The sequence below is a fragment of the Salmo trutta genome, chromosome 25, assembly GCF_901001165.1.
Source record: "Salmo trutta chromosome 25, fSalTru1.1, whole genome shotgun sequence".
Classification (NCBI taxonomy): domain Eukaryota; kingdom Metazoa; phylum Chordata; class Actinopteri; order Salmoniformes; family Salmonidae; genus Salmo; species Salmo trutta.
In genome coordinates this window covers 308,863-380,951 of record NC_042981.1, presented here as the reverse complement: position 1 = coordinate 380,951, position 72,089 = coordinate 308,863, and the positions used below count along the sequence as shown (strand labels likewise).

At 44.2% G+C, this 72,089-nt stretch overlaps 1 long non-coding RNA gene across 1 annotated transcript; it reads right to left on the bottom strand.

Moving 5' to 3' along the window:
• Positions 1–61,395: 61,395 nt before the first annotated feature.
• Positions 61,396–62,996, bottom strand: LOC115162696 (uncharacterized). The gene is made up of 2 exons (XR_003869613.1): positions 62,393–62,996; positions 61,396–62,111 (listed from the first exon to the last, which is right to left on the bottom strand). It is a non-coding gene; the product is annotated as an uncharacterized LOC115162696 (long non-coding RNA).
• Positions 62,997–72,089: the final 9,093 nt, after the last annotated feature.

Below are 72,089 nucleotides of genomic sequence, written 5' to 3'. Positions count from 1 at the left end.
GATCAGAATCAGGCCAACTCCTAGCGCCAGCAACACGCTCAAACAACGAGAAGAATGTCTCAGGGTCCTTCTCATTAAACTGAGGCAACAACCGTAAGTTCCCAACAATATCAAATGAGTCCGGGGCACGACCGAGAGAGGAGCGACCCCTAGGTAAATCTGGGTCACCTTCCCAGAGCAATCTCTCCCCTGAGAGTTTCCTTCCCTAACCAACTCTAGCCGCTCTTGTTGCAACTTGATTTTTGCTCCAAATCCAGTTTAAATGCCAATTCCTTTTCATACTTTACATGATTATGCTCTAGCTGTAACAGAAGCAGTTCTTTCTGCTGTTCCAAAAGACTACTAAGGGCAAACAGATGGAGAAGCCATTGTAACGAAACGGGGAGACGGCGAGTCCTCGGCAGAGGCTGCTCCAGTGGTAACTTCTAGAATATCACTCTCCATCAGATTGGCCTTCAATATTAACCTGACGTTTATCACTCATTTCAACCTTGTAGTGTTCAGCCATCTTTAACAGCTGTTCTTTAGTACATCATTCTAACAGTTCCTCTGATGGAAAGCGAATTAACTCTTCTACGTAAGACGCCATAGTCACAAGTAAATACCAAAAAATTATAATATTCCCCTATGCTGAGCACACCAGGCCACAACCAGAGAAATGACAATCACACCGGGCCACAACCAGAGAAATGACAATCACACTGGGCCACAACCAGAGAAATGACAATCACACCGGGCCACAACCAGAGAAATGACAATCACACCGGGCCACAACCAGAGAAATGACAATCACACCGGGCCACAACCAGAGAAATGACAATCACACCGGGCCACAACCAGAGAAATGACAATCACACTGGGCCACAACCAGAGAAATGACAATCACACCGGGCCACAACCAGAGAAATGACAATCACACCAGGCCACAACCAGAGAAATGACAATCACACCAGGCCACAACCAGAGAAATGACAATCACACCGGGCCACAACCAGAGAAATGACAATCACACCGGGCCACAACCAGAGAAATGACAATCACACCGGGCCACAACCAGAGAAATGACAATCACACCGGGCCACAACCAGAGAAATGACAATCACACCGGGCCACAACCAGAGAAATGACAATCACACAAGGCCACAACCAGAGAAATGACAATCACACCGGGCCACAACCAGAGAAATGACAATCACACCAGGCCACAACCAGAGAAATGACAATCACACCGGGCCACAACCAGAGAAATGACAATCACACCGGGCCACAACCAGAGAAATGACAATCACACCGGGCCACAACCAGAGAAATGACAATCACACCAGGCCACAACCAGAGAAATGACAATCACACAGGGCCACAACCAGAGAAATGACAATCACACAAGGCCACAACCAGAGAAATGACAATCACACTGGGCCCCACAGAAGAGAGATGAAATACAGTTGTAGTGGGAAGTTTACATACACTTAGGTTGGACTCATTAAAACTCATTTTTCAACCACTCCACAAATTTCTTGTTAACAAACTATAGTTTTGGCAAGTCGGTTAGGACATCTACTTTGTGAATGACACAAGTCATTTTTCCAACAATTGTTTACAGACAGATTATTTCACTTATAATTCACTGTGGGTCAGAAGTTTACATACAATAAGTTGACTGTGTCTTTAAACAGCTTGGAAAATGTTGTTTCATTGATCTGTCTGTTTCTGTTCTTCATCCTAATAATACAGTTTCAACTAGAATATACTATATTATAAGTTAAATTATAGTTTGAAATCCACTTCCTAAGTTGTTGCTGTAAAATTACTATATTTGATGGAGCTGTGTGACTTTGTTTTGTAAAAACCTTGTGAAGAAAACAGATTTCTGTATTTTCTTAAGCGTTAATAAGATTATGTGCATTCCATGTAGAGTTTTCCAACGTGTTAAACCACAGATGGTAGTGTATGTGTGGGCCAATGTTTTAGAGAATTCATTTAGCTCCCCAGGTAATACATGTTCCCCTCTGTATTCCTGTTTTTTAACACACATGTAGAAAGGTGAAACTAACCGTTTGGTATAAAGTGCTTTTTGTAATTTCATAATTTATTTGTTTAATTTCACCGTTCTGATTTCTGATCCTTCTGTAAGATTTCGCCAACTTACCCTCACTGGCCACATCTCTTTCTTTTCTTTCCCACCTGACAAACTGTCAAAGGTTTTCAATAAACACATCACATATACTGTCTTTCCTTCAATATATTCAATTCAGACATGCTACGTATGCAAATATCTTCACTGGTTTACTGTGTAAACTCAAAATGTATCAAACTAATCAAACACACACTTCCTGCACTCCCTGAAAACAAATATGCTCCTTGATAAAGATCAGCTAAACAAATCAACATGCTTTGCTTTCCTGTATGTAGAGAGATTGAGAGAGAGAGAGTACTAGAGTCTGCTGAAAGTAGAGGGGGTTATGTTATGAGCCTGCTAGCTGTGGGATAGAGGGCTCTGTCTGTATTGAGCCTGCTAGCTGTGGAATAAAGGCTCTGTCTGTATTGAGCCTGCTAGCTGTGGGGCAGAGGGCTCTGTCTGTATTGAGCCTGCTAGCTGTGGAATAAAGGGCTCTGTCTGTATTGAGCCTGCTAGCTGTGGAATAAAGGGCTCTGTCTGTATTGAGCCTGCTGGCTGTGGGATAAAGGGCTCTGTCTGTATTGAGCTAGCTGTACCACTGCTGTCTGCTGGGGTTCACTATGCGCTGAAGCTGGTTGTCCTCCCTGCTCGGACATTGGCCCGCGTCCCATCTTGTCTGAAGTGCGTCCTGTAGGGAACTTCCTGCTGCTACTGAGGAGCTGTTCATTATCTACTGATGGTGCTTGTTCCCTCCTTCCTGGTTGTTTCCAATGTGTTGCTGCTTGGGAGGCTTTCTTTATCCATCCCGCTCTTCCCTCCTCCCTCTCTTCTCCCCTTTATCCATCCCGCTCTTCCCTCCTCCCTCTCTTCTCCCCTTTATCCATCCCCCCCTCTCATTCTCCTACCTCCTATTCTCCCCCTTTCTCCTCCCCTCTCTCTTCCCCATCTGCCGCCTGTTTTCTTCCGCCTCCAAACCAACCTCTAAATCCCCCATCAACACACCATGAGGGGAGATGAGGAAGAGGAACAGAATGTTATTTATAAATAAAGATGCATAGTAATATTTTACTATTTAAACCGTGTATCAAAACGTGAAAAACAGAGTACACCATCAATGATATAATTTAAACAGTAGAAATACAGTTAGTTGGAATAGCAAATTATAGCAGAAATACTCAGGGTGAGGTTCTCACACAGCACATAACCTACTGGTCTACTACTGGTCTACTACTGGTCTACTACCATGAGGTTCTCACACAGCACATAACCTACTGGCCTACTACTGGTCTACTACTGGTCTACTACCATGAGGTTCTCACACAGCACATAACCTACTGGTCTACTACTGGTCTACTACTGGTCTACTACCATGAGGTTCTCACACAGCACATAACCTACTGGCCTACTACTGGTCTACTACTGGTCTACTACCATGAGGTTCTCACACAGCACATAACCTACTGGTCTACTACTGGTCTACTACTGGTCTACTACCATGAGGTTCTCACACAGCACATAACCTACTGGCCTACTACTAGTCTACTACTGGTCTACTACTATGAGGTTCTCACACAGCACATAACCTACTGGTCTACTACTGGTTTACTACCATGAGGTTCTCACAGCACATTTCCTACTGGTCTACTACTGGTCTACTACTGGTCTACTACCATGAGATTCTCACAGCACATAACCTACTGGTCTACTACTGGTCTACTACTGGTCTACTACCATGAGGTTCTCACACAGCACATAACCTACTGGTCTACTACTGGTCTACTACTGGTCTACTACCATGAGGTTCTCACACAGCACATAACCTACTGGTCTACTACTGGTCTACTACTGGTCTACTACCATGAGGTTCTCACACAGCACATAACCTACTGGCCTACTACTGGTCTACTACTGGTCTACTACTGGTCTACTACCATGAGGTTCTCACAGCACATTTCCTACTGGTCTACTACTGGTCTACTACTGGTCTACTACTGGTCTACTACCATGAGGTTCTCACAGCACATTTCCTACTGGTCTACTACTGGTCTACTACTGGTCTACTACCATGAGATTCTCACAGCACATAACCTACTGGTCTACTACTGTTCTACTACTGGTCTACTACTATGAGGTTCTCACATAGTACATACCCTACTGGTCTACTACTGGTCTACTACTGGTCTACTACCATGAGGTTCTCACATAGTACATAAGCTACTGGTCTACTACTGGTCTACTACCATGAGATTCTCACAGCACATACCCTACTGGTCTACTACTGGTCTACTACCATGAGATTCTCACAGCACATAACCTACTGGTGTCATGAATCCCGCTTCCTGAGTCTGTTTTCTGCCCGAGTTGCCTGTTTTCTGTCTTGGAGTCTGTTTCCTGAGGTTCCTGAACGCACCCTGTCTGGTTGCCGGGCGACGAAGCTAGACAGGGTGATCTCTCGATTACCCGCACCTGCATCTCATCAGCCATCTACACACCTGGTCCTGATCATCACCTCTTCTCTTCATAAGCTCTGACCTGACATCCGTTCCCTGCTGGATCGTTAGCAACGAACAGTATGTTGTGTCAGTGTATCAGCATCAAGTTTACCAGAGTGAGTTTTGTTGTTCTGTACTTTTTGCTTGCCGTGTACTCACCTCCGTTTACTCTGTCTACAGTCATTCTGCAGATTCATGCAGGGTAGTAACGTTATGAGTTGGGATTATGGTTCATTGTTTAGCTAGCTAGCTAGATGTCTAATCAAAGGACTCCACTATGCAAGTAACTATTTCAATAGAATGTTCATGATGTCACTGCAACAACTGTCAATAGAATAGAACTTTCATAGCAGAATAATTTTCCCGTTGTTCCTCAATTGTAGTTAGTGCATGGTATACCATTTTCTAGCTCTGCGTCTCTACTTTTATCCAACGTAAAAAACAGTATTTCAAATTTTGCTACATAAGACCAAATCGAGCCGGTCGGTCACAAATGTTATAACCTTGTATTGCTACCACTGTATCATCAAAGGAATTATCTAAGTGAGTTTCAGAGATAGTCAGAATATGAATTCTACTAGCAAATGATTGATTTCATGAACCTTGGTTCTTCATCTTAGCAGAAGTAGATATTCTCATGGTATTTATGTTAGTGCAGGGTGAGCTGCACACAATGGACCTCCTAGTAGGGAACACCACCTCAGTGCTAACAGTATAACTCTGGTTCATTGGCACATGATTACTGCATACAATAGCTGTAGGATCAGCAGAGGCATTCAGAGCAATTAGAGGGACATACATTAGGTTATTTACATTGTGTCTTCCAACATCCCTGGTGTAATGTACATTTGCTGAAGCATTATGATGACTCAGTTTCACAGTGGTAGGGATTAGCTGAGCTGGGCTTGGGTCATTGATATGTCATTGTCTCGACACAGCCTTATAATGCTGTGAAAGGATACATGAACCCAAATTATTTGGGTGGATCCCATCCTCCTTATAAAATGTGTTCTGTTTCCAAAAGGTATCAAAATTGTCAACAAAAGTTACACCCATTGAGCTGCTATAATCACGTAGCCAGTTGTGAAGAGAAAGAAACCTGCTAAAGCGTTCAATGCCTTGATTCAGAGATGGTAGGGGGCCAGTTGTGAAGAGAAAGAATCCTGATAAAGCGTTCAATGCCTTGATTCAGAGATGGTAGAGGGCCAGTTGTGAAGAGAAAGAAACCTGCTAAAGCGTTCAATGCCTTGATTCAGAGATGGTAGGGGGCCAGTTGTGAAGAGAAAGAAACCTGCTAAAGCGTTCAATGCCTTGATTCAGAGATGGTAGAGGGCCAGTTGTGAAGAGAAAGAAACCTGCTAAAGCGTTCAATGCCTTGATTCAGAGATGGTAGGGGGCCAGTTGTGAAGAGAAAGAATCCTGCTAAAGCGTTCAATGCCTTGATTCAGAGATGGTAGAGGGCCAGTTGTGAAGAGAAAGAAACCTGCTAAAGCGTTCAATGCCTTGATTCAGAGATGGTAGAGGGCCAGTTGTGAAGAGAAAGAAACCTGCTAAAGCGTTCAATGCCTTGATTCAGAGATGGTAGGGGGCCAGTTGTGAAGAGAAAGAATCCTGCTAAAGCTTTCAATGCCTTGATTCAGAGATGGTAGAGGGCCAGTTGTGAAGAGAAAGACACCTGCTAAAGCGTTCAATGCCTAGATTCAGAGATGGTAGAGGGCCAGTTGTGAAGAGAAAGAAACCTGCTAAAGCGTTCAATGCCTTGATTCAGAGATGGTAGAGGGCCAGTTGTGAAGAGAAAGAAACCTGCTAAAGCGTTCAATGCCTTGATTCAGAGATGGTAGAGGGCCAGTTGTGAAGAGAAAGAAACCTGCTAAAGCGTTCAATGCCTTGATTCAGAGATGGTAGAGGGCCAGTTGTGAAGATAAAGAATCCTGCTAAAGCGTTCAATGCCTTGATTCAGAGATGGTAGAGGGCCAGTTGTGAAGAGAAAGAAACCTGCTAAAGCGTTCAATGCCTTGATTCAGAGATGGTAGAGGACCAGTTGTGAAGAGAAAGAATCCTGCTAAAGCGTTCAATGCCTTGATTCAGAGATGGTAGAGGACCAGATGTGATGGGTCTTTTATTAGTGTCTAGCAGAGAGTCGATCAGCTCTTTAAAATCCAGTTTCAACTGTTCAGAGCTGCCCTCCATAATGTCAATAAAACCCACATGGACTACGATAGAATCAATGTCCATGTCCTGGTTTAGTACATTCAGGACCAGCTTAGTAATGTCATTAAAACCCACATGGACTAGGATAGAATCAATGTCCATGTCCTGGTGTAGTACATTCAGGACCAGCTTAGTAATGTCATTAAAACCCACATGGACTAGGATAGAATCAATGTCCATGTCCTGGTGTAGTACATTCAGGAGCATCTTAGTAATGTAATTTATAGCAATAATAATGTCCGGGATTGAACACCAGGAACGGACACATTTCTTACAATGGAGCTGCCCAAAACCACGGCTGGCGAGAAGGGCGAGGAAATCCGCCCACTCCCACGCTTCACAGGATTCGGAGAACCCTTTATGGACGGGCGAGAGGCAGGATAACTTGAGCTTGTTGCCTCCGGCGCAAGCCTCCGACAGATGGATAAGCCCCGTTCGATCCACAACAGGGAAGGTTGCTGACGTCGATTCCGAAATCGTAGGAGTAGACACTGCAGCAGCAGACACAGGTACGCCGAGCAACGAAGGTACATGAAAATCAGGCTCCAGGATGGCGAAACTATTTGTTGTTTGTATCCGCTCTGGGCCTCTCCTTGGGAGTGTAGGCTGCTTTGCGGAATGCCACTGTCTTCGGCTTCCATGGCGACCATTGTTGATTGCCATGCTCCTCTTGCAGTGCTCCTTCGACTCCACTATCAGATGGGGGAGGAGAAGCTGGAGAAGCTGGCTCCTCTGGCTAACAAACTCCAGGCAACACCGGCCAGTCGGATAACGACAAATGACAAGGCAAAGATGCATCCAACAGGCACAAATGCCATCCAGCCACTGGCGCTGAAAAGGTAAACATTCCACTCTGCGTTTTCCCCAGTTTCTTATGTAGGCTGGTGACCTGTGTGATCAAGGAAACCACCTCAAGTCTATAATCGTCGGCAAGCAAACAATTGCCGCATTGAGTGATACGGTTTGTCCCGAAACAAAGTGTAGTAGATACAGCTCCTACAGCACTGGAACACAGTGGTCTGGTTTATCCTGAAACAGATCGTAGTAGATACAGCACTGGAACACAGTGGTCTGGTTTGTCCTGAAACAGATCGTAGTAGATACAGCACTGGAACACAGTGGTCTGGTTTGTCCTGTAACAGATTGTAGTAGATACAGCTCCTACAGCACTGGAACACAGTGGTCTGGTTTGTCCTGAAACAAAGCGTAGTAGATACAGCTCCTACAGCACTGGAACACAGTGGTCTGGTTTATCCTGAAACAAAACGTAGTAGATACAGCTCCTACAGAGCTGGAGCCGTTCATTCATTTCTCCAGACAAAGAGCGCTCCATTGCAAAACTCTTCTTGGACTAACTTCGTTAAATTGATGTCCAGCAGCTTAGCGTCCAAGCAGATACCTCGACGGCCCTGAAAGAACTTCACTGGAAACTGTAAACTGGAAACCATATATCCTGAGGCTGAGTTTATTGTAGCTAGGGATTTTAACAAAGCTAATCTGAGAACAAGGCTTCCTAGTACCATTCTGGACCATTTCAAATCTAAATTCCGCAACGCATACAAAGCCCTCCCCCGAGGGCCCTCGGAGTGTGGTGTCAGGAAAATGACCTCTCACTCAACATCAACAAAACAAAGGAGATGATCATGGACTTTAGGAAACAGCAGAGGGAGCACGCTCCCATCCACATCGACGGGACAGTAGTGGAGAAGGTGGAATGTGCACCAGGAATATTCTGAATGTTATTCCAACTATCTATCCATCCCTTGCACCAGGAGTATTCTCCATGTTAATCCAACTATATAACTATCCCTGCACAAGGAACATTTTCAATTTTAATCCAGCTATCTAACTATCCCAGCACCAAGAGTATTCCCAATGTTAATCCAGCTACCTAACTATCTAACATTAGGCTAGATGTCACGCTCATCGTAAAGATGGGACCAAGGTGCAGCGGGAATGTGTGAACTCATCTTCTTTTATTGAAGGAACGTGAACACAAAACAAAATGACAAAAAATGACGACGAAGACAGTCCTGTCAGGCTAAACGCTAAACATGGAACAACTACCCACAAACCCCGACAACACAAAACAAACACATCTCTGCCACGTCCTGACCAAACTATAATAACAAATAACCCCTTTTACTGGTCAGGACGTGGCACTAGAACTAGCAATGCAAATGTCTCTGAGATACAAATAATATTACTACACAGATCATACACCTAATGTTAGCTAGCTAGCCAGCCAGCTAATGTTAGCTAACTAGCTAACAGCACACTAACTTTAAAACAATTTTCTGACAAAATTAGAAAGGTGTAATATCTGAAAATGTAGCTAGACTCTCTTACCCGTATACATGGATGGACGCTTCTTCCTCTGTCACGGATGCCATGGTTGCCCTTTAGTTTGAAGATGTAATCTAGAAAAACGGGTGTTTTATACAACAGTCTTCTGTGTGTTCTCTTTTCCACTCTATCTGTATATTTTCAATCAAACACCAGAACTTTCTCCATATCTTTATCTATCATACTCTAATTCCATTCATTTCAAAACTCGATCATACAGCATCTGTCTAGATGTATAATAATATACAGTATCTGTCTAGATGTATAATAATATACAGTATCTGTCTGGATGTATAATAATATACAGTATCTGTTATGTCTGGATGTATATACAGTATCTGTCTGGATGTATAATATTATACAGTATCTGTTATGTCTGGATGTATAATAATATACAGTATCTGTCTGGATGTATAATAATATACAGTATCTGTCTAGCTGTATAATAATATACAGTATCTGTCTAGCTGTATAATAATATACAGTATCTGTTATGTCTGGATGTATAATAATATACAGTATGTCTGGATGTATAATAATATACAGTATCTGTCTAGATGTATAATAATATACAGTATCTGTCTGGATGTCTAATAATATACAGTATCTGTCTGGATGTCTAATAATATACAGTATCTGTTATGTCTAGATGTATAATAATATACAGTATCTGTTATGTCTGGATGTATAATAATATAAAGTATCTGTTTGGATGTATAATAACATACAGTATCTGTTATGTCTAGGTGTATAATAATATACAGTATCTGTCTGGATGTATAAAAATATACAGTATCTGTCTGGGTGTATAATAACATACAGTGTCTGATCCTTTTCTCAACCATGAAAAAGCGGCAAACTAAATCTGAATACACAACCACTTCCTGTCAACATTGTACCCAGTCCATGCTGCTGTGTTAGTCAAAGGGCCAGTCAGGAGGACGGATGTCTCCTTCCAAAAAGCTAGCTCTGGTAAAGGTCTGTTCCATATCTTCCCCAATGTTTACACTCAGAGTGCTTTTGTATAATTTAATGGTTGATTTTCTCTGGCTATTAAGGCCAGCCAAGTTAGGGCCAGCTGCTAACCTGTCTCCAGCTCAGATCCACATCTCCACACTAACATAGCTCTAACATCTCTCCTGTCTCTCGTCTCAGCACGGTAACACTGTGCCTTTCCCCGAGGTACCGAAAGCCCTGTACTCAGCAGAACGCCACGTTGAGTTTTTAATGGAATGCAGATTAAAGAGAGCAGACGGCATCAGACCAAAGAGAAGAAGAGGAGAGTTGTTGCCTAGCAACCAGCAGGGCCTGACAGGTGCTGTATAAGGATGGGATGTTGAGTTCCCCCCTTTTTTTTTCTTGTGGTTTGCCTGGCTGCTGTCTGGTTGTTCGATTTGTCTCTCGTCTCATATTTCTGCATCGGCTCTGAGTCACGACTGTCTGGAAGTCAAACATTCACTAAATGAGACATTTGCATTTTACTCTGAAACCCCTCGTGATCTCTTTCACACACCTGAGAAGTTAAGAATAACAGTGCATGTAAATACCAATATAATCCCACTATACTGATGGTCAGGAAACTAACAAAGAAGGAGATTAACAAACAATGTTTGGCCATTGAACACTATCTTAAAAAATAAATACTGAAATATATTGAACGTTCTTGTTTTACATGGTCATAAATGAAACTGCAAAAAAATATATATATATACAGTTTAATAGTTTAAACTTATTCGAGATCGGTGTCCCCTCCACAGGACGGTTGAGCTAATGTAGGCTAATGAGATTAGCATGAGGTTGTAAGTAACAGGAACATTTCTTAGGACATAGACATATCTGATATTGGCATAAAGCTTACATTCTTGTTAATCTAACTGCACTGTCCAATTTACAGTAGCTATTACTGTGAAAGAATACCATGCTATTGTTTGAGGAGAGTGCACAGTTTTGAACATGAAAAGGTATTAATAAACCAATTAGGCACATTTCGGCAGTCTGGATACAACATTTTGAACAGAAATGCAATGTGTCATTGGATCAGTCTAAAACGTTGCACATACACTGCTGCCATCTAGTGGCCAAAATCGAAATTGCACCTGGACTGGAATAATACATTATTACCTTTCTCTTCCATTTCAAAGATGATGGTACATAAAAAATACAAAAGAACGGTTGGTTTTTTCTTTGTATTATCTTTGACCAGATCTACTGTGTTATATTCTACTACATTCCTTTCACATTTCCACAAACTTCAAAGTGTTTCCTTTCAAATGGTATTAGAATATCCATATCCTTGCTTCAGGTCCTGAGCTACAGGCAGTTAGATTTGGGTATGTCATTTCAGGAGAAAATGGAAAAAAAGGGATGGATCCTTAACAGTTTTACAGTTTAATAGTGTCCTGAGTCTCCTGCTGTAAATAAGCAGTTTACGTGGTATTTTTTTTAATAAATTTTTTACCTTTATTCAGCTTACGTTGTAGAGCAGACCTAACGTTTTATCATGTCTTCCAGCGGTAGCTCCATCATCTCTATTCAGCCCAACAGCCTAATCCAGCTATACACTGAGGATATACACTGAGGATATACACTGAGGATGAGGATATACACTGAAGATACACACTGAGGATGAGGATATACACTGAGGATAAGGATATACACTGAGGATGAGGATATACACTGAGGATATACACTGAGGATGAGGATATACAGAGGATGAGGATATACACTGAGGATATACACTGAGGATACACACTGAGGTTATACACTGAGGTTATACACTGAGGATATACACCGAGGATGAGGATATACACTGAGGATGAGGATACACACTGAGGTTATACACTGAGGATGAGGATATACACTGAGGATATACACTGAGGATGAGGATATACACTGAGGATATACACTGAGGATGAGTATATACACTGAGGATATACACTGAGGATACACACTGAGGATGAGGATACACACTGAGGTTATACACTGAGGATGAGGATATACACTGAGGATATACACTGAGGATGAGGATACACACTGAGGATATACACTGAGGATGAGGATACACACTGAGGATATACACTGAGGATGAGGATACACACTGAGGATATACACTGAGGATGAGGATATACACTGAGGATACACACTGAGGATATACACTGAGGATGAGGATACACACTGAGGATATACACTGAGGATGAGGATACACACTGAGGATATACACTGAGTATGAGGATACACACTGAGGATGAGGATACACACTGAGGATATACACTGAGGATGAGGATACACACTGAGGATATACACTGAGGATGAGGATATACACTGAGGATACACACTGAGGATACACACTGAGGATGAGGATACACACTGAGGATACACACTGAGGATGAGGATACACACTGAGGATATACACTGAGGATGAGGATACACACTGAGGATATACACTGAGGATGAGGATATACACTGAGGATATACACTGAGGATGAGGATATACACTGAGGATACACACTGAGGATGAGGATACACACTGAGGATACACACTGAGGATGAGGATACACACTGAGGCTGAGGATACACACTGAGGATGAGGATATACACTGAGGATATACACTGAGGATGAGGATACACACTGAGGTTATACACTGAGGATGAGGATACACACTGAGGTTATACACTGAGGATGAGGATACACACTGAGGATATACACTGAGGATATGGATATACACTGAGGATATACACTGAGGATATGGATATACACTGAGGATACACACTGAGGGTACACACTGAGGGTACACACTGAGGGTACACACTGAGGGTACACACTGAGGATGAGGATACACACTGAGGTTGAGGATATACACTGAGGATATACACTGAGGATGAGGATATACACTGAGGATATACACTGAGGATATACACTGAGGATGAGGATATACACTGAGGATGAGGATATACACTGAGGATATACACTGAGGATGAGGATATACACTGAGGATATACACTGAGGATACACACTGAGGATACACACTGAGGATACACACTGAGGATACACACTGAGGATGAGGATATACACTGAGGATATACACTGAGGATATACACTGAGGATGATGATATACACTGAGGATGAGGATACACACCGAGGATACACACCGAGGATATACACCGAGTGTACAAAACATCAACAGCAATTCGTCGGGGAATGGACTCTACAAGGTGTTGAAAGCGTTCCACAGGGATGCTGGTCCATGTTGACTCCAGTGCTTTCCACAGTTGTGTCCAGTTGTCTGGATGTCCTTTGGGTGGTGGACCATTCTCGATACACATTCTCTGGCACCTACTACCACAGCCCGTTCAAAAGGCACTTAAATATTTTTGTCTTGTCCATTCAGAGCAGGTGTTCATAATGTTTTGTACACTCAGTGTATTTCTTTAATCCTCGTACAGTATATATATTTACATATTATCCCACCTAATCCTTCTAATGAGCTGCTGTCAGCAGAAACATTCCACTGCTTAGATAAGATTAGAATGATCACCATAATCACATCAGAAATACTGTCATTATGTGTGTTCAGTTTAAATATAACCTGAGAGGTATGTAGTGTACTGTGTGGCACTGGGCCAGGTTTTTAATGAGGATCCTCTCCTCTCAGCCCTCTCTCTACCTCCTCCCTCCCCTTCTCTCATCCTTCCTCTCCTTCCTCTCCTTTCATCCCTCCTCTCTCCTCCCTCCCCTCATCCCTTTCTTCATCTCATCCCTCCTCCCCTCCTCTCCTCTCATCCCTCTCTCTCTCAACCCTCCTCCTCCCCTCTCCTCATCTCTCCTCCCTCCTCCTCCTCCCCTCCCTTCCCTCCCCTCCTCTCTCCTCCCTCCCCTCATCCCTTTCTTCATCTCATCCCTCCTCCCCTCCTCTCCTCTCATCCCTCTCTCTCAACCCTCCTCCTCCCCTCTCCTCATCTCTCATCCCTCCTCATCCCTCCCTCCCCCTCTCCTCTCCTCTCCTCTCACCCCTCTACACTCTCTCCTCTCACGTCTCCTCTCATCCCTCCTCTCCTCTCATCTCTCTCCTCTCGTGGGAAGAGAATTTAATAGGATGATGGGGGGGAGGGGGGGGGTGCTGTATAGTGTGAGGGATTTTCAGGTGACTAGGAGAAGAGAAAGCAGAGGTGGGGGTGAATAGAAGAGCGGGAGAAAGAGTAGGTGGAAAACAGAAGAGAAGCCTTGAGGTCATCCTGACTGCCAAGATAAGACATTCTTTCATGCTCCCCCTTTCATCTACTACTGCTGACACAGGAAAAACAACTAGAGAGACAGAGAGACAGAGACAGAGACAGAGAGCAAGATACAGAGAGAGCGAGCGAGCGAGCAAGATACAGAGAGAGAGAGTAAGATACAGAGAGAGAGACAGAGAGCGAGGGAGCAAGATACAGAGACAGAGAGAGAGCAAGAGACAGAGAGAGCGAGGGAGCATGAGAGACAGAGATCGAGGAAGCAAGAGAGAGAGAGAGACAAAGTGAGAGAGCAAGAAAGAGAGATAGAAAACAATACTTAGCAAATGTCAAATTGGGTTTTTAACAAATTACCGTACGACAGACCACGTATTCAGCCTGCACTCCCTAATTGACAAACAAACAAAACAAAGGCAAATCTTCTCATGCTTTGTTGATTTCAAAAAAGCCTTTGACTCAATTTGGCATGAGGGTCTGCTATACAAATTGATGGAAGGTGGTGTTGGGGGAAAAACATAAGACATTATAAAATCCATATACACAAACAAGTGTGCTGTTAAAATTGGCAAGAAACTCACATTTCTTTCCACAGGGCCGTGGGGTGAGACAGGGATGCAGCTTAAGCCCCACCCTCTTCAACTTATAAATCAACGAATTGGCGAGGGCACTAGAACATTCTGCAGCACCCTACTAGAAGTCAAATGTCTACTGTTTGCTAATGATCTGGTGCTTCTGTCATCAACCAAGGAGGGCCTACAGCAGCACCTAGATCTTCTGCACAGATTCCTTCAGACCTGGGCCCTGACGGTAAATCTCAGTAAGACAAAATTAATGATGTTCCAAAAAAGGTCCAGTTGCCAGGACCACAAATACAAATTTCATCTAGACACCGTTGCCCTAGAGCACACATAAACCTATACATTCTTGGCCTAAACATCAGTGCCAAAGGTAACTTCCACAAAGCTGTGAATGAGCTAAGAGACAAGGAAAGGAGGACCTTCTATGCCATCAAAAGGAACATAAAATTCAACATACCAATTAGGATCTGGCTAAAAATACTTGAATCAGTTATAGAACCCATTGCCCTTTATGGTTGTGAGGTCTGGGGTCCGCTCAACAACCATGAATTCACAAAATGGGATAAACACAAAATTTAGACTCTGCATGCAGAATTCTCCAAAAATATCCCGTGTACAACTTAAAACACCAAATAATGCATACAGAGCAGAATTAGGCAGATACCCACTAATTTTTAAAACACAGAAAAGAGCCGTTAAATTCTACAACCACCAGCAAGCTGGTCCTGGGGTTCTGTTCACAAACACAAATGGACCCCACAGAGCCCCGGGACAGCAACACAATTAGACCCAACCAAATCATGATATTTTTTTTAAATAATTACTTCACACATTGGAAAGAATTAACAAAAAAACTGAGCAAACTAGAATGCTATTTGGCCCTAAACAGCGAGTACACAGTGTCAGAATACCTGACCACTGTGACTAACACAAACTTAAGGAAAGCTTTGACTATGTGAAGACTCAGTGAGCATAGCCTTTCTATTGAGAAAGGCCGCCCACTGCCCACTTCCTAACTACCTCCCAAATGTATGATCAAATCAAATGTATTTATATAGCCCTTCTTACATCAGCTGATATCTCAAAGTGCTGTACAGAAACCCAGCCTGAAACCACAAACAGCAAGCAACGCAGGTGTAGAAGCACGGTGGCTAGGAAAAACTCCCTAGAAAGGCCAAAACCTAGGAAGAAACCAGGCTACGAGGGGTAGCCAGTCCTCTTCTGGCTGTGCCGGGTGGAGATTATAACAGCACATGGCCTAGATGTTCAAATGTTCATAAATGACCAGGATGGTCAAATAATAATAATCATAGTAGTTGTCGAGGGTGCAACAAGTCAGTAACACAAGAGTAAGTGTCAGTTGGCTTATTCATAGCTGATCTTTGAGAGTATCTCTACCGCTCCTGCTGTCTCTAGAGAGTTGAAAACAGCAGGTCTGGGACAGGTAGCACGTCCGGTGAACAGGTCAGGGTTCCAGCAGGTCTGGGACAGCAGGTCTGGGACAGGTAGCACGTCCGGTGAACAGGTCAGGGTTCCATAGCTGCGGGCAGAACAGTTGGAACTGGAGCAGCAGCACGGCCAGGTGAACTGGGGACAGCAAGGAGTCATCAAGCCAGGTAGTCCTGAGGCATGGTCCTAGGGCTCAGGTCCTCCGAGAGAGAGAAAGAAAGAAAGATAGAAAGAGAGAATTAGAGAGAGCATATTTAAATTCACACAGGACACCGGAAAAGACAAGAGAAATACTCCAGATGTGACAGACTGACCCTAGCCCCCCGACACAAACTACTGCAGCATAAATACTGGAGGCTGAGACAGGAGGGGTCAGGAGACACTGTGGCCCCATCCGATGAAACCCCCGGACAGGGCCAAACAGGTAGGATATAACCCCACCCACTTTGCCAAAGCACAGCCTCTACACCACTGGAGGGATCACTTCAACCACCAACATACCATCCCGGGACAAGGCCAAGTATAGCCCACAAAGATCTCCACCACGGCACAGCCCAAGGGGGGGCGCCAACCCAGACAGGAAGACCACGTCAGTGACTCAACCCACTCAAGTGACGCACCCCTCCCAGGGACGGCATGGAAGAACACCAGTAAGCCAGTGACTCAGCCCCCGTAATAGGGGTAGAGGCAGAGAATCCCAGTGGAAAGAGGGGAAACCGGCCAGGCAGAGACAGCAAGGGCGGTTCGTTGCTCCAGCCTTTCCGTTCACCTTCACACCCCTGGGCCAGACTACACTTAATCATAGGACCTACTGAGGAGATGTGTCTTCAGTAAAGACTTAAAGGTTGAGACTGAGTCTGTGTCTCTCACATGGGTAGGCAGACTATTCCATAAAAATTTAGCTCTATAGGAGAAAGCCCTGCCTCCAGCTGTTTGCTTAGAAATTCTAGGAACAATTAGGAGGCCCGCGTCTTGTGACCGTAGCGTACGTGTAGGTATGTACGGCAGGACCAAATCGGAAAGATGGGTAGGAGCAAGCCCATGTAATGCTTTGTAGGTTAGCAGTAAAACCTTGAAATTAGCCCTTGCCTTAACAGGAAGCCAGTGTAGGGAGGCTAGCACTGGAGTAATATGATCAATTTTTTTGGTTCTAGTCAGGATTCTAGCAGCCGTATTTAGCACTAACTGAAGTTTATTTAGTGCTTTATCCGGGTAGCCGGAAAGTAGAGCATTGCAGTAGTCCAACCTAGAAGTAACAAAGGCATGGATTAATTTTTCTGCGTCATTTTTGGACAGAAAGTTTTTGATTTTTGCAATGTTACATAGAAGGAAAAAAGCTGTCCTTGAAAAAGTCTTGATATGTTCTTCAAAAGAGAGATCAGGGTCCAGAGTAACGCCGAGGTCCTTCACAGTTTTATTTGAGACGACTGTACAACCATCCAGATTAATTGTCTGATTCAACAGATCTCTTTGTTTCTTGGGATCTAGAACAAGCATCTCTGTTTTGTCCAAGTTTAAGATTAGAAAGTTTGCAGCCATCCACTTCCTTTTGTCCGAGACACAGGCTTCTAGCGAGGGCAACTTTGGGGCTTCACCATGTTTCATTGAAATGTACAGCTGTGTGTCATCCGCATAGCAGTGAAATTTAACATTATGTTTTTGAATGACATCCCCAAGAGATAAAATATATAGTGAAAACAATAGTGGTCCTAAAACGGAACCTTGAGGAACACCGAAATTTAGTTGATTTGTCAGAGGACAAACCATTCACAGAGACAAACTGATATCTTTCTGACAGATAAGACCTAAACCAGGCCAGAACTTGTCCATGTAGACCAATTTGGGTTTCCAATCTCTCCAAAAGAATGTGGTGATCGATGGTATCAAAAGCAGCAGTAAGATCTAGGAGCACGAGGACAGACGCAGAACCTCGGTCTGACGTCATTAAAAGGTCATTTACCACCTTCACAAGTGCAGTCTCAGTGCTATGATGGGGTCTAAAACCAGACTGAAGCGTTTCTTATACATTGTTTGTCTTCAGGAAGGCAGTGAGTTGCTGCGCAACAGCTTTTTCTACAATTTTTGAGAGGAATGGAAGATTCGATATAGGCCAATAGTTTCTTATAATTTCTGGGTCAAGATTTTGCTTCTTCAAGAGAGGCTTTATTACTGCCACTTTTAGTGAGTTTGGTACACATCCGGTGGATAGAGAGCCGTTTATTATGTTCAACATAGGAGGGCCAAGCACAGAAAGCAGCTCTTTCAGTAGTTTAGTTGGAATAGGGTCCAGTATGCAGCTTGAAGGTTTAGAGGCCATGATTATTTTCATCATTGTGTCAAGAGATATAGTACTAAAACACTTTAGTGTCTCCCTTGATCCTAGATCCTGGCAGGGTTGTGCAGACTTTCGGAGCCATCATCGACTGAGTCGATGATGGCTCCGAAAGCCTTTTGGAGTGGGTCTGTGGACTTTTCCATGTGAACATTAAAGTCACCAAAAATTTGAATATTATCTGCTATGACTACAAGGTCCGATAGGAATTCAGGGAACTCAGTGAGGAACGCTGCATATGGCCCAGGAGGCCTGTAAACAGTAGCTATAAAAAGTGATTGAGTAGGCTGCATAGATTTCATGACTAGAAGCTCAAAAGACAAAAACGTCTGGCTTTTTTTTGTAAATTGAAATTTGCTATCGTAAATGTTAGCAACACCTCCGCCTTTGCAGGATGCGCAGGGGATATGGTCACTAGTGTAACCAGGAGGTGAGGCCTCATTTAACACAGTAAATTCATCAGGCTTATTAAATAAACATGACCCATTTAAAAAAAAAATGAACTAGGAATAGATATAGTCCTTGGTTCACTCCAGACCTGTCTGCCCTTGACCAGCACAAAAACATCCTGTGGCGTTGCATTAGCATCGAATAGCCCCCGTGATATGCAACTTTTCAGGGAAGTTAGGAACAGATATACACAGTGGGTTAGGAAAACTAAGGCTAGATTTTTCAAACAGATATTTGCATCCTGTAGTACAAACTGAAAAAAAGTCCATGGAGAATAAGAGCACCTCCTCCCAGCTGCCCACTGCTCTGAGGCTAGGAAACACTGTTACCACGATAAATCCACAATAATTGAGAATTTTAATAAGCATTTCTCTACGGCTGGCCATGCTTTCCACCTGGCTACCCCTACCCCGGTCAACTGCCCGGCACCCTCCACAGCAACCCGCCCAAGCCCCCACCATTTCTCCTTCACCCAAATCCAGATAGCTGATGTTCTGAAAGAGCTGCAAAATCTGGACCCCTAGAAATCAGCCGGGCTAGACAATCTGGACCTTCTCTCTAAAATTATCTGGGGTTATTTAATTAATAGGGGTTACAACAATTGTTGTAACCCCTATTACTAGCCTGTTCAACCTCTCTTTCGTCTGAGATTCCCAAAGATTAGAAAGCTGACGCAGTCATCCCCCTCTTCAAAGGGGGAGACACTCTAGACCCAAACTGCTACAGGTCTATATCTATCCTACCCTGTCTTTCTAAGGTCTTCGAAAGCCAAGTTAACAAACAGATTACCGACCATTTCTAATCCCACCGTACCTTCTCCGCTATGCAATCTGGTTTCAGAGCTGGTCATGGGTGCACCTCAGCCACGCTCAAGGTCCTAAATGGCATCATAACCGCCATCGATAAGAGACATTACTGTGCAGCCATATTCATCGACCTGGCCAAGGCTTTCGACTCTGTCAATCACCACATTCTTATTGGCAGCCTCGACAGCCTTGGTTTCTCAAATGATTGCCTCGCCTGGTTTACCAACTACTTCTCTGATAGAGTTCAGTGTGTCAAATCGGAGGGCCTGTTGTCCGGACCTCTGGCAGTCTCTATGGGGGTGCCACAGGGTTCAATTAACGGGCCAACTCTTCTCTGTATACATCAATGATGTCGCTCTTGCTGCTGGTGATTCTCTGATCCACCTCTTCGCAGACGACATCATTCTGTATACATCTGGCCCCTCTTTGGACACTGTGTTAACTAACCTCCAGACGAGCTTCATTGCCATACAACTCTCCTTCGGTGGCCTCCAACTGCTCTTAAATGCAAGTAAAACTAAATGCATGCTCTTCAACCGATCGCTGCCTGCACTCGCCCGCCCGTCTAGCATCACTACTCTGGACGGCTCTGACTTAGAATACGTGGACAACTACAAATACCTAGGTGTCTGGTTAGACTGTAAACTCTCCTTCCAGACCCACATTAAGCATCTCCAATCCAAAGTTAAATCTAGAATCGGCTTCCTATATCGCAACAAAGCATCCTTCACTCATGCTGCCAAACATACCCTCGTAAAACTGACCATCCTACCGATCCTCAACTTCAGCGATGTCATCTATAAAATAGCCTCCAACACTCTACCCAACAAATTGGATGCAGGCTATCACAGTGCCATCCGTTTTGTCGCCACAGCCCCATACACTACCCACCACTGCGACCTGTACACACTCGTTGGTTGGCCCTCGCTTCATACCCGCCGCCAAACCTACTGGCTACAGGTCTCTGCTAGGTAAAGCCCCGCCTTATCTCAGCTCACTGGTCACCATAGCAGCACCCACTCGTAGCTCCAGCAGGTATATCTCACTGGTCACCCCCAAAGCCAATTCCTCCTTTGGTCACCTTTCCTTCTAGTTCTCTGCTGCCAATGACTGGAACGAACTGCAAAAATCACTGAAGCTGGAGACTCTTACCCTCTTCACTAGCTTTAAGCACCAGCTGTCAGAGCAGCTCACAGATCACTGGCACCTGTACATAGACCATCTGTAAACAGCCCATCTACCTACCTCATCCCCATACTGTATTTATTTATCTTGCTCCTTTGCACCCCAGTATCTCTACTTGCACATCTACCATTCCAGTGTTTAATTGCTATATCGTAATTACTTCACCATGGCCTATTTATTGCTTTAACTCCCTTATCTTACCTCACTTGCACTCACTGTAGATAGACTTTTGGTTTTCTACTGTATTATTGACTGTATGTTTTGTTTATTCCATGTGTATCTCTGTTGTTGTATGTGTCAAATTGCTATGCTTTATCTTGGCCAGGTCGCAGTTGCAAATGAGAACTTGTTCTCAACTAGCCTTCCTGGTTAAATAAAGGTGAAATAAATAAAAAATATAGGGAGCAAAGAGTGGGAAGGGGGCGCAAAGAGTGGGAAGGGGGCGCAAAGAGTGGGAAGGGGGCGCAAAGAGTGGGAAGGGGGCGCAAAGAGTGGGAAGGGGGCGCAAAGAGTGGGAAGGGGGCGCAAAGAGTGGGAAGGGGGCGCAAAGAGTGGGAAGGGGGAATTGAGGGAGAGAAGAGAGCATGAAGGGTGTTACGCACGCCTCTCGGAAGAGGGAACGCAACACCCTGCTACAACTCAACTCTCCGTGGTGTGAAAGAGGTATGGACTGTAGGTAGAGGTAAAGAGGTATGGGACTGTAGGTGTGAGTAAGGATGACAAAAAGGCAGAGAATACCGTTTACAGGGAATTTATTCCTTCGCACGGTAATTTTGGGGAAAAGGGGCTGGACGGAACCAAAGCAAAGAAAGTAAATATCAAAGCCCCCCCCTCCTACCTTACCTGCCAACCCACTACTGACCTAACTAGCACCACCTGGTGCACTAATCAATATACAGGGGGTGGTCCGCCCAGGTCTTACCTGCCTACCCACTACTGACCTAACTAGCACCACCTGGTGCACTAACCAAAATACAGGGGGTGGTCCGCCCAGGTCTTACCTGCCTACTCACTACTGACCTAACTAGCACCACCTGGTGCACTAACCAATATACAGGGGGTGGTCCGCCCAGGTCTTACCTAGTGTGACCTACCCACTACTTACCTATCTAACACCACCTGGTGCACTAACCAAAATACAGGGGGTGGTCCACCCAGGTCTTACCTGCCTACCTAACCAGTACCACCTGGTGACCTAACCAAAACACAGGGGATGGTCCACCCAGGTCTTACCTGCCTACCTAACTAACACCACCTGGTGCACTAACCAAAATACAGGGGGTGGTCTGCCCAGGTCTTTCCTAGTGTGCATAGACAGTAAACTACTACGGGTTATGTATGCCCGCAGGCCTCTTGCCTTAGCACTCCCTAGGTGCCTTCCCCCCCTGGGAACAAATGAAACAGAATAACACAAACAAGTTAAATAATCAAAACACTGCGTCCTATTGACACACAACAGACAACCAATCAGCTCCCTCAGCAACAACAAACACAGTACATACCAAAATATCTTAGAAACAACCAACATGCTGCAACCCTCAGCCATTAGCCTCCTCTCTCAGCAATCATCGCTCTCTCTGAGCAACAGAACACTGGCTGTTATAGCTTCAGAAGGAGTTGTTAATGGGAGACAGCTGCGTCCTGACGAGGAGGCGGGGTCAGCTCTCCAATCAGTAATGGGGCCGACCAATCAGCTGCTTGGAGAATTTCAGGAAGCCATTTTCTTGAAATACATACATACAAATACACAAACCACAACACAGAAACTGGGGAAAGTAACAGAGGGAGAGAAGAGGGAATGGAGGGAGAGAAGGGGGAATAGAGGGAGAGAAGAGGGAATAGAGGAAGAGAAGAGGGAATAGAGGAAGTGAAGAGGGAATAGAGGCAGAGAAGAGGGAATAGAGGCAGAGAAGAGAGGGAACAGATGGAGAGAAGAGGGAATAGAGGGAGAGAATAGATGGAGAGAAGAGGGAGTAGAGGGAGAGAATAGATGGAGAGAAGAGGGAGTAGAGGGAGAGAATAGAGAAAGAGAAGAGAGCGAATAGAGGGAGAGAAGAGATGGAATAGAGGGAGAGAAGAGAGAATATAGGGAGAGAAGTGGGAATAGAGGGAGTGAAGGTGGAATAGAGGGGGAGATGAGAATAGAGGGAGAGAAGGGGGAATATAAGGGGAGAATTGAGGGAGAGACGAGGGAATAGAGGGAGAGAAGGGGGAATAGAGGGGGAGATGAGAATAGAGGGAGAGAAGAGGTAATAGAGAGGGAGAAGGGGGAATAGAGGGGGAGATGAGAATAGAGGGGGAGAAGGGGGAACAGAAGGGGAGAATAGAGGGAGAGAAGAGAGAATAGAGGGAGAGAAGAGAGGGAATAGAGGGAGAGAATAGGGAATATAGGGAGAGAAGAAAGGGAGAGAAGTGGGAATAGAGGGAGCGAAGAGGGAATAGAGGAAGAGAAGAGATGGAATAGAGGGAGAGAAGAGAGAATATAGGGAGAGAAGTGGGAATAGAGGGAGTGAAGGAGGAAGGGAGAGAATAGAGGGAGAGAAGAGAGCATAGAGGGAGAGAAGAGGGAATAGAGGGAGAGAAGGTGGAATAGAGGGGGAGATGAGAATAGAGGGAGAGAAGGGGGAATATAAGGGGAGAATAGAGGGAGAGAAGAGAGAATAGAGGGAGAGAAGAGAGGGAATAGAGGGAGAGAATAGGGAATATAGGGAGAGAAGAAAGGGAGAGAAGTGGGAATAGAGGGAGCGAAGAGGGAATAGAGGAAGAGAAGAGATGGAATAGAGGGAGAGAAGAGAGAATATAGGGAGAGAAGTGGGAATAGAGGGAGTGAAGGAGGAAGGGAGAGAATAGAGGGAGAGAAGAGAGCATAGAGGGAGAGAAGAGGGAATAGAGGGAGAGAAGGTGGAATAGAGGGGGAGATGAGAATAGAGGGAGAGAAGGGGGAATATAAGGGGAGAATTGAGGGAGAGAAGGGGGAATAGAGGGAGAGAAGGGGGAATAGAGGGGGAGATGAGAATAGAGGAAGAGAAGGGGGAATAGAGGGGGAGATGAGAATAGAGGAAGAGAAGGGGGAATAGAGGGGGAGATGAGAATAGAGGAAGAGAAGGGGGAATAGAGGGGGAGATGAGAATAGAGGAAGAGAAGGGGGAATAGAGGGGGAGATGAGAATAGAGGGGGAGAAGGGGGAACAGAAGGGGAGAATAGAGGGAGAGAAGAGAGAATAGAGGGAGAGAAGAGGGAATAGAGGAAGAGAAGAGGGAATAGAGGAAGTGAAGAGGGAATAGAGGCAGAGAAGAGGGAATAGAGGCAGAGAAGAGAGGGAACAGATGGAGAGAAGAGGGAATAGAGGGAGAGAATAGATGGAGAGAAGAGGGAGTAGAGGGAGAGAATAGAGAAAGAGAAGAGAGCGAATAGAGGGAGAGAAGAGATGGAATAGAGGGAGAGAAGAGAGAATATAGGGAGAGACGAGGGAATAGAGGGAGAGAAGGGGGAATAGAGGGGGAGATGAGAATAGAGGGAGAGAAGAGGTAATAGAGAGGGAGAAGGGGGAATAGAGGGGGAGATGAGAATAGAGGGGGAGAAGGGGGAACAGAAGGGGAGAATAGAGGGAGAGAAGAGAGAATAGAGGGAGAGAAGAGAGGGAATAGAGGGAGAGAATAGGGAATATAGGGAGAGAAGAAAGGGAGAGAAGTGGGAATAGAGGGAGCGAAGAGGGAATAGAGGAAGAGAAGAGATGGAATAGAGGGAGAGAAGAGAGAATATAGGGAGAGAAGTGGGAATAGAGGGAGTGAAGGAGGAAGGGAGAGAATAGAGGGAGAGAAGAGAGCATAGAGGGAGAGAAGAGGGAATAGAGGGAGAGAAGGTGGAATAGAGGGGGAGATGAGAATAGAGGGAGAGAAGGGGGAATATAAGGGGAGAATTGAGGGAGAGAAGGGGGAATAGAGGGAGAGAAGGGGGAATAGAGGGGGAGATGAGAATAGAGGAAGAGAAGGGGGAATAGAGGGGGAGATGAGAATAGAGGAAGAGAAGGGGGAATAGAGGGGGAGATGAGAATAGAGGAAGAGAAGGGGAATAGAGGGGGAGATGAGAATAGAGGAAGAGAAGGGGGAATAGAGGGGGAGATGAGAATAGAGGGGGAGAAGGGGGAACAGAAGGGGAGAATAGAGGGAGAGAAGAGAGAATAGAGGGAGAGAATTGGGAATGGAGGGGGAGAATAGAGGGAGAGAAGAGAGGGAGAGAAGAGAGATTAGTGGGAGAGAAGAGGGAATAGAGGGGGAGAAGAGAGTGAGAGAACAGGGAATAGAGGGAGAAATTATTATTTTAAAGGGATATTTCCTCTCTGTGTGGCACCTGGACGTCCCCGAGAGACTCATTAAGACTCAGTCTGTCACTACGCTAACTGCTCCTGCTCTCTGTTTCATTGGTGGTGGCATCACATCACTATGTGTGTCTGGTGGTCATCATCACGATACTGCTTCACAGTACTGCCTAAAGGATGACTAAGACAGAGAAATACAGCTGACTGCCCTGCCTCTCACTGCTGTTACAGCAGTAGGACAGATAGAAAATCATCCTAGATAGTATTCCTCAGGTTTATTACATTTACATTTACGTCATTTAGCAGACGCTCTTATCCAGAGCGACTTACAAATTGGTGCATTCACCTTATGATATCCAGTGGAACAACCACTTTACAATAGTGCATCTATATCGTTTTAGGGGGGGGGGGGGTTAGAAGGATTACTATATCCTATCCCAGGTATTCCTTAAAGAGGTGGGGTTTCAGGTGTCTCCGGAAGGTGGTGATTGACTCCGCTGTCCTGGCGTCGTGAGGGAGCTTGTTCCACCATTGGGGTGCGAGAGCAGCGAACAGTTTTGACTGGGCTGAGCGGAAACTGTGCTTCCGCAGAGGTAGGGGGGCCAGCAGGCCAGAGGTGGATGAACGCAGTGCCCTTGTTTGGGTGTAGGGCCTGATCAGAGCCTGAAGGTACGGAGGTGCGTTCCCCTCACGGCTCCGTAGTCAAGCACCATGGTCTTGTTTCAGATGCGAGCTTCAACTGGAAGCCAGTGGAGTGTGCAGAGGAGCGGGGTGACGTGAGAGAACTTGGGAAGGTTGAACACCAGACGGGCTGCGGCGTTCTGGATGAGTTGTAGGGGTTTAATGGCACAGGCAGGGAGCCCAGCCAACAGCGAGTTGCAGTAATCCAGACGGGAGATGACAAGTGCCTGGATTAGGACCTGCGCCGCTTCCTGTGTGAGGCAGGGTCGTACTCTGCGAATGTTGTAGAGCATGAACCTACAGGATCGGGCCACCGCCTTGATGTTAGCGGAGAACGACAGGGTGTTGTCCAGGGTCACGCCGAGGCTCTTAGCACTCTGGGAGGAGGACACAATGGAGTTGTCCACTGTGATGGCGAGATCATGAAACGGGCAGTCCTTCCCCGGGAGGAAGAGCAGCTCCGTCTTGCCGAGGTTCAGCTTGAGGTGGTGATCCGTCATCCACACTGATATGTCTGCCAGACATGCAGAGATGCGATTCACCACCTGGTTATCAGAAGGGGGAAAGGAGAAGATTAATTGTGTGTCGTCTGCGTAGCAATGCTAGGAGAGACCATGTGAGGATATGACAGAGCCAAGTGACTTGGTGTATAGCAAGAATAGGAGAGGGCCTAGAACTGAGCCCTGGGGGACACCAGTGGTGAGAGCACGTGGTGCGGAGACAGATTCTCCCCACGCCACCTGGTAGGAGCGACCTGTCAGGTAGGATGCAATCCAAGAGTGAGCCGCGCCGGAGATACCCAACTCGGAGAGGGTGGAGAGGAGGATCTGATGGTTCACAGTATCAAAGGCAACAGATAGGTCTAGAAGGATGAGAGCAGAGGAGAGAGAGTTAGCTTTAGCAGTGCGGAGAGCCTCCGTGACACAGAGAAGAGCAGTCTCAGTTGAATGACCAGCCTTGAAACCTGACTGATTTGGATTGAGAAGGTCATTCTGAGAGAGATAGCAGGAGAGCTGGCCAAGGACGGCACGTTCAAGAGTTTTGGAGAGAAAAGAAAGAAGGGATACTGGTCTGTAGTTGTTGACATCGGAGGGATCGAGTGTAGGTTTTTTCAGAAGGGGTGCAACTCTTGCTCTCTTGAAGACGGAAGGGATGTAGCCAGCGGTCAAGGATGAGTTGATGAGCGAGGTGAGGTAGGGGAGAAGGTCTCCGGAAATGGTCTGGAGAAGAGAGGAGGGGATAGGGTCAAGCGGGCAGGTTGTTGGGTGGCCGGCCGTCACAAGACGCAGGATTTCATCTGGAGAGAGAGGGGAGAAAGAGGTCAAAGCACAGGGTAGGGCAATGTGAGCAGGACCAGCGGTGTCGTTTGATTTAGCAAACGGGGATCGGATGTTCTCAACCTTCTTTTCAAAATGGTTGACGAAGTCATCCGCAGAGAGGGAGGGGGGGGAGGAGGATTCAGGAGGGAGGAGAAGGAGTCAAAGAGCTTCCTAGGGTTTATCATCCTACATAATCATCCTCAGGTTCATCATCCTAGATAATCATCCTCAGGTGTATCATCCTAGATAGTCTTCATCAGGTTTATTATCCTAGATAATCATCCTCAGGTTTATCATCCTAGATAATCATCCTCAGGTTAATCATCCTAGATAATCATCATCAGGTTTATCATCCTCAGGTTTATCATCCTAGATAATCATCCTCAGGTTTATCATCCTAGATAATCATCATCAGATTTATCATTCTAGATAATCATCCTCAGGTTTATCATCCTAGATAGTCATCCTCAGGTTTATCATCCTAGATAATCATCCTCAGGTTCATCATCCTAGATAATCATCCTCAGGTTCATCATTCTGAATAATCATCCTCAGGTTTATCATCCTAGATAATCATCCTCATGTTTATCATCCTCAGGTTTATCATCCTAGATAATCATCCTCAGGTTTATCATCCTGAATAATCATCCTCAGGTTTATCATCCTCGGGTTAATCATCCTAGATAATCATCATCAGGTTTATCATCCTAGATAATCATCCTCGGGTTCATCATCCTCGGGTTAATCATCCTAGATAATCATCCTCAGGTTTATCATCCTAGATAATCATCCTCAGGTTTATCATACTCAGGTTAATCATCCTAGATAATCATCCTAGATAATCATCCTCAGGTTAATCATCCTAGATAATCATCATCAAGTTTATCATCCTAGATAATCTTCCTCAGGTTCATCATCCTAGATAATACAGGTTCATCATCCTAGATAATCATCCTCAGGTTCATCACCCTCAGGTTAATCATCCTAGATAATACAGGTTCATCATCCTAGATAATCATCCTCAGGTTCATCATCCTAGATAATCATCCTCAGGTTCATCATCCTAGATAATCATCCTCAGGTTTATCATCCTCAGATTAATCATCCTAGATAATCATCCTCAGGTTCATCATCCTCAGGTTTATTTTCCTAGATAATCACCCTCAGGTTCATCATCCTAGATAATCATCCTCAGGTTAATCATCCTAGATAATCATCCTCAGGTTCATCATCCTAGATAATCATCCTCAGGTTCATCATCCTCAGGTTTATCATCCTAGATAACCATCCTCAGGTTTATCATCCTAGATAATCATCCTCAGGTTCATCATCCTAGATAATCATCCTCAGGTTCATCATCCTCAGATTAATCATCCTAGATAATCATCCTCAGGTTCATCATCCTAGATAATCATCCTCGGGTTAATCATCCTAGATAATCATCCTCAGGTTCATCATCCTAGATAATCATCCTCAGGTTCATCATCCTCAGGTTTATCATCCTAGATAACCATCCTCAGGTTTATCATCCTAGATAATCATCCTCAGGTTTATCATCCTAGATAATCATCCTCAGGTTTATCATCCTAGATAATCATCCTCAGGTTCATCATCCTAGATAATCATCCTCAGGTTCATCATCCTCAGGTTAATCATCCTATATAATCATCCTCAGGTTCATCATCCTCAGGTTAATCATCCTAGATAATTATCCTCAGGTTCATCATCCTGAATAATCATCCTCAGGTTCATCATCCTAGATAATACAGGTTCATCATCCTAGATAATCATCCTCAGGTTTATCATCCTCAGGTTTATCATCCTAGATAATCATCCTCAGGTTTATCATCCTAGATAGTTATCCTCAGGTTAATCAGAAGCTCTCTCTCTCTCTCTCTCGTACCATCATCCTCTGTAGACCTGTTACTGTAGACCTGTAGACCTGTTACTGTAGACCTGTAGACCTGTTACTGTAGACCTGTAGACCTGTAGACCTGTAGACCTGTAGACCTGTTACTGTAGACCTGTAGACCTGTTACTGTAGACCTGTTACTGTAGACCTGTAGACCTGTAGACCTGTTACTGTAGACCTGTTACTGTAGACCTGTAGACCTGTACTGTAGACCTGTAGACCTGTAGACCTGTTACTGTAGACCTGTAGACCTGTAGACCTGTTACTGTAGACCTGTAGACCTGTAGACCTGTTACTGTAGACCTGTAGACCTGTAGACCTGTAGACCTGTAGACCTGTTACTGTAGACCTGTAGACCTGTTACTGTAGACCTGTTACTGTAGACCTGTTACTGTAGACCTGTAGACCTGTAGACCTGTTACTGTAGACCTGTAGACCTGTTACTGTAGACCTGTAGACCTGTTACTGTAGACCTGTTACTGTAGACCTGTAGACCTGTAGACCTGTAGACCTGTAGACCTGTTACTGTAGACCTGTAGACCTGTAGACCTGTTACTGAGACCTGTTACTGTAGACCTGTAGACCTGTAGACCTGTAGACCTGTTACTGTAGACCTGTTACTGTAGACCTGTAGACCTGTTACTGTAGACCTGTAGACCTGTTACTGTAGACCTGTTACTGTAGACCTGTTACTGTAGACCTGTAGACCTGTAGACCTGTTACTGTAGACCTGTAGACCTGTAGACCTGTAGACCTGTTACTGTAGACCTGTTACTGTAGACCTGTAGACCTGTAGACCTGTAGACCTGTAGACCTGTTACTGTAGACCTGTAGACCTGTAGACCTGTTACTGAGACCTGTTACTGTAGACCTGTAGACCTGTAGACCTGTAGACCTGTTACTGTAGACCTGTTACTGTAGACCTGTAGACCTGTTACTGTAGACCTGTAGACCTGTTACTGTAGACCTGTAGACCTGTAGACCTGTAGACCTGTTACTGTAGACCTGTAGACCTGTTACTGTAGACCTGTAGACCTGTAGACCTGTAGACCTGTTACTGAGACCTGTTACTGTAGACCTGTAGACCTGTTACTGTAGACCTGTAGACCTGTTACTGTAGACCTGTAGACCTGTAGACCTGTAGACCTGTTACTGTAGACCAGTTACTGTAGACCAGTAGACCTGTTACTGTAGACCTGTTACTGTAGACCTGTAGACCTGTTACTGTAGACCTGTAGACCTGTTACTGTAGACCTGTAGACCTGTTACTGTAGACCTGTTACTGTAGACCTGTATACCTGTAGACCTGTAGACCTGTTACTGTAGACCTGTAGACCTGTTACTGTAGACCTGTAGACCTGTAGACCTGTATACCTGTAGACCTGTATACCTGTAGACCTGTTACTGTAGACCTGTTACTGTAGACCTGTAGACCTGTTACTGTAGACCTGTAGACCTGTTACTGTAGACCTGTTACTGTAGACCTGTAGACCTGTAGACCTGTATACCTGTAGACCTGTTACTGTAGACCTGTTACTGTAGACCTGTAGACCTGTAGACCTGTTACTGTAGACCTGTAGACCTGTTACTGTAGACCTGTAGACCTGTTACTGTAGACCTGTAGACCTGTAGACCTGTTACTGAGACCTGTTACTGTAGACCTGTATACCTGTTACTGTAGACCTGTATACCTGTATACCTGTAGACCTGTAGACCTGTAGACCTGTAGACCTGTTACTGTAGACCTGTAGACCTGTAGACCTGTAGACCTGTTACTGTAGACCTGTAGACCTTGCAGATCTCAATTTCAATAAATAAATAAGAATTAACATTTATTTAACAAGAGGATCCTGATGATACTGCATTATCTGGTGTGATTAATGATGGGGGTCTCAATGTTATACAGACACTAAGCTGGAGTGGTGAAATATATCACATCACAACTGAATCTTTATCAGCTACGATGACGTTCATTACTAACTTTCATCTTCAATTAATAGCACAGCAGATCATTGTCATACAGCCACTTCAGAGTGGAGATTCTTTATGTTTGTGAATGAAAGGGAACAGAAGTGGAGAGTTTCTATATACCTGGTCTGAGACGTGGGGCAGCAGACAGCAGCAGAAAGGTGGTGTGAGACTCTTTCTAATCCATGCCTGGGGTTTATGGGGGCATTCCTCTGAGATATATGGAATCTTCTCTGGTCTGCATGTTCCTGTTCCTGTCCCCTGTTCCTATCTTCAGTCCCTGGCCGCTGTCCCCTGTTCCTGTCCCCTGTTCCCATCCCCTGTCCCCTGTTCCTATCCCCTGTTCCTGTTCCTGTCCCCTGTTCCTGTCCCCTGTTCCTATCCCCAGTCCCTGGCCGCTGTCCCCTGTTCCTATCCCCAGTCCCTGTCCCCTGTTCCTATCCCCAGTCCCTGGCCGCTGTCCCCTGTTCCTATCCCCAGTCCCTGTCCCCTGTTCCTATCCCCAGTCCCTGGCCGCTGTCCCCTGTTCCTATCCCCAGTCCCTGTCCCCTGTTCCTATCCCCAGTCCCTGGCCGCTGTCCCCTGTTCCTATCCCCAGTCCCTGGCCGCTGTCCTCTGTTCCTATCCCCAGTCCCTGTCCCCTGTTCCTGTTCCCAGTCCCTGGCCGCTGTCCCTGTTCCTGTCCCCTGTTCCTGTTCCTGTCCCCTGTTGCTATCCCCAGTCCCTGGCCGCTGTCCCTGTTCCTGTCCCCTGTTCCCATCCCCTGTCCCCTGTTCCTATCCCCTGTTCCTGTTCCTATCCCCAGTCCCTGGCCTCTGTCCCTGTTCCTGTCCCCTGTTCCTATCCCCAGTCCCTGGCCTCTGTCCCTGTTCCTGTCCCCTGTTCCTGTTCCCAGTCCCTGGCCTCTGTCCCTGTTCCTGTCCCCTGTTCCTATCCCCAGTCCCTGGCCGCTGTCCCTGTTCCTGTCCCCTGTTCCTGTCACCTGTCCCCTGTGCCTTTCCCCTTTTCCTGTTTCATATTCCAGTCTTCTTGTCTCTGTCCCTTGTGCCTGTATCCTATTCCTGTGCTCTGGTCTCTGTCCCTGTATCCTATTCCTGTCCTCTGGTCTCTGTCCCTGTATCCTATTCCTGTCCTCTGGTCTCTGTCCCTTGTGTCTGTCCCCTTGTGGGGTATGCATGGGTGTCCGAGCTGTTCGCCAGTAGTTCAAACAGACAGCTCGGTGCATTCAACATGTCAACCTCTCTTAAATACAAGTAATGATGAAGTCAATCTCTCCTCCACTTTGAGCCAGGAGAGATTGACATGCATATTATCAATATTAGCTCTCTGTGTACATCCAAGGGCCAGCCGTTCTGCCCTGTGCTGAACCAATTGCTATTTTCCTAAGTCTTTTTTTGTGGCACCTGACCACATGACTGAACAGTAGTCCAGGTGTGACAAAACTAGGGCCTGTAGGACCTGCCTTGTTGATAGTGTTGTTAAGAAGGTAGAAACTAGGGCCTGTAGGACCTGCCTTGTTGATAGTGTTGTTCAGAAGGTAGAAACTAGGGCCTGTAGGACCTGCCTTGTTGATAGTGCTGTTAAGAATGTAGAAACTAGGGCCTTTAGGACCTGCCTTGTTGATAGTGCTGTTAAGAAGGTAGAAACTAGGGCCTGAAGGACCTGCCTTGTTGATAGTGTTGTTAAGAAGGTAGAAACTAGAGCCTGTAGGACCTGCCTTGTTGATAGTGTTGTTAAGAAGGTAGAAACTAGGGCCTGTAGGACCTGCCTTGTTGAGGATCTTATCCCGATCTTATCCCGGTATTGGGATTCATTGTCATGTGACCATGGCGGGGAATTCAAAACTGCAAGAATAATCATTTCAAATAATCAAATAATCAACTATTTTCCTCCATTTGAAAGATATATCTCCTAAATCTAACCACGCTGTCCGATTTTCAGAGGCTTTACGGAGAATGCATAAAGTTAGGTTATGTTAGGAGAGTACATTGACAATAGCTGTGTGTAATGTTTAGCCAATTCAAAGAAGGGCATCAACAGACAGAAAACTAGCTAGAATTATGCACTTACCTTTGACAATCTGCATCAGATGACACTCATAGGACATTATGTTATACAATACATGCATTTTTAGTTCCATCAAGTTCATATTTATATCCAAAAACAGCATTTACAGTCGCGGTGAAATTCAGAATTTTTTTCGGCTCGAATGCTCCCAGTGAATCCAGCATTACAAATCACGGAATTACTATTCGAAAACATTGGTAAATTATAATATTGTCATTCAAAGAATAATATATTATCATCTCGTAATTGCTACCGAATGGCCAGATCTCAAAATAACTTTACTGGGAAATCACATTTTGCAATAAACTGGGTACTATGCTAAGAACAATAAGCTAAGCTATAAGCTAAGCTATACAGTTAGCATCATCTAATATCGATAAATAACATTGTAAATATCCCCTTACCTTTGATTATCTCCATCAGAAGGCAGTGCCAGGATCCCAGGTCCAGAACAAATGTGGTTTCTTTTGACAAAGTTCATAATTTATGTCCAAATAACACCAAATAGTTAGCGTTCAGTAGGCTCCCACAAAACGAGTTGGTAGGTGTAAAGTCTCACCGAAAAGCTAAAAAAAACCTAGTAAATAATCTATTTACGTTTGTTCAAACATGTCAAACGTTGTTTAGCATTAATCTTTTGGTCCATTTTTAACGTGAAACATCAGTAAACATCAGTAATATTTTCACACAACCTATCAAGTGTCTAGAATAAACGATTATGACAAAGACACTCTTCTCAGATTTATGCGCAGGCGCAAAAAATGAAGTGATGACGTGTCAACTTGTAAACATTCTAATTCGGTCTGTATTCATCACAGATGCTTCAAACAACTTTATAAAGATCGTTGACATCTAGTGGAAGCCGTAGGAGTTGCGAACTGAATCCTTTCTCACTATGGTATCTATAAAACAATGACACTAAATAGTACAGTCACAAAATTCACTTTTTTTTAATCTATTTTTCACAGGTTTTTGCCTGCAATATGAGTTTTGTTATACTTACAGACACCATTCAAACTGTTTTAGAAAATTCAGAGTGTTTTCTATCCAAACCTGAACAATAATATGCATATTCTAGCTTCTGAGTTGGTGTAGGAGGCAGTTAAAAATGGGCACATATTTCTTTCCAAAATTCTCAATACTGCACCCTAGCCCAAACAGGTTTTAAGAAGGTAGAAACTAGGGCCTGTATGACCTGCCTTGTTGATAGGGTTGTTAAGAAGGTAGAAACTAGGGCCTGTAGGACCTGCCTTGTTGATAGTGTTGTTAAGAAGGCAGAGCAGTGCTTTATTAAGGACAGACTTCTCCCCATCTTAGCTACTACTGCATCGATATGTTTTGACCATGACAGTTTACAATCCAGGGTTACTCCAAGCAGTTTAGTCACCTCAACTTGCTCAATTTCCACATTATTCATTACAAGATTTAGTTGAGGTTTAGGGTTTAGTGAATGATTTGTCCCAATTGCAATGCTCTTAGTTTTGGAATACTTATTCCTTGTCACCCATTCTGAAACTCATTGCAATACTTTGTTAAGTGTTGAAGTAATTTCAGTCGCTGTCGTAGCTGACATGTAAAGTGTTGAGGCAACCGCATACATAGACACTGGTTTTACTCAAAGCCAATGGAGTGTCGTTAGTAAAGATTTTAAAAAGTATTGGGCCTAGACAGCTGCCCTGAGTATTTCCTGATTCTACCTGGATTATGTTGGAGAGGCTTCCATTAAAGAACAGTCTCTGTGATCTGTTAGACAGGTAACTCTATATAACAGGGGGTGTAAAGCCATAACACATATGTTTATCCAGCAGCAGACTATGATTGATAATGTCTAACAAAACAGCCCACACAATCATTTACTCATCAATTTCTCTCAGCCAATCATCAGTCATTTGTGTAAGTGCTATGCTTGTTGAGTGTCCTTCCCTATTCAACTCTGTAGTGTCTCCTCAGTTGACCCCCCCCCCCCACTCCCCTTTTGTCTAACAAGCCGCCATGCCGGTTTAGCCCACTAGGGCACATTCTCCTATCATTTCCTTGTAAACATATCTACTGTTTGTTATGCATTTCTGTGAATTACCTAGTTAGTAAATCAATTATTTTAAGACAATTGATTTATGGATGACTCATAATGAAGACTGGGTTTGTGCAGATAACCAACAATTTACAACGTTTGGAATGAGAGTAACGTGAGGTAAAGAATAATTAATTAATATGAAGACTAATTGATCAGATATTAAAATATCTGAAAGTTATATTAGGAAAATTATAACTTTGTAATCTGAATATTTTCCTTGGTGCCCCGACTTCCTAGTTAATTACAGTTACATGATTAATCAGTTTAATCGAGTAATAATAATTACAGAGTTATTTGATAAATAGGTCTTCAGTTTTAATGATGCCAAAGACACGGCAGGGTTCAAGCAGAGAAGCTGGTGAAACCCTGTTGTATTGTTGCCATTAGTTATTAGGGGTTCAAGCAGGGAAGCTGGTGAAACCCTGTTGTATTGTTGCCATTAGTTATTAGGGGTTCAAGCAGAGAAGCTGGTGAAACCCTGTTGTATTGTTGCCATTAGTTATTAGGGGTTCAAGCAGAGAAGCTGGTGAAACCCTGTTGTATTGTTGCCATTAGTTATTAGGGGTTCAAGCAGAGAAGCTGGTGAAACCCTGTTGTATTGTTGCCATTAGTTATTAGGGGTTCAAGCAGAGAAGCTGGTGAAACCCTGTTGTATTGTTGCCATTAGTTATTAGGGGTTCAAGCAGGGAAGCTGGTGAAACCCTGTTGTATTGTTGCCATTAGTTATTAGGGGTTCAAGCAGAGAAGCTGGTGAAACCCTGTTGTATTGTTGCCATTAGTTATTAGGGGTTCAAGCAGGGAAGCTGGTGAAACCCTGTTGTATTGTTGCCATTAGTTATTAGGGGTTCAAGCAGGGAAGCTGGTGAAACCCTGTTGTATTGTTGCCATTAGTTATTAGGGGTTCAAGCAGAGAAGCTGGTGAAACCCTGTTGTATTGTTGCCATTAGTTATTAGGGGTTCAAGCAGAGAAGCTGGTGAAACCCTGTTGTATTGTTGCCATTAGTTATTAGGGGTTCAAGCAGGGAAGCTGGTGAAACCCTGTTGTATTGTTGCCATTAGTTATTAGGGGTTCAAGCAGGGAAGCTGGTGAAACCCTGTTGTATTGTTGCCATTAGTTATTAGGGGTTCAAGCAGGGAAGCTGGTGAAACCCTGTTGTATTGTTGCCATTAGTTATTAGGGGTTCAAGCAGAGAAGCTGGTGAAACCCTGTTGTATTGTTGCCATTAGTTATTAGGGGTTCAAGCAGGGAAGCTGGTGAAACCCTGTTGTATTGTTGCCATTAGTTATTAGGGGTTCAAGCAGGGAAGCTGGTGAAACCCTGTTGTATTGTTGCCATTAGTTATTAGGGGTTCAAGCAGAGAAGCTGGTGAAACCCTGTTGTATTGTTGCCATTAGTTATTAGGGGTTCAAGCAGAGAAGCTGGTGAAACCCTGTTGTATTGTTGCCATTAGTTATTAGGGGTTCAAGCAGGGAAGCTGGTGAAACCCTGTTGTATTGTTGCCATTAGTTATTAGGGGTTCAAGCAGGGAAGCTGGTGAAACCCTGTTGTATTGTTGCCATTAGTTATTAGGGGTTCAAGCAGGGAAGCTGGTGAAACCCTGTTGTATTGTTGCCATTAGTTATTAGGGGTTCAAGCAGGGAAGCTGGTGAAACCCTGTTGTATTGGTGCCATTAGTTATTAGGGGTTCAAGCAGAGAAGCTGGTGAAACCCTGTTGTATTGTTGCCATTAGTTATTAGGGGTTCAAGCAGGGAAGCTGGTGAAACCCTGTTGTATTGTTGCCATTAGTTATTAGGGGTTCAAGCAGGGAAGCTGGTGAAACCCTGTTGTATTGTTGCCATTAGTTATTAGGGGTTCAAGCAGGGAAGCTGGTGAAACCCTGTTGTATTGTTGCCATTAGTTATTAGGGGTTCAAGCAGGGAAGCTGGTGAAACCCTGTTGTATTGTTGCCATTAGTTATTAGGGGTTCAAGCAGGGAAGCTGGTGAAACCCTGTTGTATTGTTGCCATTAGTTATTAGGGGTTCAAGCAGGGAAGCTGGTGAAACCCTGTTGTATTGTTGCCATTAGTTATTAGGGGTTCAAGCAGAGAAGCTGGTGAAACCCTGTTGTATTGTTGCCATTAGTTATTAGGGGTTCAAGCAGGGAAGCTGGTGAAACCCTGTTGTATTGTTGCCATTAGTTATTAGGGGTTCAAGCAGGGAAGCTGGTGAAACCCTGTTGTATTGTTGCCATTAGTTATTAGGGGTTCAAGCAGGGAAGCTGGTGAAACCCTGTTGTATTGTTGCCATTAGTTATTAGGGGTTCAAGCAGAGAAGCTGGTGAAACCCTGTTGTATTGTTGCCATTAGTTATTAGGGGTTCAAGCAGGGAAGCTGGTGAAACCCTGTTGTATTGTTGCCATTAGTTATTAGGGGTTCAAGCAGAGAAGCTGGTGAAACCCTGTTGTAATGGTGCCATTAGTTATTAGGGGTTCAAGCAGAGAAGCTGGTGAAACCCTGTTGTATTGTTGCCATTAGTTATTAGGGGTTCAAGCAGGGAAGCTGGTGAAACCCTGTTGTATTGTTGCCATTAGTTATTAGGGGTTCAAGCAGAGAAGCTGGTGAAACCCTGTTGTAATGTTGCCATTAGTTATTAGGGGTTCAAGCAGAGAAGCTGGTGAAACCCTGTTGTATTGTTGCCATTAGTTATTAGGGGTTCAAGCAGGGAAGCTGGTGAAACCCTGTTGTATTGTTGCCATTAGTTATTAGGGGTTCAAGCAGAGAAGCTGGTGAAACCCTGTTGTATTGTTGCCATTAGTTATTAGGGGTTCAAGCAGGGAAGCTGGTGAAACCCTGTTGTATTGTTGCCATTAGTTATTAGGGGTTCAAGCAGAGAAGCTGGTGAAACCCTGTTGTATTGTTGCCATTAGTTATTAGGGGTTCAAGCAGAGAAGCTGGTGAAACCCTGTTGTATTGTTGCCATTAGTTATTAGGGGTTCAAGCAGGGAAGCTGGTGAAACCCTGTTGTATTGTTGCCATTAGTTATTAGGGGTTCAAGCAGGGAAGCTGGTGAAACCCTGTTGTATTGTTGCCATTAGTTATCAGGGGTTCAAGCAGAGAAGCTGGTGAAACCCTGTTGTATTGTTGCCATTAGTTATCAGGGGTTCAAGCAGGGAAGCTGGTGAAACCCTGTTGTATTGTTGCCATTAGTTATTAGGGGTTCAAGCAGGGAAGCTGGTGAAACCCTGTTGTATTGTTGCCATTAGTTATTAGGGGTTCAAGCAGAGAAGCTGGTGAAACCCTGTTGTATTGTTGCCATTAGTTATTAGGGGTTCAAGCAGAGAAGCTGGTGAAACCCTGTTGTATTGTTGCCATTAGTTATCAGGGGTTCAAGCAGGGAAGCTGGTGAAACCCTATTGTATTGTTGCCATTAGTTATTAGGGGTTCAAGCAGGGAAGCTGGTGAAACCCAAGGCTGGAGATCACTCTGTCATGCTGATTGAGTTCGAATAACAGACTGGAAGCTTCAAAAGGAGGGTGGTGCTTGGAATCATTGTTCTTCCTCTGTCAATCATGGTTACCTGCAAGGAAACACGTGCCGTCATAATTTCTTTGCACAAAAAGGGCTTCACAGGCAAGGATATTGCTGCCAGTAAGATTGCACCTAAATCAACCATTTATCGGATCATCAAGAACTTCAAGGAGAGCTGTTCAATTGTTGTGAAGAAGGCTTCAGGGCGCCCAAGAAAGTACAGCAAGCTCCAGGACCGTCTCCTAAAGTTGATTCAGCTGCGGGATCGGGGCACCACCAGTACAGAGCTTGCTCAGGAATGGCAGCAGGCAGGTGTGAGTGCATCTGCACGCACAGTGAGGCGAAGACTTTTGGAGGATGGCCTGGTGTCAAGAAGGGCAGCAAAGAAGCCACGTCTCTCCAGGAAAAACATCAGAGACAGACTGATATTCAGCAAAAGGTACAGGGATTGGACTGTTGTGGACTGGGGTAAAGTCAATTTCTCTGATGAATCCCCTTTCCGATTGTTTGGGGCGTCCGGAAAAAAGCTTTTCCGGAGAAGACAAGGTGAGCGCTACCGTCAGTCCTGTGTCATGCCAACAGTAAAGCATCCTGAGACCATTCATGTTTGGGGTTGCTTCTCAGCCAAGGGAGTGAGCTCACTCACAAATTTGCCTAAGAACACAGTAATGAATAAAGAATGGTACCAACACATCCTCCGAGAGCAACTTCTCCCAACCATCCAGGAACAGTTTGGGGATGAACAATGCCTTTTCCAGCATGATGGAGCACCTTGCCATAAGGCAAAGTGATAACTAAGTGGCTCGGGGAACAAAACATTGATATTTTGGGTCCATGGCCAGGAAACTCCCCAGACCTTAATCCCATTGAGAACTTGTGGTCAATCCTCAAGAGGTGGATGGACAAACAAAACCCCACAAATTCTGACAAACTCCAAGCATTGATTATGCAAGAATGGGCTGCCATCAGTCAGGATGTGGCCCAGAAGTTAATTGACAGCATGCCAGGGTGGATTGCAGCGGTCTTGAAAAAGAAGGGTCAACACTGCAAATATTGACTCTTTGCATCAACTTCAACTTAATTGTCAATAAAAGTCTTTGACACTTATGAAATGGTTGTAATTATACTTCAGTATTCCATAGTAACATCTGACAAAAATATCTAAAGATACTGAAGCAGCAAACTTTGTGAAAATGTATATTTGTGTCATTCTCAAAACCTTTTGCCACAGTTGTACAGTACCAGTCAAAAGTTTGGACACACCTACTCATTCAAGGGTTTTTTCTTTATTTTTACTATTTTCTACATTGTAGACTAATAGTGAAGACATAAAAACTATGAAATAACACATATGGAATCATGTAGTAAACAAAATATATTTTATATTTGAGATTCTTTAATGTAGCCACCCTTTGTTTTGATGAAAGCTTTGCACACTCTTGGATTCTCTCAACCAGCTTCACCTGGAATGCTTTTCCAACAGTCTTGAAGGAGTTCCCACATATCCTGAGCACTTGTTTGCTGCTTTTCCTTCACTCTTCGGTCCAACTCATCCCAAACCATCTCAATCGGGTTGATGTGTGGTGATTGTGGAGGCCAGGTCATCTGATGCAACACTCCATCACTCTCCTTCTTGGTCAAATAGCCCTTACACAGCCTGGAGATGTGTTTTGGGTTATTGTCCTGTTGAAAAACAAATGATAGTCCCAGTAAGTGCAAACCAGATGGGATGGGTTATCACTGCAGAATTATGTGGTAGCCATACTGGTTAAGTGTGCCTTGAATTCTAAATAAATCACGACAGTGTTACCAGCAAAGCACCCCACACCATCACACCACCTCCATGCTTCATGGTGGGAACCACACATGCAGAGATCATCCGTTCACCTACTCTGCATCTCACAAAGACAGCAGTTAGGATCAAAAAACTAAAATTTGGACTCATCAGACCAAAGGACAGATTTCCACCGGTCTAATGTCCGATGTCCATCGGGTTTCTTGGCCCAAGCAAGTCTCTTCTCCTTATTGGTGTCCTTTAGTGGTTTCTTTGCAGCAATTCGACCATGAAGGTCTGATTCACGCAGTCTCCTTTGAACAGTTGATGTTGAGATGTGTCTGTTACTTGAACTCTGTGAAGCATTTATTTGGGCTGCAATTTCCGAGGCTGGTAACTCTGATGAACTTATCCTCTGCAGCAGAGGTAACTCTGGGTCTTCCTTTCCTGTGGCGGTCCTCATGAGTGCCAATTTCATCATAGCGCTTGATGCTTTTTGTGACTGCACTTGAAGAAACGTTCAAAGTTATTGAAAAGATTCGTGTTGTCTGACCTTCATGTCTTAAAGTAATGATGGACTGTCTTTGCTTATTTGAGCAGTTCTTGCCATAATATGAACTTGGTCTTTTACCAAATAGGGCTATCTTCTGTATACCAACCCTACCTTGTCACAACACAAAAGTTACAGACGCACAAATATCATACCCCCCCCTCGAAAATGCTAAACTCCCCTGTTATTGTAATGGTGAGAGGTTAGCATGTCTTGGAGGTATGATATAAAATGCTAACCTCCCCTGTTATTGTAATGGTGAGAGGTTAGCATATCTTGGGGGTATGATATAAAATGCAAACCTCCCCTGTTATTGTAATGGTGAGAGGTTAGCATGTCTTGGGGGTATGATATAAAATGCTAACCTCCCCTGTTATTGTAATGGTGAGAGGTTAGCATGGTTAGCATGTCTTGGGGGTATGATATAAAATGCTAACCTCCCCTGTTATTGTAATGATGAGAGGTTAGCATGTCTTGGGGGTATGATATAAAATGCTAACCTCCCCTGTTATTGTAATGGTGAGAGGTTAGCATGTCTTGGTGGTATGATATAAAATGCTAACCTCCCCTGTTATTGTAATGGTGAGAGGTTAGCATGTCTTGGGGGTATGATATAAAATGCTAACCTCCCCTGTTATTGTAATGGTGAGAGGTTAGCATGTCTTGGGGGGTATGATATAAAATGCTAACCTCCCCTGTTATTGTAATGGTGAGAGGTTAGCATGTCTTGGGGGTATGCTAACCTCCCCTGTTATTGTAATGGTGAGAGGTTAGCATGTCTTGGTGGTATGATATAAAATGCTAACCTCCCCTGTTATTGTAATGGTGAGAGGTTAGCATGTCTTGGGGGTATGATATAAAATGCTAACCTCCCCTGTTATTGTAATGGTGAGAGGTTAGCATGTCTTGGGGGGTATGATATAAAATGCTAACCTCCCCTGTTATTGTAATGGTGAGAGGTTAGCATGTCTTGGGGGTATGCTAACCTCCCCTGTTATTGTAATGGTGAGAGGTTAGCATGTCTTGGAGGTATGATATAAAATGCTAACCTCCCCTGTTATTGTAACGGTGAGAGGTTAGCACGTCTTGGGGGGTATGATATAAAATGCTAACCTCCCCTGTTATTGTAATGGTGAGAGGTTAGCATGTCTTGGGGGGTATGATATAAAATGCTAACCTCCCCTGTTATTGTAATGGTGAGAGGTTAGCATGTCTTGGGGGTATGCTAACCTCCCCTGTTATTGTAATGGTGAGAGGTTAGCATGTCTTGGAGGTATGATATAAAATGCTAACCTCCCCTGTTATTGTAACGGTGAGAGGTTAGCACGTCTTGGGGGGTATGATATAAAATGCTAACCTCCCCTGTTATTGTAATGGTGAGAGGTTAGCATGTCTTGGGGGTATGATATAAAATGCTAACCTCCCCTGTTATTGTAATGGTGAGAGGTTAGCATGTCTTGGGGGTATGATATAAAATGCTAACCTCCCCTGTTATTGTAATGGTGAGGGGTTAGCATGTCTTGGGGGTATTTGAGCGTTTGATACAGTATTTGAGCGTGTAACTTTCTCACTCATCATTATTCACAATTCATTCAGGACCATAATCATGGTAGCGTCCACATTCATGTAGAAGTGTTTAGAAACATATTATTTTCTTTGTAACAATAAAAGTGACTCCAAAATGACACAATACATTATTTACCATTTATTTCTACTGGGAACACAATAATCTGAAACAACCAGAACAAACAGCAAATGCATCCAACAGGATTAAATGAAATGAAATTAAATGAGGACGTATCGTTAACGTGCAGAAAACCCAGGATTTGACGAGAGCAGAAATCAGTGAAGCAGATAGAGCACAAGTCACAATGCACTCTGCTCTCCTGTATTTGGTATTTGGTATTTTATTAGCATCCCCAGTAGCTGTTGCAAAAGCAGCAGCTACTCTTCCTGGGGTCCACACAGAACATGAAACAGAATACAGAATGACATAATACAGAATGACATAATACAGAACATCAATAGACAAGAACAGCTCAAGGACAGAACTACATACATTTTTTTAAAAGGCACACGTAGCCTACATATCAATACATACACACAAACTATCTGGGTCCAATAGGGGAGAGGTGTTGTGCCGCGAGGTGTTGCTTTATCTGTTTTTTGAAACCAGGTTTGCTGTTTATTTGAGCAATATGAGATGGAAGGAAGTTCCATGCAATAAGGGCTCTATATAATACTGCACGCTTTCTTGAATTTGTTCTAGATTTAGGGACTGTGAAAAGACCCCTGGTGGCATGTCTGGTGGGATAAGTGTGTGTGTCAGAGCTGTGTGTAAATTGATTATGCAAACAATTTTGAATTTTCAACACATTAATATTTCTTATTAAAAAAAGAAGTGATGCAGTCAGTCTCTCCTCAACTCCTATCCAAGAGAGACTGACATGCATAGTATTTATATCAGCCCTCTGATTACAATGAAGAGCAAGACGTGCCTCGGTTCGGTTCGGTTCAGCTGCAGATTAACTAGGTGTTTCCTTGCAGCACTGGACCACATGAATGGACAATAATCAAGATTAGACAAAACTAGAGCCTGCAGAACTTGCTTTTTGGAGTGTGGTGTCAAAAAAGCAGAGCATCGCTTTATTTGGGCCAAACCTCTCCCCATCTTTACAAACATTGAATCTATATGTTTTGACCATGACAGTTTACTATCTAAGGTAACGCCAAGTAATTTAGTCTCCTCAAATTGTTCAACAGCCACACCATTCATTACCAGATACAGTTGAGGTCTAGAACTTAAGGAATGATTTGTACCAAATATAATGCTCTTAGTTTTAGAGATGTTCAGGATGTTCAGGACCAGTTTATTACTGGCCACCCATTCCAAAACACACTGCAACCCTTTGTTTAGAGTTTCAGTGACTTCATTAGCTGTTGTTGCTGATGCGTATATGGTTGAATCATCAGCATATATGGACACACATGCTTAGTTCAATGCCAGTGGTAGGTCATTGGTAACAATAGAAAAGAGTAGAGGGTCTAGAGAGCTGCCCTGTGGTACACCACACATTACATGTTTGATGTTAGAGAAGCTTCCATTAAAGAAAACCCTTTGAGTTCTATTAGATAGATAGCTCTGAATCCACGATATGGCAGACGTTAAAAAGCCACAGCACTTAAGTTTTTTCAACAACAGGTTATGGTCAATAATATCAAAGGCTGCACTGAAATCTAACAGTTCAGCTCCCACAATCTTCTTATTATCAATTTCTTTCAACCAATCATCAGTCATTTGTGTCAGTGCAGTACATATTGACTGACCTTCTCTATAAGCATGCTGAAAGTTTGTTGTTCATTTGTTTACAGAGAAATAGCATTGAATTTGGTCAAACACAAGTTTTTCTAACAGTTTGCTAAGAGCTGGCAGCAAGCTTATAGGTCTGCTGTTAGAACCAGTAAAGGCCGCTTTACCACTCTTGGGTAGAGGATTTCTTTGTCTTCCCTCCAGGCCTGAGAACAAAGACTTCCCTCTAGGCTCAGATTTAAGATATGACAGATAGGAGTGGCTATAGAGTCAGCTACCATCCTCAGTAGCTTTCCATCTAAGTTGTCAATGCCAGGAGGTTTGTCATTATTGATCGATAACAATAGTTTTTTAACCTCTCCCACACTAACTTTACAAAATTCAAACTTGCAATGCTTTTCTTTCATTATTTGTTTTTTATGCATGAATACGATGGCTGACTGTTTGTTGTTGGCATTTCCTGCCTAAGTTTGCCCACTTTGCCATTGAAATAATCATTAAAATAATTGGCAACATCAAATGGTTTTGTGATGAATAAGCCATCTGATTCGATGAAAGATTGAGTTGAACTTGTCTTTCTGCCCATATTTTCATTCAGAGTTTTCCAAAGTTTTTTTTATATCATTCTTCATATCATTGATCTTGGCTTCATAATACAGTTTCTTCTTCTTTTTGTTGAGTTTAGTCACAATTTCTCAATTTTGCAGTAAGTAAGCCAGGGCCTCCCGAGTGGCGCAGTGGTCTAAGGCACTGCATCGCAGCGCTAGCTGTTCCACTAGAGATCCTGGTTAAAGTCCAGGCTCTGTCGCAGCTGGCTTGCGACCGGAGACCCATGACGCGGCACACAATTGGCCCAGCATCGTCCGGGTAAAGAGATGGTTTGGCCGGCAGGGATGTTCTTGTCCCATCGCGCACTACCACTCCTGTGGTGGGCCAGACACATAGGTGTGGCTGGCTTCCGGGTTAAGCGGGCGTTGTGTCAAGAAGCAATGCGGCTTGGCTGGGTTGTGTCTTGGAGGATGCATGGCTCTCGACCTTTGCCTCTCCTCATTAATGCTCCTCATTAATCACATCAGACCAACTATTTTTTTTTACATCATCCCCATAAGAGTCACAACAAAATCTTTGTATGATCTCTTATACACTATTTTAGGCCCAGCTGTTGGAACTTGGCTTTCCTGGATATAGCCACTATATTGTGATCACTGCATCCAATGGGTACAGATACAGCGTTAACATGATCGATACATGTGGATGATCTTGTTCCTGTAGTGTTTGTAAACACCCTGGTAGGTTGATTAATAACCTGAACCAGATTACAGACAGTGGTTACAGTGAGAAGCTTCCTATTGAGCGGACAGTTTGATTAAAAACCAGTCAATATTCAGGTCCCCAAGAAAGTAAACCTCCCTTTTTACATCACATACATTGTCATGCATTTCACACATATTATTTAGATACTGACTGTTATCACTTGGTGGCCTATAGCAACACCCCAAAAGAAAAGGCTTTAGATGAGGCAGGTGAACCTGCAACCACAACACTTCAATAACACTTGACATAAGATCTTCTCTAAGCATTACAGGGATATGGCTCTGAATATATACAGCAACACCTCCCGCATAAGCATTTCTGTCTCTTCTATAGATGTTATATCCTTGTATTGCTACTGCTGTATCATCAAATTAATTATCTAAGTGATTCTCACAAACGGCTAATATATGAATGTTATCTGATGTTAGCAAGTTATTGATTTTATGAACCTTATTTCTAAGGCTACATATAATAATATGGATTATTTTCAGCCCTTTCCTGAGTAGCTTATCAGAGATAGACAACATACTGAAAAGAGCAAACAAAGCAAGAGAAAAAAATACACATTCAGCAGTCCATTAATCAGTTGGTGTGTGTGTGTGTGTGTGTGTGTGTGTGTGTGTGTGTGTGTGTGTGTGTGTGTGTGTGTGTGTGCGTGTGCGCGTGTGTTGCGGGGTTGAAGCCATGAACCCAAAGGCTTGGCTCTCTCATCCCTTCCAGGCTTCTGGGAGGGAGGGTGGACAATGAGCCTGTCATAGTGGATGTAAGCAATGTCCCCACGCGCTCTGGCAGCTTTCATGGCTGGGATCAGTTCTTTCCTCTTCCTGGTGCACAGCCTCAGGATAGTCCTCATTGAGGAAGATGTATGTTCCTCTCAAGTTCTTGGCTCTTTCCAGAACAGCTACCTTGTCCTTGAACCTCAGGAACTTAACCACCATCGGCCTGGGCCTGTCACCTGGGCCTATCACCTGGGCCTATCACCTGGGCCTGTCACCTGGGCCTATCACCTGGGCCTATCACCTGGGCCTATCACCTGGGCCTGTCCCCTGGGCCTGTCCCCTGGGCCTATCACCTGGGCCTATCACCTGGGCCTGTCCCCTGGGCCTATCACCTGGGCCTGTCACCTGGGCCTATCACCTGGGCCTGTCACCTGGGCCTATCACCTGGGCCTGTCCCCTGGGCCTATCACCTGGGCCTATCACCTGGGCCTGTCACCTGGGCCTGTCACCTGGGCCTATCACCTGGGCCTATCACCTGGGCCTATCACCTGGGCCTGTCACCTGGGCCGGTGGTGGGTCTTCCAGGCCTGTGGGTGCGCTCCACCTCAATCTTCCTGTGGTCCATCTTCAATTTCTCAGAGATCATTTCCCTCACTTTGTCCTCAGACTCTGTCCAGATCTCATGTGGAGATTCGCCAATTCCGTCCACAACCATGTTGTTCCACCTTGATTGTCCCTCGAGAGACCACTGTCCACAACGGTACTCCGTTGAGCTAGCTACAGTGGTTCGTCCTTTAAAAGTTGCAGCTTACTGCAGCACAGCTTGCATGGTGCCGCAGAATTCTATGGCAGGTTATTTAAGTGCCAACCACTGGTACCATTAATGCTAGTAAGTGCTAGTTTGACCACTAGAGGGCATCTTTGAGATTAATTTGATAGCCTTCAATAGTGGCTGTACTAGAGAATTTAAAACCTTTTTTTGTAAGAACATAGTATATGGGACTGATATTAAGAAATGTTGCTTAATTAATTTGATTACTATTTTATGGTGTTTCTATTCCAAGAAAAACGAAAAACCCTCTGGAATGGAAATGAAAAATATGGCGCTGTAGAACATGATGGTCAGGAGTAGGCTACGGTGCTGGGCTATTTAGCTAAAGAATCCGCGTGTCGTGCACGGGCACGCGGGAGACCGAGGTTCAACTCCCCAATGGGGAGGAGGGAGTTGGCTGTCCTTGTAAATAAGACTTTGTTCTTAACTGACTTGCCTAGTTAAATAAAGGTTAAATAAAGGTTAAATAAAGGTTACATCAAGAGAATAACATTTCTACGCCAATCTAGTCTAACCAATACTCAAACGATGATTCAGTCAAAATAAAAATCTCATTGATTTATCAAGACCAGTCCCCATGCTTGTCTCAGAGCAGTGCGAAACGGTGATAAAATAGTTGTAGGCTAATGCTTCAAATCCTATTGCTTCTAACTTCCGTGATTAGTGCAATGCCCCTTAAAGTGTTGCTCTGTGCTACCCAGTGTGGCGGGGTGGGGGTCCAACCCTCCCTCCCTTCTCCTCAGTTCCCCATGGGCTGTACCCAAACTGGACGAGCGCATGCACCATTGAGCGCAAATTGATTTTGTCCCCCCACACCAAACGCGATCACGACACGCAGGTTGAAATATCAAAACAAACTCTGAACCAATTATATTAATTTGGGGACAGGTCAAAAAGTATTAAACATTTATGACAATTTACCTAGCTAGCTTGCAGTTGCTAGCTAATTAGTCCTATTTAGCTAGCTTGCTGTTGCTAGATAATTTGTCCTGGGATATAAACGTTGAGTTGTTTTTTTACCTGAAATGCACAAGGTCCTCTACTCCGACAATTAATCCACACATAAAACGGTCAACCGAATCGATTCTAGCGATCTCTCCTCCTTCCAGGTTTTTTCTTCTTTGGACTTTATATTGCGATTTGCATCTAAACTTTCATAGTATTATCAATCAAATGTATTTATGAAGCCCTTCTTACATCAGCTGATGTCACAAAGTGCTTATACAGAAACCCAGCCTAAAACCCCAAACAGCAAGCAATGCAGGTGTAGAAGCACGATGGCTAGGAAAAACTCCCTAGAATGGCCAGAACCTAGGAAGAAACCTAAAGAGGAACCAGGCTATGAGGGGTGGCCAGTCCTCTTCTGGCTGTGCTGGGTGGAGATTATAACAGAACATGGCCAAGCTGTTCAAATGTTCATAGATGACCAGCAGAATCAAATAATAATAATCACAGTGGTTGTCGAGGGTGCCACAGGTCAGCACCCCAGGAGTAAATGTCAGTTGGCTTTTCATAGCCGATCATTCAGAGTGTCTCTACCGCTCCTGCTGTCTCTAGGGAGTTGAAAACAGCAGGTCTGGGACAGGTAGCATGTCCAGTGAACAGGTCAGGGTTCCATAGCCGCAGGTAGAACAGTTGAAACTGGAGCAGCAGCACGGCCAGGTGGACTGGGGACTGCAAGGAGTCATCAGGCCAGGTAGTCCTGAGGCATGGTCCTAGGGCTCAGGTCCTCCGAGAGAGAGAAAGAAAGAGAGGAAGAAAGAAAGAGAGGAAGAGAGAAAGAAAGAGAGAGAAAGAGAATTAGAGAGAGCATACTTAAATTCACTCAGGACACCGGATAAGACAGGAGAAATACACCAGATATAACAAACTGACTCTAGCCCTCCGACACATAAACTACTGCAGCATAAATACCGGAGGCTGAGACAGGAGGGGTTGGGAGACACTGTGGCCCCATCCGACGATACGCCCGGACAGGGACAAACAGGCAGGATCTAACCCCACCCCCTTTGCCAAAGCACCATGACGACCGACGAACTCAGTTAGTCTTTCAATCACTCACGTGGGTATAACCAATGAGGAGATGGCACATGGGTATCTGCTTCTATAAACCAATGAGGAGATGGGAGAGGCAGGACTTGCACCGCGTTCAGCATCACAAATAGAACTGACTTCTATTGCAGCGCTTGGCAACGCAGACGCTTGTTGGCATGCACGAGCAGTGGGAGTTTAATGATTGAATAACATGTATGTGTACATTTATTTTGCAACGCTTGCGCACGCGACGCGTCCGGTTTGGGTAGCCTGTAAGTCTGTCTTCTGTGCGCAGCTCTGCGGCCCATCCCGTGCCCCCTGCTCTCGTGCCTTCAACCTCGCGCGCTTTCAGTGAATACAGCTGGAGAACTGCAAGGCAATCCCATTGTGCTATCTCAGTAGATACAGCTGGAGAACTGCAAGGCAATCCCATTGTGCTATCTCAGTGAATACAGCTGGAGAACTGCAAGGCAATCCAATTGTGCTATCTCAGTGGATACAGCTGGAGAACTGCAAGGCAATCCAATTGTGCTATCTCAGTGGATACAGCTGGAGAACTGCAAGGCAATCCAATTGTGCTATCTCAGTGGATACAGCTGGAGAACTGCCAGCCACTCGGAAGCCACTTGGGAGCCATGACCAAGATGACCAATATCTATTGTCCTGCTAATACCAGGGTTAATAATATATCTGTAAGAATATCCAACGGGCTTTTATATCATTCTAAATTAATTATAATAATAATCACTTTGTTTAAAAAAAATAAATAACAATATTTTGGACATGATTTCGTTTTCAAATAACATAAAATTAGCAAGAAAAAGACCATTCTTGAACATGGGGTGAGATATTGTTACTACTTTGTAAATAAAGCCAGTTTGTTATTTAGAATGATTTATTTCTGTTTTTAGATGGAGAGAAACCAAACACCTACAGTCATCTCATTGGTCTCCCAGTCGAGGCCGGAACCAGCATCTATAGCGACACAGCTATGCTATGCAGTGTCTTAGACCATTGCGCCACTCAGGCGCTGTATAACCTGACCAGTCGGGAGTGGGCTACAGTACTACAGTAAGACCAAAATAATCCTAACAAAATCAAATTTCAAAAAAACCTTAGTGTAACATCAGTTGTAGTAAGTAATACTGAAGTCGTGCACATTTATCCGTTTCTATTTAGGTTTATGTTGCGCATTCATTGTTAGTTAGAGACACAGTAGGACCCAAAAGCATAATCAGTGCTCTAACTCCCCCTTGTGGGGGTCTGGAGCAATGAAGAGGTGATGCAGGGTAACGTACTAAACCACAAATTACCTCTAAGTACCGCAGCATAATCGCAAAACTTTTAGCGGAGCAACCACTGTAGCAACGTAGGTTATGCTGTTACTCGTCGCAGTGCCAGACAGGGCAGGTCACAGGAAAGATTGAAAACAACAAATAGCAGGGATCTAGACAACCACAAACTCGGGACAATCTGCGGTCCCAGCCACAATGGCTAACCGCATCGCGGGCTGCGTTCAAGAAAACCCAGCTAGCTTGATATGCAGCTAGCTAGCAGCTAGGCTAGCTGCGACACCAAATAGCTCCTCAGACCCGTCCTTGGTCAGCAGGCTCACTGGAAAGAGACAAGCAGTCCCAGCAACTGATTCCATCTGCATCGCAAGATCCAAACTAAGAAGCTAGCTAGCTACCAATAACTTTCCAATACACTTTCAAACAAACATTTCAAAAAACAAAGCTAGGGTGGACATGCACATTTCCAGATATCATCAGCAGTAATACACTCAAGGCATGGCAGAGGACAGGGAGAGCTTTGCAGTGTTAGTTTATGACATTTGAATGTGCATTAGATGGCAACAATATCATGGTGTACAGCAATTTCATCAGGTAACATGAATACAACGCCTGCAAAAGGTGTTTAGAATAGGATGGGAGGCCAAAAGTCTGTGTAACCAATAGAGAGTCAGAGTCCCGAGTGCGGGTACAAACAGTCTGTCCCATGGTTAGGTAAACAAGAAAGTTCATAGTCAACAAAGCATGCAGTAGTCATGAGGCAAATAGCCAAATGCACAATAACTTTTTTCAGTATATTACGACTTGGGGCTAGCCAATATAAGTTTAGCCTCACTCGCCCCAACAGTGCCTGTGTGCTGGAGGCGAGCTAAAGCTCGGGAGAGAAGGGGGAGTGTGGTGGGGGTACCTGTACCAGACAGGGGGTGACAGGCCAATACCTATACCTATTGCAGGTTAGTCAAACAAGAAGCCATGTCTGTATATGTCCTATGGTTAACAACTCCTTCATTAATACCTATTGCAGGTGTTCCAAAGGGATATTAGCTCTAATCTGGAGCCCATTTTTCCTAAAACACACCAGGTTTCCCTGACCAGCCCAGACCACCACCACCAGGTTACCCTGACCAGCCCAGACCACCACCACCAGGTTACCCTGACCAGCCCAGACCACCACCACCACCAGGTTACCCTGACCAGCCCAGACCACCACCACCAGGTTATCCTGACCAGCCCAGACCACCACCACCACCACCAGGTTACCCTGACCAGCCCAGACCACCACCAGGTTACCCTGACCAGCCCAGACCACCACCACCAGGTTACCCTGACCAGCCCAGACCACCACCACCACCACCAGATTACCCTGACCAGCCCAGACCACCACCACTACCACCAGGTTACCCTGACCAGCCCAGACCACCACCACCACCACCAGGTTACCCTGACCAGTCCAGACCACCACCACCACCACCACCAGGTTACCCTGACCAGCCCAGACCACCACCACCAGGTTACCCTGACCAGCCCAAACCACCACCACCAGGTTACCCTGACCAGCCCAGACCACCACCAGGTTACCCTGACCAGCACCGGCACCACCACCAGGTTACCCTGACCAGTCCAGACCACCACCACCACCACCAGGTTACCCTGACCAGCCCAGACCACCACCACCAGGTTACCCTGACCAGCCCAGACCACCACCACCAGGTTACCCTGACCAGCCCAGACCACCACCACCAGGTTACCCTGACCAGCCCAGACCACCACCAGGTTACCCTGACCAGCACCGGCACCACCACCAGGTTACCCTGACCAGCCCAGACCACCACCACCACCACCAGGTTACCCTGACCAGCCCAGACCACCACCAGGTTACCCTGACCAGCCCAGACCACCACCACCACCAGGTTACCCTGACCAGCCCAGACCACCACCACCAGGTTACCCTGACCAGCCCAGACCACCACCAGGTTACCCTGACCAGCCCAGACCACCACCACCAGGTTACCCTGACCAGCCCAGACCACCACCACCACCACCACCACCAGGTTACCCTGACCAGCCCAGACCACCACCACCAGGTTACCCTGACCAGCCCAGACCACCACCACCAGGTTACCCTGACCAGCCCAGACCACCACCACCACCACCAGGTTACCCTGACCAGCCCAGACCACCACCACCAGGTTACCCTGACCAGCCCAGACCACCACCACCACCACCAGGTTACCCTGACCAGCCCAGACCACCACCACCACCACAGCATTCTCTCTACTAACCATCACCACGTGACCAACAGAACACTCTTCCCCCCCACTCTTTTAACAACACCTATAAACCTTGCACATAATTATAACAAAGAGCATTAAAATCTCCAGTATTGTAAATTCCTAAAGACCTGTGATAAACAGTGTGACAGATCAGCTGAAAAACAACCATGTTGAACACTCTGCTTCCGAATGAGTTGAACACTGCTTCCGAATGAGTTGAACACTCTGCTTCCGAATGAGTTGAACACTCTGCTTCCGAATGAGTTGAACACTCTGCTTCCGAATGAGTTGAACACTCTGCTTCCGAATGAGTTGAACACTCTGCTTCCGAATGAGTTGAACACTCTGCTTCCGAATGAGTTGAACACTCTGCTTCCGAATGAGTTGAACACTCTGCTTCCGAATGAGTTGAACACTCTGCTTCCGAATGAGTTGTTTCTCACCGTCAATATTACTATGGAGTTTGTCTCTGTTGGTTCAGTTCAGTAAGACTATTGATGGAAGGGATTTTAATGAGGAGATAAGCTGCTAGATTACTGAACAAAGAAAAGGGTGAGGCGAGGAGAGAGAGTCAACATTTACTCATTTTAACAGCAGAGCAACACAGCTCAAGGAACAGAACAGGGTGAAACAGCAGCTGGATTCATTTGATCTGAGGACGATGATGATGACGATGATGATTAAGAATTAGATCACACCAGATATAGAACTGTTTTATATGTGATCACACCAGATATAGAACCGTTTTATATGTGATCACACCAGATATAGAACCGTTTTATATGTGATCACACCAGATATAGAACTGTTTTATGTGATCACACCAGATATAGAACTGTTTTATATGTGATCACACCAGATATAGAACTGTTTTATGTGATCACACCAGATATAGAACTGTTTTATATGTGATCACACCAGACAGCACACACAGAGAATATATAATTACTGTCAGATGGTTATGTTCATACCTATAGAAATAACACTTTATACCATTTATTCACCATCTGCAATAATGTTACCATCATTCAGCCAATAAGAGGTGAGAACTCAATTTGTGCTGGGCTGGGAGCACTTTGCTGCTGTGTCATACTACCATCTAGGGACTCAGGACAGTCATTGCACTCTGCCTTCTCGTGGCTAAAGCCAGTCACTAAACTCTGCCATCTAGTGGTGAAAGACAGTCAATGCACTCTGCTCTCCTGTATTTGGTATTTTGGTGTTTTATTAGCATCCCCATTAGCTGTGGCAAAAGCAGCAGCTACTCTTCCTGGGGTCCATATAAAAGATGAAACATGACATAATAAGGAACTTTAATAGACAAAATTGCTCAAGGACAGAACTACATAAAACTACATAAAACACAATGCACATGTAGTAACACAAACACAAACTATCTAGGTCAAATAAGAGAGAGGCGTTGTGCCATGCAACGTTACTTTATTTGTTTTTGAAACCAGGTTTGCTTTTCATTTGAGCAATATGAGATGGTACAGAATTCCATGCAATAATGTCTCTATATAATAATGTATTCTTTTTTGAATTTGTTCTGTATTTGCGGACTGTGAAAAGACCCCTGGTGGCATGCCTGGTGGGGTAACAACTTTGCCATATTATGGCATCTTTAAATTTTCTTTAGTGCGATGGCAATGTTGCCATTACTGTAACTAGCAAAGTTAGTAAAAAATACCTAGCAATGCTAATGTTAGCTAACTAAAATACAGTGGTCCCTTCAATCTTAGTTATCTGGCTAAAGTTATACTGCATCTAAAGTAAATCTAGTAACATCACAATCATAATTATTTGCCTTCTTTTGAAATGTTAGTGTTTCCAAGCCAAATCCAACATGTATTGAGGTAGGCTTATGTTAGCCAGCTAGCTAGATAGGTAGCTAGGTAGGTAGCTTAAATCAAATTGAAATTTGTCACATGCTCCGAATACAACAGGTGTAGACTTTAACGTGAAATGCTTACTTACAAGCCCTTAACCAACACTGCAGTTTTAAGAAAATAGAGTTTACTAAATATTTACAAAAATAAAGTAAAAAATAAAAGTATCTATAAAATAACAATAATGAAGCTATATACACGGGGTTCTGTTACTGAGTCAATGTGGAGGCTATATACACGGGGTTCTGTTACTGAGTCAATGTGGAGGCTATATACACGGGGTTCTGTTACTGAGTCAATGTGGAGGCTATATACACGGGGTTCTGTTACTGAGTCAATGTGGAGACTATATACACGGGGTTCTGTTACTGAGTCAATGTGGAGGCTATATACACGGGGTTCTGTTACTGAGTCAATGTGGAGGCTATATACACGGGGTTCTGTTACTGAGTCAATGTGGAGGCTATATACACGGGGTTCTGTTACTGAGTCAATGTGGAGGCTATATACACGGGGTTCTGTTACTGAGTCAATGTGGAGGCTATATACACGGGGTTCTGTTACCGAGTCAATGTGGAGGCTATATACACGGGGTTCTGTTACCGAGTCAATGTGGAGGCTATATACACGGGGTTCTGTTACTGAGTCAATGTGGAGGCTATATACACGGGGTTCTGTTACTGAGTCAATGTGGAGGCTATATACACGGGGTTCTGTTACTGAGTCAATGTGGAGGCTATATACACGGGGTTCTGTTACTGAGTCAATGTGGAGACTATATACACGGGGTTCTGTTACTGAGTCAATGTGGAGGCTATATACACGGGGTTCTGTTACTGAGTCAATGTGGAGGCTATATACACGGGGTTCTGTTACTGAGTCAATGTGGAGGCTATATACACGGGGTTCTGTTACTGAGTCAATGTGGAGGCTATATACACGGGGTTCTGTTACTGAGTCAATGTGGAGGCTATATACACGGGGTTCTGTTACAGAGTCAATGTGGAGACTATATACAGGGGGTACCGGTACAGAGTCAATGTGGAGGCTATATACAGGGGGTACCGGTACAGAGTCAATGTGGAGGCTATATACAGGGGGTTCTGTTACTGAGTCAATGTGGAGGCTATATACAGGGGGTACCGGTACAGAGTCAATGTGGAGGCTATATACAGGGGGTTCTGTTACTGAGTCAATGTGGAGGCTATATACAGGGGGTACCGGTACAGAGTCAATGTGGAGGCTATATACACGGGGTTCTGTTACTGAGTCAACGTGGAGGCTATATACAGGGGGTACCGGTACAGAGTCAATGTGGAGACTACATACAGGGGGTACCGGTACAGAGTCAATGTGGAGGCTATATACAGGGGGTACCGGTACAGAGTCAATGTGGAGGCTATATACAGGGGGTTCTGTTACTGAGTCAATGTGGAGGCTATATACACGGGGTTCTGTTACTGAGTCAATGTGGAGGCTATATACACGGGGTTCTGTTACTGAGTCAATGTGGAGGCTATATACAGGGGGTACCGGTACAGAGTCAATGTGGAGGCTATATACACGGGGTTCTGTTACTGAGTCAATGTGGAGGCTATAGACACGGGGTTCTGTTACTGAGTCAATGTGGAGCCTATATACACGGGGTTCTGTTACTGAGTCAATGTGGAGGCTATATACACGGGGTTCTGTTACTGAGTCAATGTGGAGGCTATATACACGGGGTTCTGTTACTGAGTCAATGTGGAGGCTATATACACGGGGTTCTGTTACTGAGTCAATGTGGAGGCTATATACAGGGGGTACCGGTACAGAGTCAATGTGGAGACTAAATACAGGGGGTACCGGTACAGAGTCAATGTGGAGGCTATATACAGGGGGTACCGGTAAAGAGTCAATGTGAAGGCTATATACACGGGGTTCTGTTACTGAGTCAATTTGGAGGCTATATACAGGGGGTTCTGTTACTGAGTCAATGTGGAGGCTATATACAGGGGGTACCGGTACAGAGTCAATGTGGAGGCTATATACAGGGGGTACCGGTACAGAGTCAATGTGGAGGCTATATACAGGGGGTTCTGTTACTGAGTCAATGTGGAGGCTATATACAGGGGGTACCGGTACAGAGTCAATGTGGAGGCTATATACACGGGGTTCTGTTACTGAGTCAACGTGGAGGCTATATACAGGGGGTACCGGTACAGAGTCAATGTGGAGACTATATACAGGGGGTACCGGTACAGACTCAATGTGGAGGCTATATACAGGGGGTTCTGTTACTGAGTCAATGTGGAGGCTATATACAGGGGGTACCGGTACAGAGTCAATGTGAAGGCTATATACACGGGGTTCTGTTACTGAGTCAATGTGGAAGCTATATACAGGGGGTACCGGTACAGAGTCAATGTGGAGGCTATATACAGGGGGCACCGGTACAGAGTCAATGTGGAGGCTATATACAGGGTGTACAGGTACCGAGTCAATGTGGAGGCTATATACAGGGGGTACCGGTACAGAGTCAATGTGGAGGCTATATACAGGGTGTACAGGTACCGAGTCAATGTGGAGGCTATATACAGGGGGTACCGGTACAGAGTCAATGTGGAGGCTATATACAGGGGGTACCGGTACAGAGTCAATGTGGAGGCTATATACAGGGGGTACCGGTACAGAGTCAATGTGGAGGCTATATACAGGGGGTACCAGTACAGAGTCAATGTGGAGGCTATATACAGGGGGTACCGGTACAGAGTCAATGTGGAGACTATATACAGGGGGGTTACCGGTACAGAGTCAATGTGGAGACTATATACAGGGGGGTTACCGGTACAGAGTCAATGTGGAGGCTATATACAGGGGGGGTACCGGTACAGAGTCAATGTGGAGACTATATACAGGGGGGTTACCGGTACAGAGTCAATGTGGAGACTATATACAGGGGGGTTACCGGTACAGAGTCAATGTGGAGGCTATATACAGGGGGGTACCGGTACAGAGTCAATGTGGAGACTATATACAGGGGGGTTACCGGTACAGAGTCAATGTGGAGACTATATACAGGGGGGTTACCGGTACAGAGTCAATGTGGAGGCTATATACAGGGGGGTACCGGTACAGAGTCAATGTGGAGGCTATATACAGGGGGTACCGGTACAGAGTCAATGTGGAGACTGTAAACAGGGGTTAACAGTACATAGTCAATGTGGAGAATATATACAGGGGTTACCGGTACAGAGTCAATGTGGAGGCTATATACAGGGGGTACCGGTACAGAGTCAATGTGGAGGCTATATACAGGGGGTACTGGTACAGAGTCAGTGTGCAGGGGTACAGGTTAGTTGAGGTAATGTGTACATGTAGGTGGGGGTAAAGTGACTACGCATAGATAATAAACAGTGAGTAGCAGCAGTCTAAAAACAAGGGGGGGACATTTGATTAATTGTTCAGCAGTTTTATGGCTTGGTGGTAGAAGCTGTTAAGGAGCCTTTTGGACGCAGACTTGGCGCTCTGGTACAGCTTGCTGTGCGGTAGCAAAGAGAATAGTCTATGACCAGGGCCTTCTGACACCGCCTAGTATATAGGTCCAGGATGGCAGGAAGCTTGGCCCCAGTGATGTACTGGGCTGTATGCACTACCCTCTGTGGCGCCTTACGGTGGGTTATCGAGCAGTTAACATACCAGGCACCCTGGGGACCAACCATCAGTCTATGGTCTAGCTACTAGCTACTGGTATACTGGGGACCAACCATCAGTCTATGATCTAGCTACTAGCTACCGGTATACTGGGGACCAACCATCAGTCTATGGTCTAGCTACCGGTATACTGGGGACCAACCATCAGTCTATGGTCTAGCTACCGGTATACTGGGGACCAACCATCAGTCTATGGTCTAGCTACTAGCTACCGGTATACTGGGGACCAACCATCAGTCTATGGTCTAGCTACCGGTATACTGGGGACCAACCATCAGTCTATGATCTAGCTACCGGTATACTGGGGACCAACCATCAGTCTATGGTCTAGCTACTGGTATACTGGGGACCAACCATCAGTCTATGGTCTAGCTACCGGTATACTGGGGACCAACCATCAGTCTATGGTCTAGCTACTAGCTACCTGTATACTGGGGACCAACCATCAGCCTATGGTCTAGCTACCGGTATACTGGGGACCAACCATCAGCCTATGGTCTAGCTACCGGTATACTGGGGACCAACCATCAGCCTATGGTCTAGATACCAGTATACTGGGGACCAACCATCAGTCTATGGTCTAGCTACCAGTATACTGGGGACCAACCATCAGTCTATGGTCTAGCTACCGGTATACTGGGGACCAACCATCAGGCTATGGTCTAGCTACCGGTATACTGGGGACCAACCATCAGCCTATGGTCTAGATACCGGTATACTGGGGACCAACCAACAGTCTATGGTCTAGGTACCGGTATACTGGGGACCAACCATTAGTCTATGGTCTAGCTACCGGTATACTGGGGACCAACCATCAGTCTATGGTCTAGCTACTAGCTACTGGTATACTGGGGACCAACCATCAGTCTATGTTCTAGCTACCGGTATACTGGGGACCAACCATCAGTCTATGGTCTAGCTACTAGTATACTGGAGACCAACCATCAGTCTATGGTCTAGCTACCGGTATACTGGGGACCAACCATCAGTCTATGGTCTAGCTACTGGCTACCGGTATACTGGGGACCAACCATCAGTCTATGGTCTAGCTACCGGTATACTGGGGACCAACCATCAGTCTATGGTCTAGGTACTAGCTACCGGTATACCGGGGACCAACCATCAGTCTATGGTCTAGCTACTAGCTACCGGTATACTGGGGACCAACCATCAGTCTATGGTCTAGCTACTAGCTACCGGTATACTGGGGACCAACCATCAGTCTATGGTCTAGCTACTAGCTACCGGTATACTGGAGACCAACCATCAGTCTATGGTCTAGCTACCGGTATACTGGGGACCAACCATCAGTCTATGGTCTAGCTACCGGTATACTGGGGACCAACCATCAGTCTATGGTCTAGGTACTAGCTACCGGTATACCGGGGACCAACCATCAGTCTATGGTCTAGCTACTAGCTACCGGTATACTGGGGACCAACCATCAGTCTATGGTCTAGCTACTAGCTACCGGTATACTGGAGACCAACCATCAGTCTATGGTCTAGCTACCGGTATACTGGGGACCAACCATCAGTCTATGGTCTAGCTACCGGTATACTGGGGACCAACCATCAGTCTATGGTCTAGCTACTAGCTACCGGTATACTTACCACCACTGGGAGCGATGAAACAAAGGAGCTCCATTTAATGAATGAAGCAAAGTGGGCAGAGAGGCAATTTGCAAATGGAGCTTGGCAAAAGGGGGCATGATTTGTTGACATAATTGTAGTCTAAACCTACCTGCATTTACTCGTTGTGACGCATGTATTGTAGTGAACATTATGCCATAATCCAGTCCGTGTGTTGGTACTGTGGGATTCCAGTACCATGTTTTACAGTAGCCAGACAGTGGGAGTGATATGCCATAATCCAGTCCGTGTATTGGCACTGTGGGATTCCAGTACCATGTTTTACAGTAGCCAGACAGTGGGAGTGATATGCCATAATCCAGTCCGTGTGTTGGTACTGTGGGATTCCAGTGCCATGTTTTACAGTAGCCAGACAGTGGGAGTGACATGCCATAATCCAGTCCGTGTGTTGGCACTGTGGGATTCCAGTGCCATGTTTTACAGTAGCCAGACAGCGGGAGTGACATGCCATAATCCAGTCAGTGTATTGGTACTGTGGGATTCCAGTACCATGTTTTACAGTAGCCAGACAGTGGGAGTGATATGCCATAATCCAGTCCGTGTATTGGTACTGTGGGATTCCAGTACCATGTTTTACAGTAGCCAGACAGTGGGAGTAATATGCCACGTGAACCATGTAATACCAGCATCCCTCTGAGTAAATGCATACTAAAGTACACGAACGCCCAGACCTCAGTTATTATAAACATGATCTAAACAGAGAGACGTTACAAAGCACTGAGGTTCCAAACTACCTGTTAGACGAGACTGACTTTATGATCCTATTTCCAATTTGAAATCCATTTAGACACCAGAGTAAATGTTTCCGACTTATATCAACGCCACAGGCAGTTTTCAGTTGCTCTTTAAAAAGGTAATGTTCCTGCATTTGCAGAAACTGCATTCATGAGGCATATTTCGTCTCAATCGGAAATTATGTTTACAATTCCATCGTGCAGTAACGCAGATCTCCAGCGTTACGGATTGAATTAAGCCCCAGAAAGGGTGTTTTATGGGGAAGAATTAAACACACAGGATAAGGTTGTGTTAGTTGTTTTATTGCATCATAAAGCCAACAGTAAGCATCAAGACATTTCAGAGCAGTACAAAAACATTCAGTCTTTTGTTTGAAGGTGAAGCTGTAAGCATCACTGTACAGAGCAAATAATTACAGCGGAGAGAGCAGGGCTTGTTTATATCAAAGGTGTCAGGAGTAGGAGTGCTCAGGTCCCTCCTGTCCATAACATCTTATTAAGTGGGATCTGAAAGGAAATATAGATCCTAAAACAGTACTCCTACTCTGAGAAGGTTGATACATATGGACCAAAACAGGGAGGAAAGGAGAGAGACAGAAACCTGTATGGTTTCACAGGTAATGATGATGCCAACTATGGACCTCAGTGAACTACATTATAGATGTAGAGCAGACTAGTTATCATCTAATAATAATATCAATAATATGCCATTTAGCAGAGGCTTTTATCCAAAGTGATTTACAGTAACGTATGCAAACATTTTATTTACATTTTAGTCATTTAGCAGACGCTCTTATCCAGAGCGACTTACAGTAGTGAATAGATTTCATACATTTTATGTATGAGTGGTCCTGGGACATGCTATACCAACTGAACCATATAGGGCCAGGACACAGTTATATTATCTACAACTACATTCACATGTCATGAGATGGAACAATGATAACAATTATTTTAGCAGTTAAGATGACCGAGAACACATTCTCATTTACAGCAATGACCTGGGGAATAGTTACAGGGGAGAGGGAATGAACCACTTGGAACAGCAATGACCTGGGGAATAGTTACAGGGGGAGAGGAGGGGGAATGAACCACTTGGAACAGCAATGACCTGGGGAATAGTTACAGGGGAGAGGAGGGGGAATGAACCACTTGGAACAGCAATGACCTGGGGAATAGTTACAGGGGAGAGGAGGGGGAATGAACCACTTGGAACAGCAATGACCTGGGGAATAGTTACAGGGGAGAGGAGGGGGAACGAACCACTTGGAACAGCAATGACCTGGGGAATAGTTACAGGGGAGGGGGAATGAACCACTTGGAACAGCAATGACCTGGGGAATAGTTACAGGGGGAGAGGAGCGGGAATGAACCACTTGGAACAGCAATGACCTGGGGAATAGTTACAGGGGAGAGGGAATGAACCACTTGGAACAGCAATGACCTGGGGAATAGTTACAGGGGAGAGGGAATGAACCACTTGGAACAGCAATGACCTGGGGAATAGTTACAGGGGGAGAGGAGCGGGAATGAACCACTTGGAACAGCAATGACCTGGGGAATAGTTACAGGGGAGAGGAGCGGGAATGAACCACTTGGAACAGTGCATTATCAGGAATCCAGCAACCAATATCAGAGTATAAATTATACAGCATGGTTAACATTATGTAGATTATACAGCATGGTTAACATTATGTAGATTATACTGTATGGTTAACATTATGTAGATTATACAGCATGGTTAACATTATGTAGATTATACTGTATGGTTAACATCATGTAGATTATACAGCATGGTTAACATTATGTAGATTATACAGCATGGTTAACATTATGTAGATTATACTGTATGGTCAGGGGCGGAAATCCCAGGGGGGACACGACCCCCCCATCCTGGGAAAAATATGATTTGTCCCCCCCAATATATCACTGAAACATAACTATGTAATTTAAATAATATTAATAATACGCAATGAAAGCAATTGTGCTGATTATAGACACTTAATAGCGCGTTTTTAAGTTTCAAAAGATTGCGACCCCCCCCACCCTTTGCCTCACAATGGTTTGATCCACTGCCAGTTCCTTAGTTGGCAAGGTAACAGAGGGGTCGTATCTTCTGTCTGAAAGGCACTCAATGCACGTAACTGACGTGAGGTTCATCCAGTCAATCGCGCACATACACTAGCTGAATATGCAGAGCTAGCGCGCAAATATTAACTATTAAGCTAGCTAGTACCTATTCCATTTATGTGGCCTCGTCAAAGATGGAATCTTTGCTATCGTCAATTTATTCCAAGATCAGCATGCAGATGATGTAAATTAGTGCTTCAAAGTCCCTATGATAAGGTTAGCGATAAACTGAAGTCCAAACTGAACAGAACTACACTCTCTTCTACCATTGTCTTAAATATATTTAATGGTCTCGTTACAAAAGCTAAATTGTCGCAAGGGAACTTTTATTTATTTATTTTATTTCACCTTTATTTAACCCGGGTAGCAAAGATTATAGCAAACACCACTGAAACGGAATTGGTGCTCGCTAGCTTTGCAAATTCAGCTATTGTTGGAAGCCAGCCAATATGAAACAAACTATTACAATTACAAAAGGTTGCAGCATATGTTGTGTAAATGGTGAAGTCATACAGCTGTCAACTCTTGTCATTTTAATCCGTTTCACATTTGCTAGCTACCTTTTAGATCGAAGCCCAAATAGAATGATAAAAGATAAGATGATAGAAGCCCATCTCCTACTGTAAATAACCTACACACTGTGTGTGTGTGTAGCCAGCCAGCCAGCCAGGTAGAAAAATGGCAGAAAAATAAAAGACGGACATCAGAGTATTTTTCAGTAGACCAAAACGCAAAGTAAGAACCCTAGTAGCCTAATATCTCAAAGACTAGTTGATAAAATGTTCATAAGAAAGAAATGAAATTCTAATGGAAATGTTTCACAATGATGTCATTAGGCAGAGCAGGCAACAGATGGCACACAGACAGCAGAGTTGGGGACAGATATGCAGGGACAGACTGGCAGAGACAGGAAGTCTCAGGTAAGTTTGTTGAGTCTTTGTTTGGCAACATTATGAAAGGTTCTCCATTTTTTTTACTTGTAAAATAGGAACATAATTGGAAAATGCCATGGATACCCCCACTCTCAACTTAAACTGGTGACTGAACTAAGATTTGTTAGGCAATGGTATTGCTGTTGTGATTAGTTGTGTAGTTTTGGGTACCGGTAGTTAGGAGTACGGCAAACACCTTATTTCATTGGTTCCTCAATATACATTTACCATATTACAATGTAGGCTATGTGTTACAGCACTACTTTTGGTGTCCCCCTCAGGAATTGCGCTTGAGAAAATTTCATGTAATTGTCCCCTCCAAAGTTGATATCAGATTTTCGCCGCTGTGTATGGTTAACATCATGTAGATTATACTGTATGGTTAACATCATGTAGATTATACTGTATGGTTAACATCATGTAGATTATACTGTATGGTTAACATCATGTAGATTATACTGTATGGTTAACATCATGTAGATTATACTGTATGGTTAACATCATGTAGATTTTACTGTATGGTTAACATCATGTAGACTATACTGTATGGTTAACATCATGTAGATTATACTGTATGGTTAACATCATGTAGATTTTACTGTATGGTTAACATCATGTAGATTATACTGTATGGTTAACATCATGTAGATTATACAGCATGGTTAACATCATGTAGTTAACATCATGCCTTCCCTGTAGCTCAGTTGGTAGAGCATGGTGTTTGCAACACCAGGGTTGTGGGTTCGATTCCCATGGGGGGCCAACACAGAAGAAAAAAAAATGTATGATATGTATGAAATTGTATGAAATGTATGCATTCACTACTGTAAGTCGCTCTGGATAAGAGCGTCTGCTAAATGACTAAAATGTAAATGTAATTATACTGTATGGTTAACATTATGCAACATGGTTAACATCATGTAGATTATACTGTATGGTTAACATTATGCAACATGGTTAACATTATGTAGATTATACTGTATGGTTAACATCATGTAGATTATACTGTATGGTTAACATCATGTAGATTATACTGTATGGTTAACATTATGCAACATGGTTAACATTATGTAAATTATACTGTATGGTTAACATCATGTAGATTATACAGCATGGTTAACATTATGCAACATGGTTAACATTATGTAGATTATACTGTATGGTTAACATCATGTAGATTATACTGTATGGTTAACATCATGTAGATTATACAGCATGGTTAACATTATGCAACATGGTTAACATTATGTAGATTATACTGTATGGTTAACATCATGTAGATTATACTGTATGGTTAACATCATGTAGATTATACAGCATGGTTAACATTATGCAACATGGTTAACATTATGTAGATTATACTGTATGGTTAACATCATGTAGATTATACTGTATGGTTAACATCATGTAGATTATACTGTATGGTTAACATTATGCAACATGGTTAACATTATGTAGATTATACTGTATGGTTAACATCATGTAGATTATACTGTATGGTTAACATTATGCAACATGGTTAACATTATGTAGATTATACTGTATGGTTAACATCATGTAGATTATACTGTATGGTTAACATTATGTAGATTATACTGTATGGTTAACATCATGTAGATTATACTTCATGGTTAACATCATGTAGATTATACTGCATGGTTAACATTATGTAGATTATACTGCATGGTTAACATTATGTAGATTATACTGTATGGTTAACATTATGTAGATTATACTGTATGGTTAACATCATGTAGATTATACTGTATGGTTAACATTATGCAACATGGTTAACATTATGTAGATTATACATGGTTAACATGCATATTATTCAGTCTGATGTTTCCACAGCACGTCGATGCCTACTGTATATCTAGATATGTTTAGTGCACACTGAGTGAATATAATGTACAGTAAGTAGATATGAATGTAGAGCTGTATGTATTGTAATGCACTGAGGACAGAACGGTCTGAAATGATGTAAAGCCTCTCAGAGGAACATTGTTTTATACTCCCCATCAGCCATCAGCAGTGGCAGTAGCCTCAGACGCCCCTATGATACAGTGGTAGTAGCCTCAGACGCCCTTATGATACAGTGGTAGTAGCATCAGACGCCCCTATGACAGAGGATACAGTGGTAGTAGCCTCAGACGCCCCTATGATACAGTGGTAGTAGCCTCGGACGCCCCATGACAGAGGATACAGTGGTAGTAGCCTCAGACGCCCCTATGACAGAGGATACAGTGGTAGTAGCCTGGGACGCCCCTATGACAGAGGATACAGTGGTAGTAGCCTCAGACGCCCCTATGATACAGTGGTAGTGGCCTCAGACACCCCTATGACAGAGGATACAGTGGTAGTAGCCTCAGACGCCCCTATGACAGAGGATACAGTGAGAGTAGCCTCAGACGCCCCTATGACAGAGGATACAGTGGTAGACGCCCCTATGACAGAGGATACAGTGGTAGTAGCATCAGACGCCCCTATGACAGAGGATACAGTGGTAGTAGCCTCAGACGCCCCTATGACAGAGGATACAGTGGTAGTAGCCTCAGACGCCCCTAGGATACAGTGGTAGTAGCCTCAGACGCCCCTATGACAGAGGATACAGTGGTAGTAGCCTGTTCCAAAGGCTGGGCCTAATATAGTGTATAAGAGGTCATACAATAAGTTTTGTAGTGATTCCTATGTTGTTGATGTAAAGAATATTTGCTGGTCTGTGGTGTGTAATGAGGAGCAACCAGACCCTGTACTTGACACATTTATGAAATTGCTGATCACAGTTACTAATAAACATGAACCCATTAATAAAATAAACTGTAAAAACTGTTAAATCCCCTTGGATTGATGAGGAATTGAAACATGTTATGGCAGCCCAACTGATTGGAAAATGTACTGCAAATTAAGAAAACATGTGACTAAACTAAATAAAACTACACTGTACTATGAAACCAAAGAAATGTATATAAAGAATGATAGTAAAAAGGCTTTGGAGCACCTCAGCGCCAACATTAACTGAATCAGATGGCTCCTTCATCACAAAGCCCACTGATATTGCCAATTACTTTAATGATGTTTCATTGGCAAGATAAGCAAACTTAGGGATGACATGCCAGCAACAAACGCTGACACTACACATCCAAGTATATCTGACCAAATTATGAAAGACAAGCATTGTAATTTTCAATTCTGTAAAGTCAATGTGGAAGAGGTGAAAAAATGATTGTTGTCTAGCAACAATGACAAGCCACCGGGGTCTGACACACTGGATGGAAAATTACTGAGGATAACAGCGGACGATATTGACACTCCTATTTACCATATCTAGGTACTAGCAACAGTAGCAGTACTAGCAACAGTAGCAGTACTAGCAACAGTAGCAGTACTAACATCAGTAGCAGTACTAGCAACAGTAGCAGTACTAGCATCAGTAGCAGTACTAGCAACAGCACTAACATCGGTAGAAGTACTAGCATCAGTAGCAGTACTTGCATCAGTAGCAGTACTAGCAACAGTAGCAGTACTAGCAACAGTACTAGCATCAGTAGCAGTACTAGCATCAGTAGCAGTACTAGCATCAGTAGCAGTACTAGCAACAGCAGCAGTACTAGCAACAGCAGCAGTACTAGCAACAGTACTAGTGTAACAGTGTAGGTTCCGTCCCTCTCTTCGCCCCAACCCGGGCTCGAACCAGGGACCCTTGCACACATCAACAACTGACACCCACCGAAGCATCGTTACCCATCGCGCCACAAAAGCCGCGGCCCTTGCGACGCAAGGGGAAACCCTACTTCAAGTCTCAGAGCGAGTGACTTCACCGATTGAAACGCTATTAGCGCGCACTACCGCTAACTAACTAGCCTTTTCACATCGGTTACACTAGCAACAGTACTAGCAACAGTAGCAGTACTAGCATCAGTAGCAGTACTAGCATCAGTAGCAGTACTAGCATCAGTAGCAGTACTAGCAATACTAGCATCAGTAGCAGTACTAGCATCAGTAGCAGTACTAGCATCAGTAGCAGTACTAGCATCAGTAGCAGTACTAGCATCAGTAGCAGTACTAGCAATACTAGCATCAGTAGCAGTACTAGCATCAGTAGCAGTACTAGCATCAGTAGCAGTACTAGCATCAGTAGCAGTACTAGCATCAGTAGCAGTACTAACATCAGTAGCAGTACTAACATCAGTAGTAGTACTAGCATCAGTAGCAGTACTAACATCAGCAACAGTACTAACATCAGTAGCAGTACTAGCAACAGTAGCAGTACTAGCATCATTACCAACATCATTTAAAAAAAAAAAGATTTTACCTTTATTTAACTAGGCAACAAATTCTTATTTTCAATGACGGCTTAGGAACAGTGGGTTAACTGCCTTGTTCAGGGGCAGAATGACAGATTTGTACTTTGACAGCTCGGGGATTCAAACTTGCAACCTTTCGGTTACTAGTACAACGCTCTAACCACTAGGCTACCCTGCCGCCCCATCAGTAGCAGTACTAGCAACAGTACTAGCATCAGTAGCAGTACTAGCATCAGTAGCAGTACTAGCATCAGTAGCAGTACTAGCATCAGTAGCAGTACTAGCAACAGTACTAACATCAGTAGCAGTACTAGCATCGGCAGCAGTACTAGCGTCGGTAGCAGCACTAGCGTCGGTAGCAGCACTAGCGTCGGTAGCAGCACTAGCGTCGGTAGCAGCACTAGCGTCGGTAGCAACACTAGCGTCGGTAGCAACACTAGCGTCGGTAGCAACACTAGCGTCGGTAGCAGCACTAGCGTCGGTAGCAGCACTAGCATCGGTAGCAGCACTAGCATCAGTAGCAGCACTAGCATCAGTAGCAGCACTAGCATCAGCAGCAGTACTAGCATCAGCAGCAGTACTAGCATCAGCATCAGTACTAGCATCAGTAGCAGTACTAGCATCAGTAGCAGTACTAACATCAGTAGCACTAGCATCAGTAGCAGTACTAGCATCAGTAGCACTAGCATCAGTAGCAGTACTAGCATCAGTAGCAGTACTAGCATCAGCATCAGTACTAGCAGTACTAGCATCAGTACTAGCATCAGTAGCAGTACTAGCATCAGTAGCAGTACTAGCATCAGCATCAGTACTAGCATCAGTGGCAGTACTTGCATCAGTAGCAGTACTAGCATCAGTAGCAGTACTAGCATCAGCATCAGTACTAGCATCAGCATCAGTACTAACATCAGTAGCAGAATTAGCATCAGCATCAGTACTAACATCAGTAGCAAAACTAGCATCAGCATCAGTACTAACATCAGTAGCAGTACTAGCATCAGTAGCAGTACTAACATCAGTAGAATCAGTAGCACTAGCATTAGTAGCAGTACTAGCATCAGCATCAGTACTAGCATCAGTAGCAGTACCAGCATCAGTAGCAGTACTAGCATCGGTAGCAGTACTAGCATCGGTAGCCGTACTAGCATCAGTAGCAGTATTAGCATCAGCATCAGTACTAGCATCAGCAGCAGTACTAGCATCAGCATCTGTACTAGCATCAGTAGCAGTACTAGCATCAGCAGCAGTTCTAGCATCAGTAGAAGTACTAGCATCAGTAGCAGTACTAACATCAGCATCAGTACTAACATCAGTAGCAGTACTAGCAACAGTAGCAGTACTAGCAACAGTAGCAGTACTAGCATCAGTAGCAGTACTAGCATCAGTAGCAGTACTAGAAGAACAATAGAGGAGCGATAGAGAACCCATTAGGAAAGTGTTATGGGTTCTGTACTTTACTATTTATATTTTTGACAACTTTTACTTCGCTACATTTCTAATGAAAAATGTACTTTTTACTCCAGACATTTCCGCGACACCCAAAAGTACTCATTACATTTTGAATGCTTTGCTTAGCAGGACAGGAAAATGGTCCAATTCACCCACTTAATAAGAGAACATTCCTGGTCATCCTAAATGCATCAGGATCTAGCAGACTAACTAAACACACATGCTTTGTTTGTAAATGGACGTCAGTGTTGGTGTGTGTCCCTGGATATCTGTAAATTATTTTAATTTTTTTATAAAATATGTTAATGGTGCCGTCTGGGTTGCTTAATACGAGGAATATGAAATTATTTATACTTTTACTTTTGATACTCAAGTAGAATTTTACTGGGTGACTCACCTTTACTGGGAGTCATTTTCTATTAAGGGACTGTATCTTTATGTTTACTGGAGTCATTTTCTATTAAGGGACTGTATCTTTATGTTTACTCAAGTAAGACAATTGAGTATATTTTCCACCACTGCTGGTAAGGCAGGAGGGATAGGGGTTAGGGGTTAAGGTTGGGGTGGTTAAGGTTATGGTTGGGGTTAGAGGTGGTTAAGGTTATGGTTGGGGTTAGAGGTGGTTAAGGTTATGGTTGGGGTGGTTAAGGTTATGGTTGGGGTTAGAGGTGGTTAAGGTTATGGTTGGAGTGGAGTGGTTAAGGTTATGGTTGGGGTGGTTAAGGTTATGGTTGGGGTGGTTAAGGTTATGGTTGGGGTGGTTAAGGTTATGGTTGGGGTTAGGGGTTAAGGTGGTTAAGGTTATGGTTAGGGGTTAAGGTTGGGGGTGGTTAAGGTTATGGTATAAGCATTGTGAATAATCATTCCATGACGCTTGCATGAGAAATAAAAAATAAACAAAAAAATGAACACAATCATTCAGGATCAACCAAAGTTTATTCAACACTTGTGCCATTTTATGTAAAAGTTAATTATTTACATAAAGATTTGATTTATGACAAAAAAAGCTCTGATTTTAACTAATGTTGAAGTAAACTATCGCTACCAAGTCATCTGAAACATGTTCAAAATGTTATTCAACTTTTTCAGTTTGATTAAATAAACATTAAATAAACAGAATTATACAATATCTTCAATAAAAGCACAAGTTATTTGGAACATTGGATTATTTTCATAAACATTTTAAGTAGTGAATGTCATTATACTGCAATGTCTTGCCTCTCAAAGCTAATTTAATCCTCTAACCAGAGTTTGGTGCGATGGTCATTAAAAACATAAAAACAATATCAGTGCATAATATCATATATATGATATGGACCGAGCTCTAGTAACTAGCCTTCCACAGTATACATAGAAGGGTAGACCAGACTTCAATATAACTATTACAGAATTCTCTTCTAGAACTTAGATTCCAGTCAGTTCTGTTCCAGTCAGTTCTGTCTGTTGTCCCTGTCCTCCTCCATCATACTGCCAATCTGATGCTATACAACCTATAGGTTACTGCTAGCCTGCTGCCAGTCAGGCTGGATAGGAACTGATTACTCACCCTAACATGCTGCCAGTCAGGCTGGATAGTAACTGATTACTCACCCTAACATGCTGCCAGTCAGGCTGGATAGTAACTGATTACTCACCCTAACCTGCTGCCAGTCAGGCTGGATAGTAACTGATTACTCACCCTAACCTGCTGCCAGTCAGGCTGGATAGGAACTGATTACTCACCCTGACATGCTGCCAGTCAGGCTGGATAGTAACTGATTACTCACCCTAACCTGCTGCCAGTCAGGCTGGAAAGGAACTGATTACTCACCCTAACATGCTGCCAGTCAGGCTGGATAGTAACTGATTACTCACCCTAACATGCTGCCAGTCAGGCTGGATAGTAACTGATTACTCACCCTAACATGCTGCCAGTCAGGCTGGATAGTAACTGATTACTCATCCTAACCTGCTGCCAGTCAGGCTGGATAGGAATTGATTACTCACCCTAACATGCTGCCAGTCAGGCTGGATAGTAACTGATTACTCACCCTAACATGCTGCCAGTCAGGCTGGATAGTAACTGATTACTCACCCTAACATGCTGCCAGTCAGGCTGGATATTAACTGATTACTCACCCTAACATGCTGCCAGTCAGGCTGGATAGTAACTGATTACTCATCC